Genomic DNA, 72,089 nt, shown 5'->3' on the forward strand with positions numbered 1-72,089 from the left:
AATGGCTATCCAGATTAAATTAGATAATACGTTAAAAATCCAACCTCCATCAGGAGCTCAGAAAACAGTGACAGTCACAACTTGCCGCAGAAGTTCCTTTCATTTCAGGAAGACCCTGTGCCCAGAACCATTTAGAATTGCACGGAACGCGCTGGAAGTGTTCGGGAAATTAACCAGGTTCTCAGACAACAGGTTGCCAGAGTCAATAGATGCATATTTCACCGTTTCAATCATGTGACTGCAGCCCTGTGGGAAGAAGGGTGGTGGTGGTCCTCAAGCTTTTGCCCCTGCTACCAGCCTGCTTGCCCCGTTACAAACCCCAGAGGTGGCGCCACCAACACTCCTTCCGCTGATGGGAGCCAAGATCCCAACATCAGCGCTGGGTGCACACCAGATGCCTATGTCCTTACCTGTGTCCCCCTTCCCACGTCTTCAAAAGCTTCCCTTTCAGGCTCATACGTGTAGTTATGATATATATATATATATATATATATATATATATATATATATATTTTTTGCATAGTGGAAAATTGAGCAAGAGATGCTAGAGATAATAAATCCCACAACTGTTATTTCTGTTTGAAAACCATGACACAGTGTGGCGAAAGCGCCGAAGAGTCTGGGGTTTGTTCCTGTTTGCAAGGGCTTTTGCTTCGCATATTTTACTGTCAGTTTCTTGACATTTTTGTCAGCTTAGAACTGGAGGGCATAGGTGCTGGCGGCAGGTCTCACCACATTTTTATTCTCCATTGCATCTGCAGAGACTAGGTAAAAAAAAAACAAAACAAAAAAAAAAAAAAAAAACAATAAAACCGGGGGGCAGGCAGGGATGGGGGCGCTGAGGAAGAACCAGGAAAAGAGAGGTGATGGTGTCAAAGGCAGAGCGTCGTGAAGGTGCAGCTGGCGCTCCCCATCCAAGGTGAGCCCCCCACACCCCTGCCCCTCACCCTCTCCAAAGAATCCTGACACAGAAGTGCTGAGACTTGCTATGAAAGACAAGACATTTTCTCATTTCCTCCTTAACGCAAGGGATACAGAGGGAAATATTTGAATCTGTTGGAAAAGAAATCTTTTTTCTCTCTTTTCCAGCCCTGACCCCCTCCACAACACATTCCCCCTCCTCCATCTCCAGCAAACTGTGCATTTCAGGACAGTGGAAGTGTCTGCACAAAACCACTATTGTTTTCCTAGCAATATCAGCCCTGGCTCAAATCAAGCCTTAAGGTTTTCTGCCTTTTAGAACAAGAAGCTTTTTTTTTTTTTAATTCTTGTCAAAAATGTACAGAACTGACATTCAAGATGTGATAATGTGGGAACACCTTTTCTGCCCCTCCCACAGCTTTTGTAAACAAAGGGGGAAGGAAAGAAATGAAGAGCGGCCCTGGCATCAGCTCAGAACCATCTTCCCCAGGAACCCCACCTAAATTTTATTTTAATATCTCCACATTTTATTTTTTTTTGTTTACTTTATTCTCTTTTCTCTTATTTCTCTCTATAGGAAGATATTTCCCAAAGTGCCCAGGAAGGGGGGAATATGTGTTTTCTTACTAAGTAAATCTGGATAATGCATATTCCCAGAGTTTACCTAAAACCAAGTCTATTTTATTCACCAGAACATTCTTTAATATGGAAGGGGGGCCACAGAGCTCTGGGGTCAAGGCCCTATAATTCCAACAACATGGTTCTAACAGTCACCTTTTTGAGCATATTGATTGTAGGCTTTATTTAGTGTATCTGATAGTTTGCTTTCGCTGCTGAGAAAGTTCAAGTATTCATCAATTTCAGGAAAAGCCAAAAGTTACTTCATAAACCATTACCAGAGTATGCTGATGTCCTCTCTTGGATATTGGAAGAGAGCACTGATTAAGGCTTTAAAAAATAGAGAGACAAGTGTGAAGATAAATAAAATAGCTTATAATAACGTGCCTGGATGACCCTGTTGGCATTAACAGTATAAACAAAGTAAGATGGGGAACCTGGTTAGGAGAATCACAGTATGAGCATCTTGGGGAACATCTGCACACACCTCAGTAGGGTGACCTCCTATCAGCAGACTTATTGAGTCAAAGGATTGCATTTTCACAAATTTGACAGATGTCACAAACGGCCCTCCAAGGTCACATTGATTTATACTTCCCCCAAGATCTTTCTTTATGGCTATGATTCTTTTCTGTTAATTTTTCCCTTTTATATTACTTCATTTCTCTATTGGGCTCCAAATGAACTTTAACTGATATTTTGAAAGGATTATATCCAATCTATAGAATAATTTGGGGAAACTGACATCATTATAGCATTGAATCTTACTCCAAAGGAGCACAAAATCACTTTTTTGCCTTTTATAGAATTTAGTGTTCTGTAAGTGGGTTATGGATGATTCTTGAAGTGCTTTGCCATTTTAGATATTGCCTTGTTATTTTAGATCGGGGGTTGCCCTTTGTTCTAAATAAAGCTTCTTGGAACCCAGCCATACCCATCATTTACATACAGTTTACCCTGTTTAAATTATGTCCTTGCAACAGAGACCATATGACCTGCAAAGATTAAAATAGTTACCCTCTGGCCCTTTACTGAAAAGTTTGTTGACTCCTGCTTTAGATCATTTGTTTTCTTCCATTATATTTTCAGTATTTACTTTTACATAGAAAAATTTTTATTTGTAACTGCTCATTACTAAAGTCCTTGTTTGTAGTACAATTTCTGATGATTCCTCTGAGGTTTCTAGGAATGCAAGCTGTCATACAAAAATGATGATAATTTTATTTTCATATTCCTGCTCTATTTATCTATTACTTTCATTTGTCTAGTTCTACTGACTTATATATATACTATTGTATGTGCTTCTTTTATTTATATGTAGAGTTATGCTTTTTTCTCTATATTACACTGTTTGTTCTTATTTTATTGAAATACACTTTAATCAAAAATGGATGCTGAATGTAGTCACGTGTTTTCCCACAACCCTTGAGATATTCATAAATAATGTTCTCCTTTGACCTTTGTATATGATGCATTTTATGAATATATTTTTCATTTTGAAGCCATTGGGGTTGAATTCCATTCACTTGGCTGGAAAACGTTCTTTTTTAATGAGCAAGCTGAATTTTCCTTGCTAATAATGTATCAAGACTCTGCATCAGGGGCACCTGGATGGCTCAGTCAGTTGAGCTTCTGACTCTCGATTTCAGAGAAATCGAGAAGGGCTCCATGCTCATGAAGGAGTCTACTTGCAACTCCTCTCTCCCTCTTCCTCTGCCTCAACCCTGCTAGCACTCTGTCTCTCTCTTTCAAAAATAAATAGATTGATCTTAAAAAAAAAAAAAAAGAAAAAGACTGCATCAATATTCAAAAGTAAAATATACCTGTCTTTTTGTAGTTTTGTGGTTTGTAATTTTAAGATGTTAATATCATGTTGGGTTTATAAAAACCAGTTGACTATTTCCTCTTTACCCATGCCTTGGATTAATTAAGAGCCTCAGAACTGTTTCTTCCTTGAATAATTAAAAGAATGTACCTATGAAATCATTTGGATAGTGGGGTTTCCTGAGCAATATTGCTGTAGCACATCTGCCAGTTTTCTACATTGCTACTGGACAAAATGCTCTGTATTTGTAGGAAGGAATTTAGTATCTTGTATTTTTATTAAAAACTATCCATTTCATTTAGACTTTCAAATGCTTTGGGACAGAATATGTTTAGATAAGTATTTTTCCCAGATCTGTAAGGATTTTAAAAATTTACTTTTTATGCATCTTTAATGATGTTATTTATGTAGTTTAGGAAAATGAGGGTTAAATCAATCAGAGAAGGACATGTGATGAGAGATACGGTAGCAATAGCCCAGGATGATTCACCAAATATATTTCCCTGGGTCAGAACTGCCTAAACAAACAATCAGCAAAAAAATAAAATCTGTGGGCTCCTGGAAAAAGAAAAACATGAATTCTAAGTAATAGATAGAAAGAATACAAAAATGGAAGTTCTAAATGAGAAGTTGAAGAGTCATCTTTCAAAAATAAATGTAATTAGATACTTAGCGATAAAAAACAAGGGTGTACAAAAAATCTTTTTGGGCAGTGCTGAGTCAAACCATAAGCACTGGCATGGTTACAAGCTTGTTGTACAGAAGGAGTTTAAGCAAAGAGAATATGTCCAGCCTGGAGATGAGGGGCATCCTTCCCTCACATGGGTGATATAAAAGTGAGTCACTAGAAAAGAAAACGTAACTAGAATACCCTGTTGGTTATCCAGTGGTCAGTATTTCTACAAATTTAGAATCAACCTGTAGAGAACACTTGAAAGGTTTTGATATGGTCTGAAAGTGATTTATATTTGCTGAACTATGGAAGGAAAGAGGGTGAGGCTGGTGGTGAGGAAAACAGAAAAGAAAGTCAAGGGCTTTAAATTCCCATCTTGCACAGAGGGGAGAAAAGAGATGCCTTAGCAAATAATAAAACATGGAACAGATTTTGAAGAATGTTATTTAAAATTATAAAATAACCAACAAAACCCCAAAAATAGTAATTTGATCTACCTGTCCAATGTTGTGGAGGTAGATAAGCAGGCTATATCTTCTTTCTTAGTGAGAAGCAACCATTGATGTCTAACATTGATAAGTCAAACTTCCTTTTCTTTTCTTTTAAAGATTTATGTATTTATTTTAGAAGTGAGGGGAGGGCTAGAAGGTCGAGGAGAGAAAGACCCCTCAAGCAGACTCCCTGCTAAGCATGGAGTCCCACTTGGGGCTTGATCCTAGGATCCTGAGATCTGTGATGTAAGCAGAAACCAAGAGTCTGATTCTTAACCAACTGAGCCACCCAGGTACCCCCTTATTTCATTTTATTTATTTATTTTAAGTAGGCTTCACACCTACTGGAATGCACCCCAGCATGGGTCTTGAACTCCCGAGCCTGAGATCAAAATCTGAGCTTAGATAAAGCATGGGTAGCTCAGTGGTTTGAGCCACATGGGTGCCCTGACAAGCCAACTATTCCGTGAATGTTTACTAGAGTTATAGTGATAGCTCTAGAAGGCCTAGGAACAGAAATAAATAAGCATGGGTGCCTTTGGAAAGGAAGACTCTTGGGTGGGAGAAATTTACTTTGGAATAGAGAAGATATCCTCTCCATTTTAGCTGATAATTTTTTTTTCTTGTTATGTTCATGTGTCACTGCTATAATAGTGTAATAGTGTATATAAGTATGGAATTTTTTTTCAGATAACTGATTTTTTTACATTTTTTCCCCAAGACCAGCAAATATACAAATGGGGACAATTCTTTGAAACCTAAAAAATATTCAGGTTATCCTGTAGTCAATCTTCCTTCAGAAAATTTGCATACTAATGCAGACTTCTAAATCTTATTGCTGTTACCACTGTAAAGCTAGTTTTCTCATTTATTTTTTGGCTTCATTAGATCAACTTTATTCAAAGGATCCAAAAACATATATCTTTTAAAAGATTTATTTATTTATTTATCTGACAGACAGATTAAAAGTAGGCGGAGAGGCAGGCAGAGAGAGAGAGGAGGAAGCAGGCTCCCTGCTGAGCAGAGAGTCCAATGCAGGGCTCGATCCCAGGACCCTGAAATCATGACCAAGCCAAAGGCAGAGGCTTTAACCCACTGAGCCACCAAGGCACCCCATCGAAAAACATATTCTTTAAAAGATTTTATTTATTTTATTTGAGAGAAAACAAGAGAGAGAAAGAATGAGTGGTGAGAAAGGGCAGAGTTAGAGAAGGAGAGAAAAGCTGACTCCCTGCTGAGCAGGGACCCCAAGGCCTGGCTTGATCCCAGGGCCCTGAGGTCATGACCTGAGCCAAAGGTAGATGATTCACTAACTGAGCCACCCAGGTGCTTCCTGAAAACATATTTTATAAAACTTACCATGGGGTGTAAACATTGTTGAACATATTTTGCCCTTTATCACTTTGTGTTGTACTGAAATGAGTCAGGTAAGTTAGATGAATCATCATTAAGGAGATTTAACTTCTGGAACATTCTAATTCTCTGGAGGAACTGATATTATATTTCTTATTGGGGAAAAATAAAAAAGAAGAAGAAGAAAAAGAAAAAGAAAGAAAAAGAAAAAGAAAAAAAAATGCTGGTCATTTAGCCCAGTAATTTCCACAGCTGAACATCAGATTCATTTGGGTGGCTTAGAAAAAGAACAGATATCTTGGGTTCTCTCTTGGAAATGGCTGAGTAAGTCTATGGGGACCACAGGAATCTCATTATTTTAAAAAGAATTTTGAGGCACATTCAGGCTGGGAGCCACTACCTATACTGCTCTGCTTTCCTTTCTCCTGGCCAATAGGAAACACCAAGAGAAATTAACTCCTCAACTTTAATAAACATATGAGCCTCCACATCACCAGTATCTTTTCCCCTTGACCTTGGTTTTGTTTTGTTTTGTTGGGTTTTCGTTTTTGGTTTTTGTTTTTTAATTTCACTTGGCTGTATCCTAGCCTTGATTTGATAAAAGTGAATGGACTTTCTCAACTGGTGAATGGACTTTCTCAACCGGTGGCTTAAATGGAGTTTGTATTTATTGCTACTTTTGTAATCCAAGAAAATCTGCTCGGCTAAAACCTATAGCTGCCTGGGAAGCTGGGCTTTAGCTGCCCACTTAGCATGTTTCCCCCAGGGCTGTTAAAAGGACTGTGGTGTGGATATGGCAAGTGGCTATCTGCCCAAGTACAGTGGTATGTGAGTATGAGCTCATCCAGGAAGAACTATGTATTTGCACTGTGTACAACTTGCAAAGAACAAAACTCTTGAATAATGTGGAAGAGAGGCAAAATAGTTCTCAGATAACTCTCAGTGAGAATTCCCTTGTGGGTCAGGGAAAGATAGCATTTGGAGTCTTGTGGCTAGTATGGTGTTTAAATGTTCTGAGTGGGGAGGAAAAATCATGCTCTGAATTTTTCTGTGACACAGCTCTCTGTGGTGTCTGCTTTTGCTATTTCAAGCAATTTTTAAAACCTGGACATTGAGAGGTTATGTGTCAGGAGGCTCTCCCTTCAGCAGGGTCTTAGAAGTAAGTTAGCAAAAACTTCCAGAAGCGACTGGAAAGTGTGATAGACACCACTGCTTTTCCTGGTTTCAGAAATTCTTTCTACCTTGATCTTCAAGACCAAACTCCTTCTGATTAGCATGTTTACAAGACATAAAGGAGAATAGAGTTGGTTATCAAGAATGTACCTTGATGTTGAATTGTCTAACCCACATGGGTCACTCTTTCTTTCTATCTTAAAAGGCATTGGAGGGTGGAAAGCAGTGAGGGGGCTGGGAAGGAGACTTTCAAGTCCTGAAAACTGTGGGGTAAGCAGACACAGACACATGAACTACTCTGGAATCACTGATCTTCGACCGGACATCACATGGGAGCTACTGAGTTTGAACAATGACCTAAGCCTTCTGCAGCCCATTAGCCACAAGCCCTCAGGCAGGTGTCTTCAGAACTCTGAAGAAAAAATTAAGCATGAAAAGTGTGTTGTATGTCTTGCTTGTGTTATAGTCCTAGCTGAGACAAAGTGATTTTTGTGGAGTCCTTTTCTCTCTTCCCTAGTGAGCTTGGAATTGGATATTAAAGAAGAAAAACAAAGAGATATTTGTCTTAAAGCTTAGAGCACTGAACAAAACAGACTGTGGGAGGCCAGTTAACCCTTTTCATGTGCTTCCAGAAAGCTGTTGCTTTGCTCTTTACATTTACATACAAGTTCATAGAAAATAACAACAACAAAAACACATAATATCATGCTCTTGTGTACAAGGAAATACTGACTTGATGTCTACGTGACACTTCAGTGTAGTTAGGGAAAAAATGGTGAAGTTCATGGATTGGCTACTTCGTTAAGAGATATTTGCTTTCTGCAAAGATCAAGGTAATGCAATCCAGACTTGGGGGAGGGGAAATGTGACACTACTTAGAACAAAATATTATTGATATCTCACTGTCCCTAGTGGATGCGGGTGAGAGGGGAGATGCCCTTTCTCTAAGTTATATAATTAGCAAAGTACTAGAGGTGGGAGAATTCTGGACAGGTGTGTACATTTAGGAATATTTCTAAAATTTCTAAATATTTGAAATAAAAACAGAATCGTGATAAACTGTAAAGTAAGTTCTTACTCTACCAAACTATCTTCCCCTTGCCCTATTTCCTTTCCATATGTGCCCAGGGAGAAAAAAATAAAAGTAATCCAAAGACTTCTTCAAAGTTTGAAATACTAGAGTCTAAGAAATTCTAAGAGAATTTAGATAAGTCAAATACTCTCTTCCTTTCTTCTCCTAGAGTATGGAGTCTCCAGCAGTAGCACGAGGAAGACCCAAGTGTGAAATGCACTGTTGTGGGGATCAGTGTTTTCAGAAACTAACAATTCTTGCAAAATAACAAGCCAGAGGCTATGTGTTATTTCTTTCACACTTATGGGCCAAACCTGCTTTCCATAACAAAAACAGTAACAACAAAATGCAATGCTATTGCCTTGAGTTCCCTTAGGTAGATATCTTCTCTTTTCTCCTCTCCCAAGGAGAAATTTTTAGCCACTTGTTGAGAGCAATAAATGCCGTTTTCCTGTCCCGGTAATTTTCCCACTCCTCACTTGAGAAGCCTAAATTTGTGCATTTCCAGGAGTGGCCTCCTCTCCACCCCTTCAAAATGTTGCCCTCTCCCTCATGGCAGTTAGCCATGGAAACATGACAGACAATTAAATGAAGTTCATATGAGATGGCAAGATATGTTTACAGCCTTTTGAACTTTCTTCTACAGCACCCTTAGGTCATATGACAACATCCAAGTAGGGACTCTGAGGCACGATAATGGAAGCCCTCTCTCCTCTTTGTTCCCCCACTCTCCCAACAATGAGAAGTTCAGGGTTATGATGAATGACGTTCCACCACATGTCAGCTGCAGGTTTCAGCAGCCATCACCAAAGCAGTTTGCTTGCTCCACATCAGGTCGATAAACAACTGAGAGCTAACTGACCGTAATGGTATGTACAAGTTCTGAGTCATTTTGCTTATGGCCATTAACAAGGTCTTGGCTCAATAAGGAAAGGAAGCATTTATAGACTATTTTCCCCAGACCAGGCCCCATACCTATAGCTCCCCTACATATTCTATGGAATCTTTTCAACAACATGCAAAGTAGGGTGGTTATTCACATTTGCTGATAAGAACCATTGATTTCTCTCTGTAGGTAAGAAGTGGCAAATAAATGTAGGTGGATGACCACCTACTTTGTACAATGATTAAAAGATTGTACAAAAAATGTGAGCGAGTTATGAATACAGGATGCTTAGACGTGCAATTGTTATAATATGCATTAAGGCTATATACATTTTCTTCCTGCTACAAACCTCCACAAAGTTAGTGACTCAGGACAATGCCCATTTATTACCTCTGTTCTGTGGGTCATAAATCTGGCTGGAGTTCACCTGGGTCCTCTGCTCCAGGTCAAACAAGGTTGAAATCAACATATCATCTACAGCTTAATTCTCATCTGGAGCTCAGGGTCTTTTTTTTTTTTTTAAGGTTTATTTATTTATTTATTTTAGACAGAGAAAGAGAGAGAACACTGGAGTGAATGAGTATTGGGAGGGAGGAGCAGAAGAAGAGGGAGAGAGAATCTCAAGAAGACTCCCTGCTGAGTTTGGAGTTGGACACAGGTTTCAATCTCATGACTCCTGAGATCATGACCTGAGCCAAAATCGATGGTCAGACAGTTAGCCTACTGAGCCACACAGGCACCCCTGGAACTCTTCTAAACTTATTCAGGTGATTGACAGAATTCAGTTCATTGTGGCAATAGGGCTTATTGTGACTTTTTTCTTTACAGCCAGCGGAAGAGTGTCTGCTGCTCCTCCTTGTCTCCATGAGAGCTCATCTAACTAGGTCAGCCTCGCTCTGTATATGCTCCATTTGAAGGGACTCAAAGTCAGCTGATTAGTGACCTTAATTACATCTGTAAAATCTCTTTTGTTTTATATCAGAGCATACACATGGGAATGATACTCCATTATATTTAGCGGTCTTGCTCACAATTAAGTGGATGGAGATTTTAGAGAACACATACTCTAGGGCCAGAATCTTGGCATCCATTTTAGTATCCTGCCTACTACAAAGGGTGTTAATGCTTTTTATCCCCATTGGTCACAAGGTGGACATCAACTGGCAGAATTGTAGATTGTTTTATTTTCAAAATATTTAATAAGATGTGATTAAATTGTCCAAAAGCAAATTCAAGATATTCAGCTTCATGAAAAAGGTGTTATTTATATCTCATTTTCATAGGCATCTTATCTTTTAATTTTATAGATAGTTTAAATATTTTGAAAAATAACTTTTTTAAAGTATATGTAATGAATAATTTTCATTGGCTGAGTTTTTTTTTTAATACTTTCTTGATTCATATTTGTGGGGCAAGACAGGCTGCTTTGGGCCCTCAATGTCTCTGCAAGTCCTTGCTGGCTGAGCTAAAACCACAAAGCCTACACTTTCTCACCCTGAGGTGGTTCTGCAGCTGGTCATGTAACTAATTTAAATAGGTTAAGTTGACCACAACATGACTTCCCTGAATCTGTTCACTACTTAGGGTTATTAAGTGAGGCTACTGAGTACCTCTTGATAAATTGTTTGCCATTTGAATATCCTTTGAATCAATTAAAGGAAAACTTGTCCAATTTAAGAAATGGGCAAAAGACTTGAATAGCCCCTTGACAAATGAACCATAGTCCCCCACCTGGGGATATGCTAGGGTTAATTAAGAAAACTAACTTCATGGGGCACCTGGGTGGCTCAGAGGGTTAAGCCTCTGCCTTCAGCTCAGGTCATGATCTCAGGGTCCTGGGATCAAGCCCTGCATCAGGCTCTCTGCTCAGCGGGGAGCCTGCTTCCCCTTCTCTCTCTCTGCCTGCCTGCTTGTGATCTCTCTCTTTCTCTGTCAAATAAATAAATAAATAATCTTTTTAAAAATTTAAAAAAAAAGTAAGAAACAAACTTCACAACACCAAATCCCACTGAATTGAGATCCATCCATTCCAGGTTTGGAATTTCAGGGTACAAGACTGTGGACACCCAACCAACATGGCTTCAGTCTTCTGAGGAGAGGACAAATCCACAGAGAAGTTGAAGAGAAGATGGAGATACTAGTGCCACTTGAAGATGAACCACTTTGTCTCGTCAAAGAGTTCTCTTAAAAAAAAAAAAAGTGACACTAGTTAGCAAAATGTATAGATAAATTCAAAGAATAATAAGACCATTTAAAAAAGATTTTATTTATTTATTTGAGAGAAAAAGAGCAAGCATGAGTGGGGAAGGGGCAGAAAGAAAAAATCTCCAGCAGACTCCCCACTGAGCAAGGAGCCTGAGGCGGGGCTCAGTCCCAGGACCCAGGATCATGACCTGAGCTTAAGGCATATGCTTAACTGATTGAGCCACCAGGTGCCCCAAGACCTTTTTATACTATATTTATGTCATTTTCTACCAGCCTGATGAAATAACTTGCTCTTATTTTTAACTAATTACACCTGTGAAATCACTATCACAAAACAAAGAAGAAAAAGAATGTGACAAAATAAGCTAAATAGTAAATCTAAAGATCAAACCAAGCAGAAATATATAAACAAGCAAAATTTTTTAAAAATGTTTCCAAAAATCAATTTTTCCTCTTTTCCAGTGGAATTTCAGATACTTTTCAAATATGTCCCTTAAATATTTTTGCATTTATAGGAGTAATTTTCCCTTGGTAATAAAATGCTGATGACTTTGGTGTCTGATGAGTAGATATGTTTATAACATTTACACAAACCATAGTTTGAGGAAGATAAAAGAAAGTCAATTTCAAATGAAAATTAAACTGCTCAAACTTCTTCCACACCACATACAATCACATGGGGTTAAACAAAACAAACAAACAAAAAAAAGCTCTCCTTTCCCACAAAGGCAGCCACTTTCCCAATGTCCCTTTCTCAATCAAGTTAAGAAACAAAGCCCTCTTGGGTAAATCATTGCAATGCTAATGAAATCCAGACAGGCAACTTGAAACTTGAAACAGAAAAAATAAAATTATCCAATGGAAATCACTTATTAGCTGTCTCTGGTTCATTGGAACTAACAAAATGTGGAAGAAACATGACCTGAATGTGTCACGGATGATAATGATCTTATGTCTATGCTGTGTTTTCTACCCAGATGGATCCAAAACACTTTTCTGAGTTTCCTAAGGGGTGGGAAATAGGGAGTTGACCACTAGCCCAAATTAATAACTTCTGGGATAGCTAACAGCATAGGTTAACAACCAGATTCGTTGTTACCCAAGAGTTATGAGAAACTCAACACAACTCTAGCTGCAACCTGCTTCCTCAAGAGTACTGAAGAAAGAAAATGACCCGCTAGTAATCTGTGTTCACCCCAGACCTGACACTTGCCTTTGGAACCAATCATAAAAATAATGAAAAATTCTTATTGCCTCTAGTATAGATATTATTTACTTGTTTTTATCTCCTAAGCTCTTTCCAGAATGGCTCTTGCAAGTATTAAACCATCCCGGAGTGAACCAAGGAAGCAGGAGCAACCCCATGGATTTTACTGTTCTGTATAAATGTTGGCCTGTGGCTGCTCCAGCCCTGCCATCCCACACACGCATGTGTATACACACACACACACACACACACACACACACAGAGAGAATTGGGCTCAAAAAAAGGAGTAAGTTTGGAAAAGTTATTGGAGCAATGAGAAAGAGGAGAAAGAAAAAAAATGGACTCCCTGTAGACTTAGAAGCCAACCTCCAGAGAAAAGGCCGCCTGCCCTCTCAACAACTGTCCAATCAGCTTCTGAGAACATGGGCCAAATGCTTTCTGGGAAATACTTCACCCACTTTCCACAGAGCCTGATGAGACTATGTTAATCAGACGCTCCACTCACCCTTAGAGGAAGGGCAGGTACATGTAATTTTGGCCAACGGAGCACTTTTATCCTCAGAATTTGAACTCTGAGTAAAGGGGCAGAAAGATTCAAAGTGTTTGAGGTCATTTACTCCAGCAGTAGTGTGTGGACAAGTCTGCTGATTCCCATCTCCATCACCTACAAAAATGTGCCTAAACATTTCACTTTGCTTCTCCATTCCAAGAGGCATTCATTTTGAGTAGACCTTTTAATTGAAGTATAATAAATATATAGGAAAATGCATAAAACGTAAACACAGTTTCATGAAACTTTACAAGTAAAGCTGTGTATTCATCATTCAAAAGATATCAAACTTAGCTACAAGGAGTGTGATCTACATACCAGCAGCCTTGGCATTATTCAAAGCTTGTTAGAAATGCAGACTCTTGGGTCACACCTAGACTAATTCAATCAGAATCTGCATTTCAACAAGATTTCCAAAGAGATCCATATACACAAGAAGCATAGGTATAGAACATGACCAGCTCTCTAGAAATCTCCCTTTTTAATTTACTCAGTCATTAGGCCCTCAAAAGTAACCACTTTTCTGACTAACTCTGAATTAGTTTTATCTGTTCTTAAACTTTCCATGAATTGATTCATGGTATGTATTTGGAGGGATCTGTCTTCTTTTCGCCAACATGATGTTTGGAAATCCTTCTGTGTCTTTGTATTGAGGAATTTGTTCTTAATTTTAATTGATGAATGAACCTACCACATCTTATGTATTCCTTTGTCGATAGTCACTTGGATTGTTTTCAATGTGAGAGCTATTATGAATAATTCTGGTATGATCATGGCCTTTGGAGAACGTATTCATGTATCTGTTGGGTGAATTTTTAAGATTAGAATGGCAAGGTTATGGAAGATGTGTATGTCCAGTCCTGGTAAATACCGACAAAGTGTTTCCCAAACTGGTGGCCCCAGTTAACACTCCCACTATCAGAGTATGAGAATTCTGCTTGTCCTACCATCCACTAACCAAGCTCTCCATCCTTTGGCCCTGTCAGATGTTTGTCTGGTGGTTGGATGGTTGGTTTAACAGTTCTAGTGGTTATGTGGTGATCTAGCACTGTCATTTGAATTTGCATTTCCCTGTTGATTGGAGCTATGGAGCACATATTCATATTTTTTGGTCATTTGGATATCTTTTTTTGTGCAGTGACTGTTAGAATCTTCTGCCCAATTATTGAACAATGTTCATCCATCATTTTCCTTTTAAATTGTAGAATTTCTAAAAAATTCTAGAGTCTCTAAATGAGTCTCTTATCAGATATGTTTTTCTATATCTTACTCTACTTTGTGACTTGGCTTTATAAACTTTTTTTCTTAATTTTAATAAAATCCATTTAGCAATCATTTTTTATTTGGTTAGTTCACAAAATTATTCTGTTTACAAAACAGTGGCTGATGCAACTCTAATCTGATTTCCCATTTTGGTAGTGGAAGATAGAGAAAGAAAAAACAAAACTGGAAGATGATAATCTATCCAATTTGGGAAGATGACTTGTTGCCCGGAAAAGTATGCCTTTTGCTTACACTGACATTATTTGTAGGAATGATATTACTTTTGTTGTAATCTAATGACACAATGGATAACTTTTACTCAGATACCCCTAATCCAAGAAGTAATACACAGTCTACCTGTCTAAATTATGGAACTGTAAGTCAAATCTGCTGTGTTTATGTTACATTGCTTACCAGACCATGGTGTCATCAGCCCAGGGCAACTCTCTTCCCTCAGAAGTTAATGCTCATGGATTTCTTACCAGGAATTTCCCTCCCCCCAACATCATACTTTAAAAATAAAATTGAACAATTGCTAATACAAAATAATCAATGGCCAGTTTTTCCTGCCAAGTATACACTGGTATAATTATCTAGATAATCTAAACAAACACCTTGTTTTACCAGTATTTCCTTAATAACAATTCTTCTTATCAAATCTTTATTATGCACCTGTGGTATGTTAGATATGAAGAAAGCCACCAAGGTAAGTATTTTTCCCTATGGGTTCGTATAACATTAGAAGGGCATCTGTAACATGGAAGAGGAAAAAAAAAATCACACCATCTCTCTTCTAAGAAAGGATGTAATATTAAAAACCAAAAATGTGGCCATGTCATCCTCAATTGCTGTAAGGAGAAGAATTAAAATGGCATGCTTCTTTTTCCCCAGTGAATATTGATTTAGAAAAGACATAAGTTACTGTGGCCAGCAGTGTCGAAAACAGGAACTGTGTATTAAGAACTGTGTATTTCATTCAGGACACTTGATAGAATATAATTTTATTTAATTTGACATAAAAACTGATATGATGAATAGTGTTAGTCCTGTTTTACACGTGAAACAATGGGGACTCAGAGAAAGTTAAAGGAACACTACTATGGCCCCAATCCCACAGCTGGTAGAGATGCACCTGACCTGAAGGGTAGGACATTCCAGTTTCATCACTTCCGTTTAGGATATTTCCTCAATTCAATGGAGTCCCTTTCTTAGAGAGGCTGGTCATTCCACACCCAGGACTGCCCTCTCTCCAAGCAGGGCATTCAACTCAGCCCATTCATCACAGCCCCCGAAACCCATGGAGGAATCACAAGTGTCAGCAGAATTCGAAGCACGTCTGGTGTGACTGAGGAACTACAAAGAAAGTTCTTACACCGTAGACCTTCCTTGAGCAGTTTGGTGTGCCTCTGGATATATTTCTTGGGATTTCTTGCTCCACTTTCAAGGCTCTAGCCTTCTTTCCAAGCTTCCTCCTTTGGTTTGCTTATGGAAAAATTTTCCATCTCATTAGCTGTATTCAACTGGAATCTTGAGGACAAAACATCCTTTGTTCAATCAGGAATTAAGTAAAGACCTTAAGAGCTTTAAACTTTCGACGGTCCTGGAACACTGGTTTTAATAATTATGTCCTGTGTGAATAATGAACACACCTGGACTACACCCGACCGTACTTCATAAAGAGTTCTATTGTAGTTTGCGCTGTCTTTGTATAAAAATGAATCATAATCTGGAGTGTGAAATAGTGGGAGGAAGGGATTATAGTGGAAACAACATGGGCTTTGCCATCAGATCACCACCCAACTCCAGGTCTGTCTTCACTCATTGTGGGACCAAAGGCATCTGACTCTGTTTCTGAACCTCTGTGTCATGAAAGGATGCCAAGAGGATGTGTGGTGAGCCATCAAGAGGATAAGACTCTAAAAATATTATGCTGGAGGGTATTTTTGTTGTTGTTGTCTGCAGTTTTTTTTTTTTTATCTTTTTTTTAATCTTTTTTTTTTTTTAAGATTTTTTTTTACTTATTTGACAGAGACACAGTGAGAGCAGGAACACAAGCAAGGGGAGTGGGAGAGGGAGAAGCAGGCTTCCTACTGAGCAGGGAGCCCGATCCAGGGCTCGATCCCAGGGCCCTGGGATCATGGCCTGAGCTGAAGGCGGACGCTTAATGACTGAGCCACCCAGGTGTCCCCTTTTTAAAACTTTATAACCAAAATTCTCTCAAATAAGCACTCCTCATGTCAAGACACCATACAAACATGTTAAATCTTGCCCAGGAATCTGGCCATCTCCAGATATTAATGAAAGAAATTTGACAGCAGAGAATCAGTTGCTGGGTGAGAAATGGTCAGGGGAGCCTGAGATGAATGCTATTTGGAAGGCCAGGCATTGAGGTAAGCATGAGGTTGTGAAATCAAGCCATCCTGGGGAAGGATGGAAGACCACACGCTACGAAATCCAAAATTCAGGAACCAGGGCCGAAGTCAAAGCCTGACTTAGGAAGGAATTTATTTTATTTTATTTATTTATTTTTAGATGTTCTTTATTTATTTATTTATTTGACAGAGAGAGGGAGAGATCACAAATAGGCAGAGAGGCAGGCAGAAAGAGAGGAAGGAAAGCAGGCTCCCTGCCAAGCAGAGAGTCCGATGCGGGGCTCCATCCCAGGACCCTGAGATCATGACCTGAGCCGAAGGCAAAGGCTTTAACCCACTGAGCCAGGTGCCCCTGGGAAGTAATTTAAATAGAACTTCTGTCTGTTTGGTAATCAGCAAGAAGCAGCCTCTTCTCTCAGACTCTATTTAGAAGACCCAGCAGCAGAGCCAGGGTTAGGACTGGGGTGTTATCCCAAGAACGGAGCAACAACATGGAACAGTGTGTGCGGGTACAAGCTGAATCTCTCGATGTATTCTCTGGGGTCATTCAGAATGAGTCTGGTTCTTTTAAGTATTTTGAGAAATCTATTCCATCTGCCAGGAAGCGGTCTTCCCCAAGTCAAAATTCCTAGTTTTCTTTTACCTGGGTTTCATTTTAGGATTTTGAGTAGTCATTATGGAGTCACTTTCTTCCGAACACATCACGATTTATCAGTTGCTATCTTTAAACAAAAGGACATGACCACAGTAATATTCTTCTGTGTTCCTGGAGGCCATACTTCCAGAAACTCAAAGCTGCTTTGCCACGGGGAGACAACTTAAATGACCAGGTCTGTCCTGCTCCCCACCATCTCCTGCTAAGCTCTATCTCTAACTGGAATCTGTGCCCTGGCATGTTTGTGGATCTGTGTCAGATTTAATTTATGTCTGAAAAACAGAGTCTACATCATTTTACAAGATCTGACTCTAAAGAGGGGAGGAAACACTCCCTCCTGCCAATACTTCTTGTATCTAATCCTTACGTGCAGGTTGCCAGATCTTTGAGTAGGCTCATTAATTTACTTAATTATTAGATTTTAGAAATAATTGAACCCTCAATTTAAAAAGCCTCAGGGCATAGCTCAATAAAAACTTGCATTAAAATATCAAAGAGCATCCACAATAATAACAAAAATAAAATCGATCTGCATAAAACTGCATCCTCATGACTTTGGACAGACCAGTTTATGAGATTAGTTGAGCCTCCTGCTATAAAATGACTTCATCAGAGCCCCCTCAGGCCTGGCAGACATGGGCTTAAAAGACATGGTTTCCATTGATTTGGGCAACCCTGATACCTTCAGAAAGATGCAGGATATTATTGGGTCTGTCAGTGGAGAAGCACTGATTTAAGCATCATGGGCTCAGGGACAGTATCACAAGTCCTAGGTGGTCACATGACTTATCTGGGCCCTAGTTGCCAAATTTCAAGATAAAGTCATTTGCATAGATGACCTCCATGTTTCTTTCCAACTCAAACATTCTTTGAGTCTGTAAGAAGAGGAGTGGATGAGTTAACAGCATTACTAACCACACAGAATTCTGTTGATGCTTTATATCTCAGATATTATACATTGAGGCCAGCTATCTGATGTGTTTTCCAAACTTCAAAATCGTGTTGCCATTAGCAGTTCACGTTCATTTAGAATCCATGGGCCCAAAGTGATTTAGGGAAGTTTTTAAAACACAGAGACGATGTGATCCCTGCCCTTGATATGCTTACAGCACAACTTTTGTTTCACAGTTCACTCAATTATAATAACGGACTCCTTCTCCATATGCAGAAATATCTCCCAGAAATAATTAGCTGCAGACACAAAACAATTAGGTGGTTGCAACCTCATAAAATGCAGTTGTTAGTTAATTGGCTCATATTCACATTGTGACATTTGCATCTACCCACCTAAGCACCTGCAGAATTTTAGCTCACAAAAATAGAAGCAAGGTTTCAAAAGCATGGCCTGGCAAGTATCGTCAAAGCAGTCACGGTGACCCGTGTTTTCTGTGGGCATCCTTAATAGCACTCGAAAATATTCAAGCATATGGAAAAATAAAATGTTAATCTCTGGACTACAGACTCTTTACGAGGATAATGAATACCAGGGGCTTCGGAGTAATACCCAGACCTCACCTCTGTTTTCTGTCCAAACCTGTTTTCCTCTGTAGGTTCATACCCGCAGGCTTCTTACACCTGTGGGCATCGGGTTGTATTTTGGAGTTTTGTGACAAATGAGAATGCCTCTCTGGGGGGAGGGTCTTGTGGATGGTAAGCAGACAGCAACGCATATTTGCTTCCAGGGGACTTTTCCCGTTTCCTTCATGGTTTGAACCGAATACTTCACTCACCCAAGTTCTCCCTAGTGACCAACTGTATATTAACCACGCCAAGCTTTTGAACCCCAAACCCAGGGTTGCTTGTTGTTGTTGTTGCTGCTGCTTTATTTATCTGTGGCCTCAAATTTGGAGCCAGAATCCCACCACTTAGCTCTAACTGAGTAAGGTAACCAGGCCTGATACACTGGCAATGACTCTCTCCTTGACCAACCCTTAGCCAGGCTCCTCTGAGTGAGTGCTGTCTCCACTAGGCTTAAATCTTGGTTTATAAAAAGTGGAACAAAACACCAGAAGTACCCTCTACCAGCTCAAAGCCACGTCCCTAGGATGACCTTAGTCCCCTTAAAGTGCCTGCCTGAGAAGACTCAGGACTGCCCGGGGAAAGTACTATGTGTTCCAGCCAGCACACAAGGATAGGGCCACTGTCTCACAGCACCTCTGGGAGTGTGTGTGTGTTGGGGGGGGGTATGACTTTGATAAGTGCCAGTGAGCAAGCCTGAGTGGCTTTTGCAGGGACCAACCCTGCTTCCTGCTTTTTGCAATCTTTCATTTCCCCAATCTGAGACCCCTTTTCTATTCCCTATTCTCCCTTTAAAACACCTGTTATCTCTGCACAAATTGTGGTTGAGTTCAGTTCTTACTGGACTTCCTTGCCTATCACAATCGTGTAGTACTGATTAAAATCTATCCTCACCTCTTCTGCTGGTGTCAGGCTATGTTTCTCCTTAACAAGACCTACTTAAATGCCCCAGGGCACATGATGTCCAGCCAGTTGAAATAGTTACCAAAGAGATATCTTGACCAAGCAACCTTTTTTTTTTTTTTCAAAGATTTTATTTATTTATTTGACAGACAGAGGTCACAAGTAGGCAGAGAGACAGGCAGAGAGAGAGAGGAGGAAGCAGGCTCCCCGCTGAGCAGAGAGCCCGATGTGGGGCTCGATCCCAGGACCCTGGGATCATAACCTGAGCCGAAGGGAGAGGCTTTAACCCACTGAGCCACCCAAGCGCCCTGGCCAAGCAACTTTTAGACCGGCATTACCACAACCATGTCTGGCATTGGAGTTACTGACCGCACCTCTCAAATCCACAGGGACCCACTTCAGGAAGACTAAATCCTCCATGTTTCCAGAAAGATTTTTCAGCCTGGAATCAGTGTGCACCCAAGGAGGGGAGCTTGGCCTCTTTCAGAAACCCAGGGATTTCCCAACTCCTTCTCTGTTTCCTCTGTGGAGCTGCCTAGTACTGGCTCCAAACCCCTTTGGCTTGTTTAAACTGCTGAGGTGGGTGTTTTCAACACCTATTTGTTCTGTAAACCCTTGGCTCCTAGCCATCAACTTTCGCCGGCCCTGATAACATCAGATTACAGCTGAGCTGGGTTGAGAATTCAAGCTACTGATCAGAAACCTGGCAGCTTTTGTGAGGTCTTGATACATGACGAAAGTTCGTTTCAGAGGAGGAAGGAGAAGGGAAGACAAAAGGATGGGGGTGTTCGGAAGAAAGCGAGCAGGAAGAGGTGAGAAAAAGAGAAGAAGGAAGGAAAGAAGAGGAAAAAATTAAATCTGATTTCGTAGTAGATCTCCCTATTCAGCAAGCCTTGGCAGGTTGTTTGTTTGTTTGTTTTGTGTGGGTTTTTTTGTTTTTGTTCTTGTTTTTGTTTTTTGTTTTCTGGATTCTCAAAGCAAAGTGGTGGGGGAAAGAGGGAACGAAAGAAAAGGAAAAAGAAAGAAAAGGAACAAGAAGGCACTTTGAATATCAGAGAATGCCAGTACGGGCCAAGCCAGATGCACGGGGAATAGATGAAAGCCCAGTGCAGAGCAGAATGCCACAGCTGGTGTCAAAACTGAATTCTGTAGAGGATACCTGGACAGCTGTCCTGTCACTCCAACACAGGTTCTGTTTACCCTTTACTGACCAGAGAACACTCACTGTTGACATAGAACACATCTGCTTTGAGATACTCACAGAAGTACGCTATACTCATTTCTTCTTTGCACGACCACGATTGTTCTAAATATACTATGGAAAAGATCAAAATTAGATAGAATCTTAAAGACTACAATGGAAAAATTTTTTGGAGTAGATAAAAAAGAGGATTGAGGGATGCATACAGTGTTAGAGAAGAAAAAAGCTGAAATGACTTATCTCAATAGCTATTTCTAGAAAAGACAATGGCGGAAACGTATTCGCCAAAGGGAGAGGTGAGTGTTGTAGGGATCAAGGTTAAGGCAGCTCAACTTTTAAAAGAGGTGAGCTCAGGTACCTCAGGTTCCCTTTATTTCTAGTATGATAACTTGGTAACTTATTGCTCATGGAGAGGGAATAACTGGGAAATAAAGTGACACCTGAAGGTTCGTAAAATGAAAGCTGAATTCTAGTTTCGGGTAGGTTACTGACCATAAGAAATTTCTTCTTCTGTCTCCCAAACACCCAGTAAATGATAGTCAAAGACGATAAGGAGTAAAAATAGATATAAATCTACAAAACCATGAGCCATCAGAGAACCAGAGATTTTGCACATTTCTGGAAACAAAAAGTTCATGGGAGATGCTGTATTATAAACCCAGCAGAGAAGAGACAGCCCAGAATGGGTATAGAGCGAGATAACGCTAAGGAGTTTCCAGGCTGGCTGGAGGCCTCCAGAGGGCTTCTGGTGTTGGACTGAAAGGAAGAAATGAGCCTGAATGGGACGGATTGTGTAATGATCAAGAGTAAGCTTCCTAACCAACCCAGCACACATAACTACTAACAACGTGATGTTTACTCCAAACAAAACCCAAAAAACAAAAAACAAACCAACAACCTATCTAGAGAACACTCAGTAACCAGACGGAATGTTTAGTTCTGTAGAAGAAAGTTATCCTGGTAGCCTTTATTACCCTTTGTCTATGACCCTAAGTCAGAAATCGAAGTCAAACCTGCGTGCTCAGAGATGCAAGTCAAACTCCTTCCTTTCTCATTCTTTGAACTGGGACAGACTGGCATCTTTAGAAAGTTAAGGGATATTTCAGCAGGGAGAAAAAAGATTTAAAAAAAAAAGAAAAAGGAAAAAAGAAAGTAAATAAATAAGAAATGAGGTCCAATAAGGGGTGTGTGGGGGGAATCAGAGGGAAAATCTCTAATAAGTATCCTCAGAGAAATGTGGGAAGATATCATATTCATTCAACAAGAACAGGCTACCATGGAGAATGAACTATTGTTGAACCAGAAGAGTTTCTAGGAATTTAAGGTATAATTGCACAGGGAGAAGAAAGAAAGAAAAGTTGAGAAATAAAGATAAATGCATCTCTCAGAATGTGGAGCAAAGGAAAAGAGACAAAATGTTGGAGACAAGATAACAGGAGAGCTAACTACCGAAGAGTGAGGCTGATGCGACTGTTGAGTCGCGTCAGAGAGAAGAGAGCACATGAGGTGGGGGAGGAAATCATCGAATTGATAGAAGCAGAGACCTCACAGACGTCAGGGAGACGTCAGGGAGACGTGCAGTTCCAAAATGAAAGGGCTTGTTAAGTGCCAAGCCCAAGGAATGAAAATGAAGAAAACCTACAGGCATGAATGTGAAATTATAGAACACCAAAGATAAAACTGCCTGATCTTAAATGTTTCCCACCTGAGGAAAGTAAGCCATCTAGAAAGATAGGAGGAAAAGGGGGTGGGAAAGAGGAGGAGAGGAAGAAAGGGAACTATTACACTATTATTATTATTATTCTATGAACTATCTTATTAGCAATCGTAGGTGAAAAGAAATTTCACACAGATGTGGTCACTATTCCTAGATCTCACACTTGCAAGCGATGAAAATTGCACCAAACGTGCATTTTGAAGATCATTTTAGGGGCGCCTGGGCAGGTTCCGTTGGCTATGTATTTAACTTTTTATTTCGGCTCAGGTCATGATCTCAGGACCCTGAGATTGAACCTCGCACATTCAGCCCTGCCCTGAGCACGGAGCTCGCTTAAGATCCTATTCTCTCCCATCCGACTGCTCCTGAATGTGCCTGGTTCTCCCTAAAAAACAAACAGACGGGGCGCCTGGGTGGCTCAGTGGGTTAAGCCTCTGCCTTCGGCTCAGGTCATGATCTCAGGGTCCTGGGATCGAGTCCCGCATCCGGCTCTCCGCTCAGCAGGGAGCCTGCTTCCTCCTCTCTCTCTGCCTGCCTCTCTGCCTACTTGTAATCTCTCTCTGTCAAATAAATAAATAAAATCTTAAAAAAAATAAAAATAAAAATAAAAAAGAAACAGACAAAAACAAAACCAAAACAAACAACTTTAAAAATAAATAAACAGGGGCGCCTGGGTGGCTCAGTGGGTTAAGCCGCTACCTTCGGCTCAGGTCATGATCTCGGGGTCCTGGGATCAAGTCCCACATCGGGCTCTCTGCTCAGTGGGGAGCCTGCTTCCCTCTCTCTCTCTGCCTGCCTCTCTGTCTACTTGTGATCTCTGTCAAATGAATAGATAAAATCTTTAAAAATCAATCAATCAATCAATCAATCAATAAACAAATAAAAATTATTTCAAAAAGCAGCAGAGCAACTGGTTGAATTGTAGAGATCAAAAATTTCTCTTCTAGATTAAACAAAAAAATGGACTTAATAATTTGAAGTTGGGTATAAAATTACAGAAACAGCATGTATGGATTCAAAAAATATACACATCTGAAACAAGATGGAAACAAAGATGATTCTAGAACAGCCTTTGGGGGAAAAAATTGCTCCACGGAAACATAGAAGTAGGAAAAATTTTCTAAATTAATAAGATGTCTATGTAATATACTTTCCGAGATTCTTCTATCACTAATTTACTAAATTAAATATACTAAGTAACCAGTTGACTATTTTATGACATATAAATACATATAATCAAGTTAGGTCATACCCTCTGAAAAAGCTTTTCACTTGGAAAGATAGTAAGAAATGATTTCAGAATATAACAGAATTACATTATTAATATTAATAAATTAGAAATAATATTAGGTCTGACAGATATTGAAAGGTAAAAGGAGGAAATAGATAGAAAAAGATACAGAGGTTGAATTATATTAAATAGAACTATAGAAAGATAAACTAAGTTGGATACATGAAATCCTCATCAATCATAATGGGAATTCAATAGCTAAATCTCAAGCAGCTAAATGAAGAAATAGAAATAGAAATAGCATATTACTTAATAATTTGAAGGCAAGAACTTCTAGAGTTTTAACAAAAATGGGCAGAAGCGATTGCCTCTGGGAAAGAAAGAATATATTTGGGGCAAATGTGGGATTATTACATTCGAGTGTTCCTCATTAAAAGTAAGACTCCTTAAATGTATAGATTGTATTCAAATGTGCCAGGGCATACTTGTAGCCTTTATTGTTATCTGAGAAGTAGGTGTTATTGAAATTTCAGGTTTACAAAGAGAAAATGGAGACTCAGGGAAGGTAAATGATTACCTAGAAACAGCAGCCTTGTAGGTGGTAGAAATGAAGATTTGTTTTTGTTTTTAAGACTTTATTTATTTTGGGGCGCCTGGGTGGCTCAGTGGGTTAAGCCGCTGCCTTCGGCTCAGGTCATGATCTCAGGGTCTTGGGATCGAGCCCCGCATAGGGCTCTCTGCTCAGCAGGAAGCCTGCTTCCCTCTCTCTCTCTCTCTCTGCCTGCCTCTCTGCCTACTTGTGATCTCTGTCTGTCAAATAAATAAATAAAATCCTTAAAAAAAAAAAAAGACTTTATTTATTTGTCAGAGAGAGAGAGAGAAAGCAAGCAGGTGGTGCAGCAGGCAGAGGGAGAAGCAGGCTCCCGGCTGACCAAGGAGACCGATGTAGGACTCGATCCCAGCACCCTGGGATCATGAGCTGAGTGGAAGGCAGACATAGACATTTAACTGACTGAGCCATCTAAGGGTCCCCAAAACGAAGTTTTTATAACCAGATTTTCCAAAGGCTATTCTCTTTGGAAATCTCAAAATAGGGATGGATACTACATAGCATTATTCCCAGATTTTTCCTATTTCCTTTCAACAATGTATAGAATGTAGTTAAACCCAGGTTTTGGCAAACTTTTTCTAAAGGCCTGATAGTAAACATGTTTTATTTCCAGCCCTTTGTTCTCTGTCACACCATCACTCAGTTCCACCACAGTAGTGCCAAACCACCATAGACAAAACATAAGAGGAGGGTGTGGCTGGATTTGCCCCATGGGCTATAGTTTGCCAATCCTTCCATCAATACATTAACTTGCTCTTTTTAATTTTTCTTTTTGTTTCACTTCTGGGTTCAAGCGTAGGAATGTGTTTTCATTGAACCTAATCTGCAAATTTCTGCTAATGCCTGCCATTATTACATACACATGTTACTTCATGTATCCTTGCCATTCATGACTGATGTCCTTCTCCATAATTTAGCTTTGTATCCCATAAACTGACAGTTACACAGCATTTTTTATTGGAGGGGGTTCTATTGACATATTCGTATTGATCAGAGAAAATCTGAGTAAAAAGATGAAGTAATTGTTTTCAATGGTCAAGAGTAACATGGAAGTTGCAAAATTTTATCAGTTAGAGATGCCTTGAGGTATTTAGTAATTATCATGTAGGGTAGGGCCTGGCCAGGTTGTGTTTATAGGACTGAGTAGGCACAAAAGCTGAAGCCAAGCCAGGAAGGGGCTGTTCATTTGATTGGTTGATGCAGTCATGATTCATTTGAGATGACAGAACTGGGGCATATGTATGACCCAATAGATTCTATAACTAGATTCTTGAAATACCATCAAAGTAGAGTAGAGAAGGTCATCTATGATGTGTCAATCAATGGCCTGAGAATGACAAACAGTCTCTTGATGGTACTTCTCACAGAACAATCAGCTCTTGCTTGCTCTGCAGGTTTTCTATGCTAAGATTCAAATTCCTGGGACAGAGGATCTTATTAGTATAGCCACCGCCCACTCTTTGGGAAAGGAAGAACAGACACAATCCTTCGCTACTCTTGGACTATATGCAGTACAGCTGGGCATCTCTTCATAGAAACATCAAGGTGTGCTACCTGACAAATTAGGAATAAATAGATAGTGAGCAGACAGAAACAAATGATGTCTACTACAGTTTAGAATACTCAGTACGGAATTTTTGGAGAGGTAAACCCATTGCTCATTTTAATAATCTGTGTCTGTACAGTGTCATATAATCCAATCTCCTTTTTGATATATTTGCTTTAATTTAAAGTAGAAAATGGCTGACCTATGTTTGTCTTGCTTCCCAACAGAGTTAAAGACATATGCACATTAAATTGAACATACAACTTAAAATTTTTAGATAAAATTGTAGACTTGTCACAACACATATTACTGAATTTTTTGAAGGTTACTGTGGAAGTAACAATACACTGATAGCACAACATTCAGATAAATTTTGGTTTGTGTAAGTCAGTGGAATGCATGTTGTTGCACATGGTCACCCCACTGGGAATGGTTCAGTTCTAGACCTATGGCCATATAGTGTCAGAAAATGATGGAGAATATATTTCCTGGATTTTTTTTCCCTTTGAATGGTGTTTGGAATCCAATTTGTCTGATTTGATTTGGACATAGTGGCTACATGAGAAGACAAATTAAAGACCTGTTGCACAGCCCAAAGAAAGAAGTGCTGAATCATCTCTTAAAAAAACAAAACAAAACAAAAAAACAAACCAACAAACAAAACAAAAAACAAACAAAAAGACAAGGAAAAAAAAAAAAGAAACAGCCTCTATAATTTACTTTAAAGCCTCATTGGTTTGAATCTTGGGAGCAATTAACACATATTGCGTAGGGATATGTGTGGATTCACTATTATTATTAACTTGGACAATGGGAAGTAACTTCCCACTCCAACCCAAATCTTAATGAAATGCTTCAACCAGCTTTTTATAATTTGTTTCTCTAAACACATTCTACTAAATTGACTTTAGATGGGCACCTGGGTGGCTCATTTGGATAAATGGCTGCCTTCAGCTCAGGTTATGATCTCAGGGTCCTGGGATTGAGCCCCATATCATGCTCCATGCTCAGTGGAGAGTCTGCTTCTCCCTCTCCCTCTGATCTCTCTCTCAAATAAATGAATAAAATCTTAAAATAAGTAAATAAATAAATGAATAAACAAACTGACTTTAGAACTCTACTTATGTATCAGGTGATAATGCTTGAGGTTTGCACACTCATTTGTATATCCAGGATTTCCCCAAGTGTTTACTTTAGAGTAAGAGCTCCACGTGAATCTCCAACAAAAAAAGAGTTTTGTGGACTAACAGTTCAGGGGATGCATTTTCCCCCAAAATCTGCCTAAAGTTTATTTATCCAATCATGTTTGCAGACTTATTTATCATAACATGTTTCTTCCCAACACATACTGCTATGCTAGTATACTAACAATTGCTTACTAATTAACATATAACTAACTAACTAACTGCTATACTACTTTCTCAGAAACCAAAAATATAAACACCTAAACTATATGTTTGGTGATATGTAGATGAGTAATGTTAAAAATTGATCAAATTTTATTTACTGAAATGCTTGGAAATGTGTAAATAAAATCTTAGACACTTGGTTTACAGGCAAAAAAAAAAAAGTAAAAAAATGAAAATGTGAAGCAAAGACCTGAAATGGTTTTGTAGCCATGCATTTTCCCACTTAAAAGGGCAGGAGTTAGTGATAAAGAAAATGTTTCACAAGGTTATATGTAAAAATATATGACATAGAAAATTTGGAGAGAGACTTTAGCATTTCTGGAGTTCTGATCCTGGCATTCCAGGTTGGGCTTAGAAGGTCAGATTAAAACAGTGGAGAAAGGGGACTCTTGGCTGGCTCAGTTGGTTAAGCAACTGCCTTCAGCTCAGGTCATGATCCCAGAGTCCCGGATCAGGTCCCGCATCAGGCTCCTAGCTCCACAGGGAGTCTGCTTCTCCGTCTGACCTTCTTCTCAGGCTCCTAGCTCCACAGGGAGTCTGCTTCTCCGTCTGACCTTCTTCTCTCTCATGCTCTCTTTCACTGTCTCTCTCTCAAATAAATAAATAAAATAAATAAAATCTTTAAAAAAAATAGTGGAGAAAGGAAAGAGATAGTAGTCTAGTCCACTACCTCTGTTCATTTCATAGTAGTCCTCATCACCAGATCAAAAACCCACATCCAGATCACCTAACTACAAACAAAATTCAATTATCTGGGGACCCACAAGTATATGGAAAAATTCCAAGTCTTGAAATAAAAAGTATGTATACGTGTGGTGGAGGTTTTGAATGAGGGTATAACAGAAGCATCCTTGATGGTCACATGGATGCTTCGAGAAGTCAGTGAAGATACAAACCCAAAAGAAGTGATCGAGTCATAGTACCAATTAATCAGTTCACTGGTCAGAAGGAGCAGAACATTCCAAATGGCTGCTACTTTCAATGGAAAACATCTTTGGCGAGCGAAAGGAAGCAGAAATCTACAGGAAAAGGAGGAAAGATAAAAGAAAGACAGTGTGAAGAAAGGGGACAGTGGAATGAGGACAGCAGAGGAAACGGAGCTCCCAGCAATGGACAACAATTGTTCTGACATCAGAAAAGAGAAGGGCAAAGAATTTATTAATTGAATATTTACTGAAACTAATGCTCAATGGGGAGTTTAATACTGAATCTTTTCCTTCATGAGCATTTACTATTATGGGCAACCTTGTTGAGTGTTTATTTTAAATTTACATATGAATTGTGGCTCTTAATGGATTATTAATTTGCCCAAATGTCCTACATAGCAAATGAATTGGCCACTCAGGCCTTGTGACCTAAGTGTCCACATTTCAAGCTACTGCACACACACCCCACCTCACTTCCAACCAAGAGGCACTAGAGCATCTGGTCTCAACATTAAATGGTTTTGCCTGATTGTGCTAGTGTAAGGCAGACCATTAGAGTTCAAGTGGGATTTGCCCAAGTGGGTATCAATGGTTCTGAAGCAGACAGTCGCTTAACATTTTGAAAGGACATCAATCAATATAATCCATAGATTTTAGGTACAAAGTGAGGAAGAATTATCTTACCTATGCTCATAAGGAAGATAACCTTCAATACAAGGTGACTTGACTCTATTTGTAAATTCAAGCAAATGTGTTCTCAGTTTTCAAATGCTTTGCATAAACAGTTTTAGGAAAAAAAAGAAAGAAAAGAAATATGAACCATTTAAGTAACCAGATGCAGGTATTTATTCAAAATGGCACGTTCTCTTTGGATGTCAAGTAAGAAAATTTATTTTCTTATTTTTTTTTGTCTGTGAATATTATATCTTGTAGCTCATAGACAATTTATAATAGGATTGTCCATACAAAGACACTTAAGTTTATCTTCCCACTAATGCTATTTGTGTATAGAGCTTTGGACTTTCCCCCATCTATCCACAGGATTTCTATCAATAGGATAGAGATATCCTTACAGGATAGGAAAACATACAAGGAACAAAGTTCATCTGCCATTGTGTTTTTGTTAAGGAAAACATGTTAGATGCACAAGGACCAGTATTTTTGGAGCCCAGTAATACCAAAGTCTGCTTTACCTGTGACACAGACATGTAGACAGATTGAAGGACAGAAAAGGAAGGGAGAGAGGGAGGGAGGGAGGAAAGAAGGAGAAAGAAAGAAAGAAAGAAAGAAAGAAAGAAAAGGAAAAGAAAAAAAGAGGAAAGGAGAAGAGAGTAGAGGAAAAGAACAGAAAAGAAAAAGAATAATAAAAAGAGAAAAAGGAGATAGATGGAGGGATAGAGGAAGAAAGAAAGAAAGGAGAAAGAAAGAAAAAAGAAAGAAAGAGGAAGAAGAAAGAAAGAAGAAAGAGAGAAAGAAAGAAGAAAGAGAAAGAAAGAAAGAAGGAGAGGGAAAGAGAGAAGAAAGGAAAGAGAGAGGAAGCAAAGGAAAGAAGAAAAAAAGTAATGCTAGAAGAAAAAAAGTAATGTCTGGAAGAAGAAAACATTCTTTTGAACAACTAGCATTTGTGGGTTAGTGAGGGTTTGCTTAAGCAACACTGTGCTGTATGGAGCACAGTGTAGTGTGCTCCATACAGCACACTGTATGGAGTAGTGAGTGTGAGTAGAAGTAGTGAGTAGCAAGTAGTGAGTAGTGAGTGACCAGAAGTCTGAAGAGATAAGTTCTATTCTTTGCCACAGATTTCACAGCCTTTAACAAATCTCTTAACCTTATGAACTTCCTTTTCCAACTCAAAACTCTTAATCTAGAGGAAAGCAAGCTAACATGGTCTAAGCATGAGAGAATGTAGACATTTGAGAAGACCTGAAATAGTTAAAGGCATGGCCAGACTTGGGAAAGGCTTGTTGGGGCCACATGTTTTCCCAGTGTGTGACCTGCAGGCACACACCTGGGCTCGGTCAGGTTACACCTCACTCCTTCCCACCCACAGGTCAGGCCCTGGTTGATGATAGACCCAGGCCCCTCCTTAATTAAGTATACCAATCACCTAAAGCAACAAGAGGGTATTAGGGAATATTGGATGTCACTCAGTCTCTCTTTAGACTTCCTTTCCCTTTAATTATTTCAAAAGAAAAACATTAACTTTTAAAAAAAAAAAAGGCAGAAATAACATAAGCCAAACGCCTTAAAGGAATAGTTACCTGTAAAGATGAAATGATGGTTTGGAGCTTTCACTGACTGCACTGTATTTCTCATTCTGAGAACATTAATGACCCATCACCATGTAGTTTCCTAAAATGAAAGTTTGAAAATTCTTATTTGATTTTTTTTCTTACAGTCATTTTATTGTTGTTGTTGTCCCTTAAATCTAAGGAGCCAGAATATGCTTAAAAACATTACTGATGCTTTCCTACCCAAGGAATTCTTTTCTCATAAGGGTCCCACAATCACTGATGGTTTGCAGAATTAAGCACATCAAAGAGAAAGAAAGGGGGCTTTCACTTGTCCAATGGCAAATGCAGGTAGGTGGAACAAACTCTTTCTCCAGCTAAAAAATTGATAAGACAATTAGAAATTTACAATCTATCTCATGCCAAATAGAACAGAGGCTTTGCCTTCCCCCATTTTGGACAATAAAACTGAGAAGATAAACTAATGGAATTTTTTTTAAGTTGGTCACTATGTATCTACACCTATTTCTTTTGTTCTTTCTTGTTTAATTTCATAGATGAATATTCCCTCAAAAGATTACTGAATGGTATTTACAATATCAGGTCTAGAATATCACTTAACACATTTCCTTATCTGAATTTCTTATCAACCCCTTGATAGCTCTACTGTTATTAATATCCCCAGGAGGAAACAAATACTTACAGAAGTTTTGACTTGCTGAAGCCCACACAGTGAAACCCACTCTAATCTCAAAAAGTCCATTTTCTTGCTCTTACAAAATCCACAAAAATGAAGTCGGACCTCAGTAACTTCTAGAGCAATCCACTTAGTGCTTTGCCCTTTCTAATCACCTGCTTCTAGGTGTCCAGTAACTTTATTTCCCTAGTCACTGCCAGCTCAGCACTATTTGCTAATGTATTTACCACTGAATTTTTACCACAATGTGACAGTCATTTACCATTCTCTATTCTTCCTCTCACTTCAGTGTGATAATTACCTAATCTAAGTAACTACACAAGTATCACTACATGATAACAGAGTATTTACCCAAGTCATGTTTTATATTTTTGAAGCTCAGCAGCATTCTCTTTAAACAAAAATATTAACCTATTGAATTGACTGATCATGAGAATTCAAAACACAGTGGTTTGATAATCTAGAAAAAGTAAACCAATCCCTTGAAAAACACCTTCTGCCAAAATTCACTCAAGAAGAAATCGATTATCTGAATAGACCTAAGCTTATTTTAAAAGTTGAATCAAAAATTAATAATCTTCCCAAACAGAAAACATAATGTCTAGATGGGCTCACTGGTGAATTCTACCAAATATTTAAGGAAGATATTTCACAATTCTTTATAATCTTTTCAGAGGACAGAAGAGGTAATACTTCTTGACTCATCTATGAGGTCAGTATTGTCCTAATACCAAAATCAGAAAAAGAAATTACAAGAAAACTAATGACCAATATCTCCTATAAATATAGATGCAAAAATCCTCAACAAAACCTTAACAAATTGAAATTTTTAAAAGTATAAAATGAGTATACACCACAACCAAGTAAGATTTATCTTAGATATACAAAACTAGTTCAAATTAGAAAATCAATTTTGTAACCCATTCCCATCAACAGATTAAAAAGAAAATCACATGATCAATCAACAGATGCAGAAGGAACATTTGACAAAATGTAACATTCATTCATGACAAAACGTTTAAGTAAAACAGAAATAAAAAGGAACATTCTCAATTTGATAATTATCTACAAAAAGAAAAAAAAATCTACAGCTAACATCTTACTTAATGGCCAAGAAACTCAAAGCTTTCTTGTATATGAAAAAATCTACAAAACTTTAGTGAATAAAAAAAGAAACTTAAAAAAAATTGTGATATATTCCATGTAAGAAGATTAGATTTAGAATTTAGAATAGACTAGACTAGAATTTAGAATACCTCAACTGTGGTATTGTCAAGATTATAATTCCTCCCAAATGGATCTATAGATTCATTGTGATCCCACTTAAAATCCCAGCAAGTTATTCATGGATATTAAAAAATTGATTTTAAACTTTATATGGGGGGAGGGGGTTTGGGAGAAGGGGGTGGGATTATGGACATTGGGGAGGGTGTGTGCTTTGGTGAGTGCTGTGAGGCGTGTAAACCTGGTGATTCACAGACCTGTACCCCTGGGGACTAAAAATATATGTTTATAAAAAAATAGAAAATTTATTAAAAAAAAAGTAAAAAAAAAAAACAAAAAACAAACAAACAAAAAAGAATTAATATTACGTACCTGACACACTGTAAGGCTTACTTACTAGAAAGACTTATTATAAAGCTATAGTAATGAAGAGAGAGTACTCAAGACATAGGCAGTAACCTCTTCAGCATCAGCCTCAGCAACATTTTTTTGGATATGTTTCCTCAGGTGAGGGAAACAAAAGTGAAAATGTACTAATGGGGCTACACCAAACTAAAAAGGTTTTTCATGACAAAAAAAACCATCAATGATAAAAAAAAAAAAAAGAAGAAACCTATCAAGTAAGAGAAGATATTAGATCTGATGTTAGATCTGACAAGGAGTTAATATCCAAAATATATTAAAAAACTCAAACAATTCAACACCAAAAATACATATATTATCTGATTAACAAATAGATGGCTCAAATAGGCATTTTTCCAAGAAGACCCTTCTTGGCCAATAGATACTTGAAAAGATACTCAACATCACTAGTCATCAAGGAAATAATAAGATACCACCTTACACCGTCAGAATGACTAGTGTCAAAAATGTAAGGAATGACAAGTGCTGGTGAGGATCGGGAGAAAAGGGAAACCCAGTGTTTATTGCAGTAGTATTTATAATAGCCAAGATATGGAAGCAACCTAAGTGTCCCATGATAGATGAATGTATAAAGAAGATGTGGTATATGTGCATACAGTGGAATATTAGTCATAGAACAGGAATGAAATCTTGCCATTTGTGACAACACACATGGAACGATGAGGTATGATGCTAAGTGAAACAAGTCAGGGAAAGACAAATAGCATATGATTTCACTTATATATGAGATCTAAATAAATGCACACAGAGAACAAACTTGTGGTTGCTGGATGCATGGTAGGTGGGTGAAATGGGTGAAGGTATTCAGAGGTACAGACTTTTGGGTATAAAATAAGTCACCAGGATGAAAAGTATAGCGTGGGGAACATAGTCACTGATGTTGTAATCATGTTGTATGGTGACAGTTAATAACTACACCTACTGTGGTAATCACTGTGTAAAAATGTGGAATTGTTAAATTACTATGTTGCACACCTAAAACCAATACAATGTTGTATGTCAACTATATTTCAATACCATTTTTTAAATTGGTGATTTTGAGTCATAAAAAAGAAATCCAATAATTTACAAGGTTGCTAAGTTGTGTATATCCTCCACAAAAAGAACATATTTGAAAAAAATGAGTATGGTAATTGAGTACACAAAGCTCAGAAAATCAGAGCCTAATATCTTCTTGATATGGAAGACCCAGGTTTTCCCTGGGGTGAGTATTTTCACAGACAGGAAATGTCAATGAACCATTCACTCTACAAGAGGGGTATAGGATTTTTTGCCTCAACAATTAATATTGCAGCTTCAAATTAAGTTCACAACTTTGATTAAAGTGAACTTGATTTTACATCTTTCTTAGTCCTCATGATAAAAGTTACAATTTCAGTGAATAAGTTCTGTCTATTAAACCCTAAACTTCACTGGCGTAATTAAGACTCATTTGAAGTAGAATTAACTCGGACATGTGGCAGGAGAGGCTATAGTTAATTCCTATTTCCTGCTACTTCTTGACTTCAAATGTGTCCCTGGGATGGAGAAAGGGGGCAAGTGTTCTCCACATACTTTGTATTGTAAACACCTCTTTTCCCAGATTTAGGTTTCCCTTCAAGAGTGAGCCCCTGAGCTGTTGGCCACTTCATACCTTCTCTTGGATAATTTAAGAATTATCCAACTTCAGCACTAAATGGATCCTCAGAAGCCATTTCCTTCAAGTATAGAAGCTCTCTGTGTGTCTATAGAAAACCTCTCTAGAAAGGTAATAAGAGGGCGCCTGGGTGGGTCAGTGGGTTAAGCCTCTGCCTTCGGCTCAGGTCATGATCTCAGGGTCCTGGGATCGAGTCCCGCATCGGGCTCTCTGCTCAGCGGGGAGCCTGCTTCCTCCTCTCTCTCTCTGCCTGCCTCTCTGCCTACTTGTGATCTCCCTCTGTCAAATAAATAAATAAAATCTTAAAAAAAAAAGGTAATAAGAATATTAACATAAATTTATTTCTCTAATCGAGGAGTAGAACTCCCTCTAGGGAATTATCTAAACTTAAGGTAAAAAATCAACTTCACTTCTAAGAATGGCAGTAACATAACTGGGAAATGACTCTCCAGAGAAAGAGGAAAGGAAAATTTAATATAAGTATATTTATATGTATTATATATATTATATATAATATATAATATATGAATATAACATTTATATATATAATAAAAAATTTAAAATAAATATATATGTATTATATATCATATATAATATATATGCAGGTATATATATAATGCAAGTATATAATATATATATAATGCAGGTATATAATATATATATAATATATATGCAGGTATATATATAATGCAGGCATATAATGCAGGTATATAATATATATATAATGCAGGTATATTATGCAGGTATATAATATATATATGGGCTAAAATGTATATATGGGCTAAGGGCAAGCTGAATGAAATTTCTTGTGGTCATTTTTTTAAAAATCAACAAATGATTTGTTCTTTCTTCTATAGCACAGACAAATAAATGTGAACTTCAAGGTATTGGAGCTTTGTTTTAGCATTTTTTTTAAAGTTCATACATAGTTTTCTCTGATTATAGCAGCATTATATGTTTACTATAGATAATTTGGAAAACATAGAGAACAGTGAAAAAGAAATAAAAAGTATCCATTATCTTTGATTCCACTCAATTACATGGCAGTAATATTTTGAATTTTTCTTTCATCTTCCTATATGTGTTTATGGATATGCATTGATTTTATAGAATTAAGGGCATAGGACACTGGGACATATTGTGCCACATACATTACCTGCTTTTTTCACTGAAAGTAATTTCATACATAATTCTCAATATCATTTCATATCATCAAGGAGAGATATTACTGGCTAGATGTTGTACAACAATAAAAATACAGGTCACCTAATTCCTGTTACATAGAGAGTAGCAACATTTCACATCCACTAGGGAATGTTGAATTCACTAAACATTGTTAATGGAAACTTTTGACAGGGTTGGGGGTAGAGTCAATATCTCCCTTGCATTATATACCAAAATAAATCACTGGCAATTAAGGTTAAAGGTAAAAAATGAAATGCACAAATTTTGTAAACATGCAGCAAACACAGAACAAAAGACTGTTACGTTACGACTTAAGGAATTTCTACTTAACAAAATATAAAATCTTAATCCAATTAGGAAAAATATTTGCAACATTTACAATAGCTAATACATGTAAATATTTAATACATAAATATAAGTGACACATAAAAATACTTATAAATTAGAGAAAGATGAATAAAGAAAAATTCAAAAATCACATTGAGCCAGATTTGAGGAAGGAAATTACAAAATATTCAACTTTATTAGCAATCAAAGAAGTACCTCTCACATGCCATTTTCTGTTCTTTATTGATTTTCTTTTCATTAAAACCAAAAAAATCAGCTGATATTATATATATATTAATAGTATTATTTATATTGTATATTTTTCTGCCAATGCATTATGAACATTTGTGTTACGTTCTTGGTTATGGTTATACATGCCCAGTAACTGGCTCATGTTATATCCATGTAGCAGTTATCTCAAACTTGCAGTGGTACAGAGCAATAAGAATTTATTTTTTGTTCATGGCTTTCTGAGTCAGCTAGGATGGTTTGGCTGTGGTAGCCTTACCTGACTTGAGAACCATCCTTTTCCTGGGACAGGCCAGGTGGGCCATTTGCCTCTTCTTTTTTTTTTTTTTTAAAGATTTTATTTATTTATTTGACAGAGAGAAATCACAAGCAGGCAGAGAGGCAGGCAGAGAGGCAGGCAGAGAGAGAGGAAGGGAAGCAGGCTCCCTGCTGAGCAGAGAGCCCAATGTGGGGCTCAATCCCAGGACCTGAGATCATGACCTGAGCCGAAGGCAGCGCCCAACCCACTGAGCCACCCAGGTGCCCCCATTTGCCTCTTCTGAGGATGGTATAATTAAAAGGAAGCAAAACCAGCCCCCAAATTCCATTTCAATTCTTTCTTGCCTCATATCTTCTAACCTCACATTAACCAAAGGAAGTCACACTGCGAAGTCCAAAGCCAAAGGAAGGGAAGTGTAGTCTACCCTTTGGGAGAGTGTATTGCAAAGGCATATACCAGACTAGGGGTGTAGGTAGGCTGAAGAATGGAGGACAATAATCCTCCCCAGAACTGTATGTGTGTGTGTGTGTGTGTGTATTTATATATATATATATATATTTATGTTTATATATAAATATAAAACATTTATATGTGTAATATATGTATTTATATATAACATTAAACAAAATGGAGATATCACATTCATCTATCAATTATCAATATGCTTGATTACAATCGACAATATTAATAAGAATATGGAAAAGTGAGACACATATTCTTTGGCCATGAAATTAACATTATAGATATAACTCAAGATGCACTCAAATATTTATTTTACATGGGTATTCATTACAGTATTATTTACATTAGAGAAAATTTGAAATCAAGCTACTCTTACCTTGAGATAACTGTTTCTTTTCTTCCTATATTTAATTTTACCGACAAAGCTAACATTTCTCATTATTACAGGTAATGGCTTGCAACAGTGACCAAAGAAAGAGAAACGCATTTTCCCTATTAAATCTTCTATAACTATTTGAGTTCATTAAAATAATCACTTATTGAGTATCTACCAAATTTTAGGAATTAGTTAGTCATATTCCTCCTGCCCATGAGTTGCTCAGATAAACAGCAGAGGGCTTTGGAGAGAATGTGAATGGATTTTTAAAAACCCCAATGATATATAAATGTTCACACTGCATCTTAAAATACCCAGATGGAAGACAACGAACTCAACTGGAAGAATGGGTGTTGATCCCATAAGGAGGAAAAGTAAAAATTTAGGCTTTGGATCTAAGTCTGATAAGAATGGTAAATGTTGAGAAACCCAGGTGGCTCAGTGGGTTAAGCCTCTGCCTTTGGCTCAGGGCATGATCCCAGGGTTCTGGGATCGAGCCCCACATTGGGCTCTCTGCTCAACAGGGAGCCTGCTTCCCCCTCCCTCTCTGCCTGCCTCTCTGCCTACTTGTGATCTCTGTCTGTCAAATAAATAAAATCTAAAAAAAATAATAATAATAATAAATAAGAGAAATCTTACCAGGAGTTCATCAGTATCAGTACCTCTGAAAATTCTCAAATTACTTTAGCATTTGTGTCTATGGCTCTTGATTGATGTCTCTACCCAGCTTCTACAGAGAGAAGTGGTGCCTTTTTCTCGGTCCAAAACCTCAAGAAAAAAATGGAACACTGGCTTTGATAAGCAATCCAAAAGGGAACAGTGATAGATTTCAGGCTACCTGATAAGCTATGGAAAGCCTACTTTTTGTGGTGCTTATTCTGACTTCTGATTTTAGGTCCCAGTTTTAGTTTCTATTCTACAATCCCAAATAAAGCTTTCCAGGAGGGAGAGGGAAGAGCTGGGAAGGTTTATTCACTTACTAAGGGTGGTTGGAAAAGAAACTAATTGTAATTTAATAGTCTTCCTTTGCTGCATAATATCCAAAATGTAAACTCAAGGAAAACATTGTCTCACAGAGGCCACTATTACAGGCAGAAGGCTGTCAAGTAGGTGTCATGGCAAAAGGCCCCGGGAGACTTGTATGCCTTGTATTTATTTTGGTCATCCACATATTAATTTGTTTACGAAATATTGCAGCAGATATTAGACAGCTTGACTCCTTAGTTTCTTTTAAATGGTTTAGGAGCATAAACAAATTGCTAGCACCAGAGAAACATTGACAGGGAGAGTGGTAAGCCATCTTCCAATCAAAGCCCACCCGTGCCCTTGCTTAATTGGTTAGAGACATGGCATCCGACACATAGAAATCTGCCCTTCAGCCTCAGTCACGAAGGACTCAAAAGACCAGGTCAGGAATTGAGTGCATCAGAAATTGTTCTTCTGCCCTAAACGTATAAACAAATGAAGACTCACTGAAACCAAACAACCCACCATTTCTTTTGATCACTTTTGAGTAAAAAGGAGCTCCGCGGAGGGGGGGGCAGGCTGGGACCCCTGATTTGAACAGCATCAGCAAAAAGCAACTCATCTTTATCTGGAATTAACTACAAATTCAATTAGAATAAAAACCTTCGCCCACCTCGTGGAAAGGATTTTACACAAAGAAAACCAGATGTTTCAACAACATTGAGAGTGCTTTGCCTAGCGGCCCAAGGAATTTTCCATCTTGTAAGCCCAATCGCTGGTGAAAGTTACACAGATCCAGGGTCCTTAACTCTCAAAACGGCTTCCATTTCCTGGGCTCCTTTAATTAGATTTACTTCTTTAACCAACTAAGATTGGGTTGAAAGAATGGTGGGGAGGAGGGGTAGGACTCTAATGAACTTGGTGGGCAAGTTTAGAGAAGGTGGAACTGTAAGAGGTGAAGGTCTCTTTGGGAGTTATTTCACAGATAAACCTTTTCCTATTGATTGTGACCTGCTTCTGTTGGGGAAAAAAATAGTAATAACATTAATCACTAGAGGTTGGGGTAAGATCATACCTTAGTTCTATTTTCAGCTTTGAACAGATTATAGGACAATGGAGCATAAATGGGAAATGGAAGAGATTTAGAACAGACACAGATGTTATGTGACATTTTTTTTCTGCATTAGGGTAATACATGTGGGGGACAGTCAGTGCGGAAAGGTTGTGAAAGAAGAGACACAGGGGGATCGCTCACACCACACATAGGAATGAGCACACTAGCACCAAAGGGGCTCCTGAAGGCTTAAGTGACCTCCGCTTGGTTTATGGATTTGTATTTTTTTATTTTGTATTTTGTATTTTTTATATTTCCAATATGTATTTGTATTTTTTTAAATCTGTCTTAATTTGTATTGAACCAGAATAGAGAGTGAGCCTGGGCGTCAAAGCTAAGTTTTTACAAAAGAGACACAGTGAATTATTAGGGCTAATATATATGTGACCACTCTTTCATAGCTCTGTTTGTCACTACATTAGACAAAACAAGCCCAAGTGGGGTTCAGTTTCCACTTCTTCCCATAGTGTGGTGTTAAATGTGTCCTATCTTTGTTCAGACTTTTCACATTATGATTACAAGAGTTTCCTAACAGCTATTTCTAGTCCTTTTAGCCCTATTGTAGAGTAATTCATCCCCCAAATATAGTAATAATGAGTTCCCTAAAGGTGAGGAGAGCCTCTTGTATAAAATGATTAAGGTTGGGGTGCCTGGGTGGCTCAGTCGGTTAAGTGCTTCCTCCTCTGTTCCCATGCTCCCTTCAGGCCTTCGACTCAGGTCATGATCTCACGATCCTGAGATCAAGCCTCATACCAGGCACCCTGCTCAGTGGAGAGTCTGCTTCTCCCACTGCAACTCCCCCTGCTTGTGCTTTCTCTCTCTATCTCTTTCTGACAAATAAATAAATAAAATCATAAAAAAATAATGGTTAAGGTTCCCCATCTTCTTAAGGAAAACTATACTAGCTCCTTACTTTTTACAAAGTCTCCTCTGATTTTCTGGATCATTTCCTGTTTCCTGTTGCCACTCTCAATCCACTTTCTTGAAGGTGTTATGCCCTTTGAACTCACCATTGCCATTCTATCTGTATTCAAGCTTACTGACTTCATGCCTCCTATGTACCTGGGTACTGGTATAGGCACCGGGAACAGACTGATACACAAAAGAGGCAAAATCTCTGACACCCTAGGCTGATCTTCTAGAAGGGGAAGACAGACGATAAGCACACGAGCCAGTAAGTATGTATGTGTGTTTCAAAGAACACCAGGAAGAAAACCAAAGATGCTGAAGAGCAGAAGAGGGTGCTTAGTTCCGGTGTCAAGGAAGGTCTGTCCGCAAAGCTAATGACATGACCTGAGGAGGAATAAAATGGCATATGGTCCATAAGGCATATGGTCAAGTGTGAGCTCTACCTTGTACATGGAGCCCATAGGATATCCCATCACTATAAATAACATTCCTAGTTTCCAGAATGCTAGGTCCACTTCAATGTATTGGTTCCACCAAATTTGACCAGAACATTCCTTCATTCCACACCACGGGAGCTGGTTACATGTTTGGCCCCTGAGGCATCTGAATATGCCACTTTCTCTAGGTCCCCTGAAGACTCCACGTGAAGTGCTTCCTCCTCTGTTCCCATGCTCCCTTCAGGCCCCTTTTGTCACATACCATTTCCCCATTCTCCTTCTTCTTAGGTGTGGCTCTTCAGAATACATTTGACTCATCTTCCTATCCCCAGGGTTTATCACAGGCCCTTACAATTAGCAGATGTTAGGTCATTGTTGAATGAGTGATGAAATGAATTAATGAATAAACACACAAGGAAATAAAAAAAATTTTAGTAATGTAGTCTAAGGGCAGAAACCCAGAAACAGGAAACTCTACGCACAATGTGGAGGATTCATCCCTTTGTTAATTAAATATTCCAGAAGGATCCTAAGTTAACACTGCTGTATGTTCTCAGTAGATCATTAATGTTTTCTCAACTGTAAAAGGGTGATCATAAATGAAATGTAGAAAGGATCACCCAGATACCCACTAACTCTTTTGTCTTCCTTCAGTCTACAGGTACAGTATTGTGGGGGAGAGGGTGATTTCCGGAAGGGGAAAAGGACCGACCCCCTGGGATTAACTCTCTAATGCAGGGGCAGAAATGCAAAGCAGGGAGGCCATGGGCTGTTGGTAGCTAATCCTGTCTGGCTAGGTGCAACAAGAAAGAGAAAAGGGGCGAGGGGCAACATGGAAACTTCAGTTTGGTGTGCTTAAGGAAAGCAGAGGGAGACAATCCCTGGAGTTGCAGCATGTTGAAGAAATCAGAGATAAGACTTAGTGCAGACTCTAGACTTGGAAACTCTTGAATGCCTGAGACAGATATGACAAAAGATCAGGAATTTCTTCTTAGTGGTGCTGCTTTAAATGTCACAGACTCTGTCACAAAGCTAAAGTAGCCATGCTTTGAAAGTTTCACATAAGAGGCTACCATAGAGATACAAAGTAAGGAACACATTTAACTTAGCTCACAGCAGGGTGTACTGTTTGTGTCCAACAAACCAACATGCTAGTTCTTTTTCTTGTGGTACTTGAAGAGTTGGGAAACACTTTTAAAATTGTTATTATGTTGTCATTTTATCCTGACTACAGCTAGTGAAACAAATAGGCAGGTATCATCACTCCTATATACCTGAAGGGAAGTAGGCTCAGAGTGACTGAACACGCTTGTCCTGGGCTGTGGAAGATTCAAGCGTCATAGTTGTTTTTTTTGTTTTGTTTTTGTTTTTGTTTTTGTTTTAAACTCTAAGTACAGAGTAATTGAACTGTCGATTATAAGTCGTGCAGGACTTTTTTAAATTAATTTTTTTACTTGAAGATAATCTTGTATTTACATGCAATTATAGGAAATAATACACAGTGACACTTTACCCAGCTTCCCCCAATGGTAGTATCTTGCAAAATAATAGTACAATGCAACAAGCAGGATATTTATCTTGCTTTTATTTATTTATTTACTTATATTTATTTTGGCTTGGGGAGCGGTGGAGGGAGGGGAAGAGAGAAAATCTTAATTAAGCTGGCTCTACGCCCAGTGCAGAGCCTGACATAGGGCTCTATCTCAAGACCTGAAATCACGAGTCAGATGCTTAACTGACTGAGCCACCCAGGGGCTCCAACAAACAAGATATTGATGTTGATACAGTCAAGATACAGAACATTTCTACCATCATTATATTTGCCCTTTTTTAGCCACACCTACTTCCCTCTATCCTTTCTTCCTCCTCAACACCTGCTCTGATCTCCATTTCTGTAATTTTGTCATTTCAGTAATGTTCTATAAACAGAATTAAACAGTATGTAACATTTTGAGATTGACTTTTGCCACTCACTGTAGCTTTCTGAGATTTATACAGGCTATTGTCACATGTAGTAACAATTGGTTCCTATTTATTATTATGCATGTACCATAGTCTCTCTAACCATTTGCCTGTTGAAGGACAGCTGAATTGTATCCAGTTGCTGGTTATGGAACATAAAGATGTTATAAGCACTCGTGTGCAAGTTTCTGTGTGAACATACATTTTTATTTATCTTCTATAAATGCCCAGGAGTACAACTGCTAGATCATAAGGTAGTTGAATATTAATGTTTTTAAGAAAATGTCAAACTGTTTTCCAGAGTTGTTTTACCATTTTACTTTCCCGTAAGCACTATATGAACATCCCAGTTTCCTTGCATGCTTGTCAAGATTTGGTATTTTCACCATTGTTCATTTTAGCCATTTAGAAGTGCAGAATGTGGTTATATCTCACTGTGATTTTAATTTATATCTCTCTAATGGCTAATGATGGAAAACATCATTTCTTGGGCTAAGTTTTAACTGTTGAGTTTTGATGGTTCTTTATATATTCTAGACACCAATCATTTGTTGGATATGCGCTTTGCAAATTTTTTTCCCAGTGTGTAGCTTCTCTTTTAATCCTCTTAATAGGTTGTTTCTGGCAATTATTTTTCTCATCATTGTTTTACTCTGTCCCACAATTTGTTGAGGTTTGTTTTATGGCCAGAATATGATCTATCTTAGTACATGCCCTGTGAGCACTTGGAAAGAACATGCATTATGCTGTTGTTACATGAAGGGTTCTATACATGTCAATTGGGTCCTTTTGGTTGATAGTATTTTTCTATACTCTGAGTGATTTCTTGCCCAGGTATTCTATTAATCATCAAGAAATGGAAGAAACTCTCCTATGATAATTGTGAATTTACCTATTTATCTTCCAAGTTTTATCAGTTGATGCTTCATATATATTTTTTAACTCTGTCATTTGGTGAATATTAATTTAGGATTCCAAGTCTACCTTATATACTGACCCTTTTACCACGACATAGCCTAATGTTTATATGATATATCTTTTTTCTCCCTTTTACTTTAACGTGTCTATATCCTTATATTTAAAGGGAGTTTCTTGTACACAGCATATAGTTGGATTATGTTTTTTTAATCTATCCTACGAATCTCTGATTTTAATTGGTATATTTAGACTTTTTACATTAATGTAAGCAGAGACCTTAAAAGGTCTCTAAAGAGCTAAAGTTTGACATCAATTCATTTTTTTTGCTTTCTGAGTTTTTTTCTCTTGTTTTATTTATTCTGCTTTCCTCTGTTATTGACATTTTTGTAATCATATTTTTATTTATTATGCATTTTTGAGTGTATCTATTTGAATAACCTTTTCTGTGGTTGCCCTACATATTATATTTTATATACATACTTTATCACAATCTACCCTTATAGTCTTTTTACCCATGTGAGTGAAGTGCAGAAGACTGACCTCTAAGTCATCATTTATTAAAACAGTTGTCTTGAATAATTCTTCTATACATATTTAGAACCAAATAAGACAGTTATAGTTTTTGCTTCAACTCTCAAACATAACTTAGAAAAATCAATAGGAGAAGAAAAACCAATTGTATTTATCCATATTTTGCTCACTGTATTTTTCTTCATTTGTCATGATCTCAAATTTCTTTTTTTATCATTTCCTCAATGCTTAGAGAATTTTTCCAGCCATTCTTTTAGGGTACATCCACTGGTGACATATCTTTTTAGTTTTCTTTTAAATGAGACTATCTTGAGATAATTCATTGAATATTGGATTTGAGGTTGACAGTTTTTTCCTTGAAAAATGTTGTGCCATTTTCTCATGACCTCTGTGATTTCTGATTTGAAATCCAGTCATTTGAATTATTTTTGCTCCTATAAATAAAGCGTTTTTTTTCCCACTATCTTTTGAGGTTGCATTTGTTTTCACTCTCGTTTTGTCTTTAGTTGTCAGAAATTTTACTATGCTGTGTCTTGTTAAGGTTTTCTTTGAGTTTATCCTTTTTAGAATTTACTCAGGGAGTTTTCAGCCATTATTTCTTAGAGGACATTTTTAGGCCTACCCTCTTCTTTCCTTCCAGGATTCTGGTAAGGCAAATAAATATTAGAGCTTTTGTAATTGTCCCACCGGTCCTTAAGGTTCTGTTCATTTTTCTTCTTAATCTATGTTCTCTTGGCTGTTCATTTTAGGCAGTTTACACAGTGCAATCCCACTGTCTGCTCCATTCAGTGGTTGAGCCCATACATGAGTTGGTTGTTTTTTGTTTTTGTTTTTGTTTTAATTTTGATTTTGTATATTTTTTTCAGCTCGAAAATTTTCCATTCGGTTCATTTTTATATCTTTTAATTTCTTCTGTGACTTCCTATTTCTTTGTTGAAGCTCAATATATTTTTCATTAGTTTCAAGAATGTTTGTAATTGTTCACTGGAGCATTTTTATAATAGCTACTTTAAAATCTTTGTTAGATAATTCTAACATCTGTGTTATTTTGATGTTAGCATATAGTTATTGTTTTTTTCTTCATTCAATTTGGGTTCTTCCTTGTTCTTGGTGTGATGAGTGATTTTTGATTGAATCCTGAACATTTGGGTAGCATGTTATGAGACTCTGGATCTTATTTAAACCTTCTCTTTTAACTGGCTTCCTCTGACACCATTCTGGTAGAAAAAGGGTGATGTGCTCCCTCATTACTGCCAGATGGGGGTAGAAATTCAGCTTTCCCATTTGGCTTCTGTTGACATCTGAGAGGGAGAATGTTCCTCATTACTGTTGGGTGGGGGTGGCTGTTGCAGCTTCCCACTAGACCTCCAATGATATTTCCCTATACTGGGTGGGGAGGAGTGCCTTATTACTCCACCAGCACCACGGGGTGGGGGGGGCTCTTTACTGTGGCAGGGATGAAAATCCTAGCTCCCTACTTAGCTTTGTTTGACATTACCCAGTTACTTTTTGTGGTGTTTGCTCTAATAGAGTGGTTATTATCCAAATGTTTTATGTCTTGCTAGGTTGCCCTTTTCCTGGTCCTTTGGCTAGAGAAAACAGGCTTTTGTTGGGTCATCTTGTCAGTGCCTATTACTATTTTTGAGTTGTTGGCATTTTTAACTCCAGGCCTAATATATATGAGGAAAAACAAAAACTGAAAACTAACCATCGTGTCATTTCTTGGGTCCTGAGATCCCTGGCTGTCTGCCTTCCTCTAGTCACCTTCTTATATTTGTTTTATACATAATTTCCAGAGTTTTCTCTGTACATAGCAGGAAGAAAAAAAGGAAGAAAAAAAAAGTGGGTGTACTCCACATTTCATGGAATTTTGTAAAAGAACTCAGGGTAAAAGAGAACAGAAGTAATAATCATAATACTATTTAATGAGAAGACAATCTGATTATTGTATTGCTACCATTTATCCTTAGGAGAAAATTCTTTTTCCATACTGACACAGAAGCTTAATCAGCATTTTCATTTTTTTCAATTAATATATTAGTTATGGCAAATCTAACAATTTACCAAATCCTAAAGAAGTAGTTCTGAGTCTTGTTTTTGCACTAAGGTAATTATTGCCCTGACACCTAGTGAAGCTATAGAGTGAATCTGGAAGATGGTGGATCAGCAATTTTTATTTTCTTCTTTATTTTTAACCTTTGTTTGATTTTAACCTTTAATTTCCCCCTTCACATAACTGCATAACAGCACTTAGTTCAGAAGCTGTTAACACTAATTTACATCTTCCTGGACCTACGAACTTCAAAAAGGGAGCTTATTCCAAGTACCAAAATAATACCATAAGTGAAGGGATCTAAGAACGCATCTGATCATCATCCCAACCACAAAATTCAATCTATTTTGTTGTTGCTGGTACTTATTTTTTCACAGACTTAATGTAATGCTTCTTCCCAATGCAAAATGGCAAAAGGATCTAATGTAAATTTAATACAGAATGTTTTAACATGTGGCAGGACAACGCAATGATGGTGAAAAGGTCAGTTAACCAATGGGTTGGTTTGTCACGATGGCACGAACGAATTATTTTAAATGATTCTCACACTAAATTTTCCAGATGTTTTGGCCATGGGCCAAGATAATTAATATTGCTAATCCACTGGCTGGAATTAAGTTGGCAAGCTAATTCACAGCATTAGAAATCGGAACTCTGGGTTGGCTTGTTGGTAAGCCATGTGCATTATGTTTAAATGAAACGTGATTGTCTCATCGCTGACCCAGACCAAAAATTTGCTGAGGTACTTGAGATGATTATTCATTTTTCAGCCTCAGAAAGTAAATCTAAGAAGAGGAGATGTCATGTTTTCGTTTAATTTTTATTCCCAGGAGACATCTCTTTATATTCATGACAAGTTTTAGGTTTGACGCTTCTGTCCCTTAAAGATTTTCAGTGAGAAAGTTTAAAAGATAGACATTTATTTTCAGTGGAGGAAGAAAAAATACGTATGTCTATATAATACATATATTTTTTTCTCAAAAAATTAAAAATAGATTCACAGACTTTGCCGAGGCATTGAAAAGATTCAAATCGTCAACTACCGACAAGTTACCCAATTTATTGATATGTGTGTTGTTCTTGCTTCTAAACATAGTGGTGCTGCTTGAAATGCTCACATTATGCACTTACTTTAGGTGACCCTACCCTATAAGATGAATAGATGACACTGTGTATGCTTTCTGAGTTTGTTTTAAGCTAGAAAATGTGCACCCCACGCCCACCTACGTGGCACACAGAAAAAGTGGAGACATCAGGATCAAGCAACTAAATTGGGATGAAAAAAAACTTGCCTTTGGACACAGTGTGGCACACCACCGCCCCAGATTTTATACAGTCTCATTTCCCCTTGCACAGACCCACTGACAAGAGGGTATTACAATTTTTGCTGACATCAGTGACCTGGCATCGCTGATTTATTCCCTGCTTGGGTTTACAGAGGAATAAACCGGTAATTAATTATATATCAGAACATGAGAATCGACCCGGCAATAATGCACAGGCTAAGAACGCTCTATTTACATATGTAGGTTATTTAAAATATGTCTTGTTAAATAAATATTTAAAATACCTCCTTATTTAGCTTATAAACTGTTTGGACTGAGACTGCAATGTGGTTCGTTGCAGAATGTTCGAAAAGAGTGCAGGAGTTGCCGTAGATTCTCACCTCTGCCTGACCTGCAGAATCTCCTGCCCGTGCCTGCCAGGGAATACAGCAAGTCTCCTTCAGGAAAACAACAACATCCACTCTCTATCTTGCCCCTGAAATATATAATATTGGTAGAAAGATGAGCCTTGAAAAATCATAAAACTTACCTTTCTCTTGAGAGCAGGTATGGAGAACAGAGATCTAGACATAAATTAAGCACCATCCACAGGACCGCCTCAGAGACAGGAGGGAAACACACACAGGAAGGAATGGAAACAGATGATTTTAGAACCCAATATTCTCCTGACTGTGGGTCATCTTCCCTGTGCAAGTTGCTTTTTTAAGGAGAGAACAATAAAAGAGAGCACGAGAGTTTCCCCCATCTGGCAAATCAGGACAGAGTCACCATTTCACAACCACCGGAGTAATAAACACACACGTGTGACAAGGCCAACAGTGTGGGAAGACAGACCCTTTGCACCTTGCGGGAGGACCGTGATCAGGATGGGGGGGATGGGGAGGAGGGGGGAGGTCACCCTACAATTTGGTTTGGGGGCTCGGAAAGTCAGCTTTCTTCCTGCAGGATCTCTCTTGTGTACCTGAAAGTGCCTGGTTTTCTGCAGAGCACGTCAGTCCCCGGCCGGAGGGAATCGCAAACAGATCAACGCCGGGCCCACCAGGGGGCGCAGTTCACCAGCACAAAACAGCCCTTCCCCAAAGGAAGCGGCTGAAGGCGCCTCTTCCTCTCCGTTTACACCGCTGACAACGACCCTGATTTTTATCGGTTCTACTAGATGTGGCACTCACATACCTAATCCTGATTTCATATTACCTAATCTCATGCTGGGGTGGGAGGGGGGATCCGTGCGGCGCAGTCATGGACGCGTGTGCGTGCGGCAGATTGTGCAGTGGGACTTGAAAATTACTCCTTGTGATTTATAGAAATGCTTTGGTTTAATTTTATTTATGAAATTAAATGAAATAATTCCGTCCCTGCTTCCACACTAGCTTTCTTCTTCTTCTTCTTCTTCTTTCTTCTTTCTTCTTCTTCTTCTTCTTCTTTTTTCGTGGCCAAAACAGATAGATGTATCAAGCTACTTATTCTATATTCTATCTCCAGGATAGAATTAGGAACCTCATCTTTCAACGGTGGTGTGTGCATGTGTGTTTGTGAGAGAAAGAGAGGGAAAGACAGACGGACTCCCACAGGTCTTGAAGCCAGGCATCTACCACAGTTTGCGGATACCGCCACTCCTTTCTTCAGCCAGCCCTTTGGCCGGAGCCCTGTGGCTGGGAAGGAAAACAGCTGTCAGAGCAAAGGCCAGTGTTGATGATAAGCCCTTTGTGTGCAAGCTCAGGCTTCACCACCAGCCTGTCCAAACAAGACAGCTGTGGAACTTAGTGACCTGTGTATGGATAGGAAACCCCGAGCCTGCTGAGAAAAAAAGACAACCTGGAGGGCTTTCTAGTAGACGGTGATGGGCTTTGCAAATGACTTCAGAATCCGTGGAAGGAGTTGCCCCAGGGGAACCAAGTTTTACTTTTCCTAAGCGTCTGTTGCTTGGGTTCTGTACCCTAAACCTTCCAGGCACTTCAGTTTCTACCCCTGCCCCTTAAGAGGTAAGCTGTGGGTCAACAGGGTTGGTATCACTTGGGAACTTGTTAGAAACGCAGAACCCCAAGCCTCATCCCAGACCCCCTGAGTCAGAGTCTGCCTTTAAGGAAACCCCTTGGTGTTTGGAGTGAGCATGGATAGTTGAAACTCTACTCACAGAGACCCCTGTCTTTGGATTGCTCTGCTCTTATTAGAATGGTAATAAGATTCATAGATGCATCCTTCTAAGTAGGAGACCTTGGTGTAAAGATTTTTACACTTGCCCCTGTTCTAAGCCACCAACCCTGGAGGTGGCAAGAAAAAAGACAATTCCGTGTTTAAGGTAAAAATCAACAAAACAATATCCTTTGGCTTCCAATCTTAGCTCTGGCACTTAGAGCTCTTACTTTCCTCATCATACCTCAGAGGTATTAACTCCACCGTAACTCCACCGTGAAGGGTGAACAGACACCCAACACTTGGAAGATCTTTCCCTTCTGAACTGAGTTTCCAATCTATGAATGTTACACAGTGATTTGGTTACTAAGTTTTTCCCTTCTTACTACTCTTGTTTTCCTTTTCTGCTGGTTTTATGCTTGATTTATGACTTCTGAATAATACCCAGGGAAAAAAACAGTGAATCTCAAGTGAACCTACGTATTTACTCAGCTTTTTGAATGATCTGGGGGAAGGAGAAAATTCAAAGAACTAAAACAATCATTTGGGATTTTTTAGCGAAGTCCCGAGACCTGTCCCTAGCACTGTCATATCAAGGATATCAAAGGTAATCGAAGGAGGGGAGTCATTCTAGAGAACGGAATAGAAAATTCCCATTAAAAATACCTAGACATGAGGAAGGCACAATCACGTCTGTTCTTACTATCACAGAACTGTCACAGCTAGACGGATTTAGTGACAGGTATTTGTGTTGTCCTATTACGATATTGTCTATATTTCTTTGAAAAATAGAGCTTCAGGAGCAGTATTCTACCTCGCTCATTTTCTTTGTGGTCCTTTATATTATTCCTTGGCAAATTCTGTAATGTGATATACCAAATTTTGGCACAAATTCATTAGAAGGTAAAACCCACCTGGATACCAACTGCTTGGTCACCAAATTGGAGGTCATCTGAAGAAAAATTATTGGAGAATTGCAATAAGGGGGGTTATTTTCTGTCACAGTGGAGGTTTCACGCTCCAACTGAGAGGAGGAGTGGTCTGAATCCGATGTCTCAGTTTTGCTCAGGCCTGACAAACCAGGATATCCAGATCCTTCCTCCAAGGAAGAGCTCCTACGGCCCCTTGGGAAGGCCTCCCGTAAGGGTGGGAAGAACGGAGGGATGGAGCGACACCCCTGCCCTGCGGAATGTGCGGATAAACACTTTGGGAGGTGGGGTGTGGGGGAGGCAGAGTTGGAATTGCAGCAAGGGAACCCGTCTCCGGAGAGTTTTTGACAGATTCCCCCAAGATGTTCTGTCCTACCCTCCCAGATGGACTTCCTCATACTGTTTTCTTCTTTAGAATCTCCTGCTCAGTCTTCAAAGGAAATAGCTGCATTCCAAAGAATGAATTAAAGAGCAGTATACACTTCTTACTCCAGATTCACTTCAAAGGAATCTATAGATTTAATGAAATATAGATGACATGGTTATTTACTCCCCTTCCCTAAAGGAACCTCATTGTTTAATTGTATAGGCCACATAATTTCATTAATATTCTACTTACACGCCAGGATATCACATTTAATCTATTTGAACTTCAAGACATCCAATGGCATGTTCAAAGAGAGTCAATGAGATGTCCCCCACACACACACTCTAATTTCTACTGCAAGCTTCTGTGACAGCTAGCAGTGGGAATGCCGAATTATCCTAAGAATGTCTGATTTAGTAGAATTTCATGTTGGCGAAGAATGAAGATCATAGGCAGAGAGAGGGAGATGTGTCCTCATTCCTCATCCAATGTTAGCCCCGCGGCCAACAACAACAACAAAAAGGAACCACCCCCACACCCACCCCAGGCCTAGTAGGAGAACGGGGTCCACCAGATTCCTAGTCTGACCTGGCTTTCCCAGGCTGGAAATCCTAAAGGACAGGCTCTTGTGTTGCAGGGTGCTTGTGATGATTTAGATGCACGAACTCTGTGACATGGAAGCTTTTTGCTCTCAAGAACACAGATCTTTCAGTACCTCCTGGGTTTCTTAATTTTTACAACCATCATCAAGCAAGAAAAAGTTCCTTTCTTTCTTGTCAAGCCTTAATATACAAGCTGAATAATTAGTATGAGTTATCACCGCTCTTGTTTTAAGCCATGTAGCCACATTCACAAATATCAAAGTACTCTGCAAGATGAAAACAACCTCAGACATGTAGGAGTGAAGTACTGCCAACATCTAGGAGAGAAATAAAATGTCTTTCATTCTTTCATTCCGTCTCTGGACCAAATTTCTTTGGAGAGTAACTTTTACTGGAATGGGATAAAAATATGAAAAGTCTGAATATAGCCCTTAACTGGCCTTAATTGCTGTCCTTTTTGGCCTTCTGGAAAAAAACCCCAAACACTAAAAGGGTTTGGGGGACTAAGTTCTTCTCTGATCCCTATAAGTGCTTCTAGTCTGCAAAGGAAAGAGATGAATTAAGAAAAAACAACGATTCTCATGATCAATTTCAGAGTAAAGAAGTGGCTTTCTATGGCTCAGGTTCTAGTGCATTTCATCCAGACTTACTTACAAAACATCTGCAATAAGAAGGCAAGAGAAAGTTTAGAAGAAGGAAGAATCCTTGGGAAGAAATAAAATTGGATTCTAGGGAAGTTTATTATCAGAGCAGAATTTTCTGATACAGGATTCATATTTCCATGTCAATTTCACTCTGAGATCTTCAAGGAATAAATCCAAGAAGTGTCCCGTGCTGAATTACAATAAACAATTAACTGCTTCTAAAATAATCTTAAAATGAGGTGTCCTGGGTACAAGTTAGGTACAATATTTTAAATTTAAATAAGTAAAAGTATCTCACAGGAATGGTTGCCTTATAGATAGATAGATAGATAGATAGATAGATATTACTTTTTATTTTTTGGTTTTTCTATTTTTTTAATGCAAAAATACCACTGAAATATAACAGCACAGGGTCTTCCAACCCTGACACAGTTGGTATTTGGGACCAGATAACTATTCTTTATTGTGGGGGTCTGTTCTGTACATGGTAAGATGTTTACCAGCATCCCTAACCCCTGCTCCCAGGACCCCTGCTGGAGCAGCCTCTCCATCCCCAGCTGTGATCACTGAAACTATCTGCAGATGTTGCCAAATGTCCCAGCGGCTAAAAATCCACCTGGGGCTAAGGACCAGGGCATTTCTGCTTTGCTACACTAAACTCCAAACCTTCTGTGGCAAAATGTCTTTCTGTGGAAGATTGTATAAAAGTTCTTGTGTTTTAATTATTTTGTTGTTTAGCATCATTGAGACTAAGTTTCTGATACATCTTTAAAAGAATATGTTTGGGTGCACCTGGGTAGCTCAGTGGGTTAAAGCCTCTGCCTTTGGCTCAGGTCATGATCCCAGGGATGGAGTCTCACATAGGCTCTCTGCTCAGCGGGGAGCCTGCTTCCTCCTCTCTCTCTGTCTGCCTCTCTGCCTGCTTGTGATCTCTGTCAAATAAATAAATAAAATCTCTAAAAAACAAAACAAACAAAAAAAAAGAACACATTTTGGTTTTAGTGGGCATAGTCAGCTCCTTAAAAACATATCCCTATGACTTCTAATGTGATCTGCTGTCAGATTTCGGACAGGTTATAGGGCCCTCTAGCTCTGCTGTCTCCCTGAGAAAACAATGATACCACCAGCTTGCCTTACAAAGTCAGATCATTTAACCCAAAGAATAGGTTAAAAGTTCTGACTGTGTGAAGTAGCAGGGAGAAGCAACATCACACAAAATAATAATACAACATGTATATGAGGTGATACAATTCTGAACTATTAAGCATCACTGGTATAATGTACTTTCGCTCTTCTGAAAGGGTGAAGGCAGGCCCTAAACCATTTTCGAAAATGAACTTAAAACTCTTGCACCGGAACAGATAAAACTCATCTCGAGAAATATCTTTTGTCTAAGGTGCACTTCTTTTTTAAGTCAGTTTCCAAAAGCAAACTACCCTCTCTTTTCTAACTCGGTCGGTAGACAGCTACGCAATCTCGTTGGAAGGGTGTTTTGGAAACGACTTTGCACTAGAAGATGGGTCACAGGACAAGTGTACCTGGGGGAGGATCCATTTTCGCGGGCTCCTCCGTCTTTTGGGAAACAGTGAAATCAGGTAATGAAGGGAAGGAGGGGGTAACATAGAGACTGACGTAACAGAAACAGCAGTAGCCGATTGGCAGCTGGTCTACCTACTGCCCTTAACTCATTTGACTGTGCGTGGGTTGTAGCCGACCCCAGAAAAGGGTGCACTGTGGTGTGTACTATGGGACAGAGCAAGTAGGGCAGGAGTTGGGAACAGAACACCAACCTTACATCTCTGTGTTCATTAAGCCATATCGTTTGACGCTCACCTCCCTAAACGGTGTGCCTGGTGTGTCATGGGATACTGTGATGTGTAAAAGAAGGTAATGGAGGCAGAGTCAGTCACTCACGCCAACAAAGACTTCTTTCTTCAGCCTTTTGAAAGGGTCTTTGGACACAGTTTCCTTGTGTAACAATCACTAAATCCTATTCTCTCGGAATTGTGACCCTTCCTTGCTTCTGGCTACCCTTTCAGTAACTTCTCCCCTTTCACTTGTGGTAGGTGACCTATTTTACAGGACGTTCACCAAACGTTGCTCTAGTTACCTCCAAAATTAATTCTAACAAAGGCAAGGCCATCTTGGGGGAATCAAACTGTGCCTGCCACATCCTGGAAAGCTTTGTCGGGGTGGGGGGTGTGGGGTGCCTACGTAGGAAAGGCTGCTAGTTGTGTCTATTTTCACATTCTCTGGATGGAACCTGGGCTTAAATAAATCTTTCCGTTTAAAACAAATGTGTGAAAAGAAAATAAAACTGTCTCAACCTGCAAGCTCTGATTGCTATGTAGAATTTGACAGCCTCTTCAAGGTGAGAGCACTAGAGCCCAGAACTCGGAAGACACAACATAAAAACTCAGGAAAATCTGTTCTGACTTTCTGTCAAAAGGACCGGAACTTTTAAGTGAGCCAGACACGCCGTGTCCATGGGCCTGTGCAAAGAACAAGGTCACCTCTTACGATGTCTTTGTAAAATCTGACAGTTTTTACCTATTAATACAAACCAGCATATTTTCGGAGGTGGAAAGTAGGGGGTGTCTGTTGGTCAAATCAGCATTTGTTCTTATGGGTCCTTCTTAGAGTGGCTTAAGTTGCAAACCAGAGTCTGAAACCAAAATACCATATATTCTGCTGTTCGTTGGAAAAATAAATTTTAAAACCAATGAACAGGAAGGCTTTTAGTCCATAGTCCATTTATATAATAAGAGCAATAACACCGCACACGTCTCCACCACAATTTTATGATTTTCTTGCACACTGTGGGATAGCTCTGGTTTAAGGCACAAATAATCTCGTGTTGGTTGCTATCTTGCCTGTGTCTGTCATGGATCAAAAGGGGGCCAGGTGAGAACTCACAGTGAGACAAATCTATCATTTCTCCTGGATAAAACAGCCCAACTGTAGTTCTGTGGCTATGTAAGTAGTCCATAAGATTGATGCTCCTTCGAAATATCATCTTCAAGCAAGGGAATTTGTTGTTGATACACCAATGAACTTTCTTCTTATTCCAACTGAATCCGTCACCGTGGGCGTATTGATTTCCATTTCTTTGCCTCAGCATGTCCTTCCTTTCCTTTTTGAAGTAATCCCCCTTGAAATTTGTAGTCAAAATGGAATTCATCATGTTCCTTCCTTGGATCCACTCATCTTGGAACTGAACACTGCTTGAACACAGACGTCCCAGAGAGTCCAAATTTGAACTTCTGTTTCTGGGCTGGGAACCATATCAGTCATCCCCTAGGCTGAGAAATGATTTAGGGTTTGTGGAATCTTTTCTTTTTCTCTTTAAACTAATCTCAAACAATACTCAATCGCAAGGTCATTGTCAACAGCTTGCTCCATTTGTCCTTTTTGAGAACCGTTCCTTCCAGGCTTGGCCAGCTGCAACCTCTTCACTTTCATGTGCTGCCATGTAGCAGCCTTGGAACTCGGTCTGGCCTTGCATTTCAGCTGACTTTATAATTTAAATATAATTGCTGATGCACTTTCGAAAAAACTTCAGGAAACTGTAAAGGCTCATTTTAGTTGAGAATAGCAACAGTGTTTTATGCAGGAAGAACGTTAGCATGAGTACCAGAAAAATGCACATTCATCATGCTCTATAATCTTGGACTTGTTAGCAGGTTTAGTCTGGAGAAATTTTCAGAGTGTTTTGTCTATTTATTTTGGAGGATCCAAAGTGCCTAAAGTGGGTTTGTGACCTAAGGTGAAAAGAGGAGCCAGGAAGGAGTCTGCTTTCTGGTCCCAGACTTACTGTTGATGCATCAATAGCCATCCCTCTTCTTCCTTCATGGATGCTTTCACTGCAGAGCTATAAGGCATGACAGGATGTCCCAGATGTTACTGTGCTCTAGTAGGAAGCAAAGCCTAGGGAATTGCCATCCACTGTTTTGGGCAGTTCATAGCATGGCTTCTGGAATCATCCTCAGAGTCTGGTGTCATCCTAAGACTGGCCATGGGTGAATGGACACCTTCTACCTGGCTGCTGACAGGGTAGTCGTGCACACTTCGTGCTAGCTGGGCGTTGACAGGATTAAGATGAAATACGTAGGTGTGGCATTCAAGGCTCCTCAGTAATCCACACCTTCCCTTCAAGGCACTGTGTGTTTGGCCACTCAGAGTCCCTTAATCTGCCCTGATGTCATTCTCTTCTCTCACACCTTCAAATCCTTCTAAGTACACTTCCAGCTGCTTGAATGTTCTTCCCTATTTCTTAGCCTGAGTCCAGAATCCATAAACTTCCGTATCTACAGAGCTATGTCTTCTTACTGTAATCAATCCCTTTAGTCCCAGGGAAGGGAAGGTGGCCTTCCCTTCATAGTTTCTTGGTCCCTTTACATTTAGTTTTTTACCGCTCTTCACCCATTAGTTAACTTGTCTCTGTTCCCACATCTACCACCTGGAGATAGTGATCTTCTTCAAGTGAGGACCTGAAAGCCATGGTTTTTTGGTCCCCCCATCCCATATTGCTTAACAAGTATGGAAGGGAGAAAGAAAGAGGAGTGAATGAGGATGGCCGTAGGTGTCTCCCAGACATTATATTTGGATTTAACAGATCCAAATGGGACATCATAATTTCCCCCACCCCCACGCCCCACACGCCGTAATGGTCTTTCCTTGGACTTGGACTCCTCCATTTCAAGCACCATCTGCTGCCTTATACCTGCAGGTCTTCCGTGGGCCTCCCTTACTTCTTCCATGGCAAGGCCTGTCTGTCCTCCAGGCCCAGTCCAGTGCGGCCCCGTCTCCCCTTCCCCACTCTCTCATCTTCTCTTCCTCGGCTACAGGCACAAGAACTTCTGACAAGTGGTATGCTCATGATACCCTGCACGTTCTTCCTCCACACCCCTTCAACTAGATCCTTCTCAATTGTGTACCTTCAGTTTAAATACTATTTCCTCAGAGGTTTTTTCTTACTTCCCTATTGAAGCATTCACCCTCTTTCTCATTCTCATGCTCCTCATTCATTCTCTATGACTAGCCCATTTGGTCCCTTTACACACAATCTTGACCACCCTGTGGGTCATTAGTTTATCCTCATCCTTGCCCATGGCCATTTGAATTCTTCTGTGTAGTTGTGTGTTCATATGTTGTCTGCTCCTCTCTTCAGAATGTATGTTCCATGAGTCTTTGCCATCTTATTCACCACCAGGTCCTTAGCACGTGGCTTTTTCAAGCTCTTCTTTCCTGCTACCTGCAAAGAAATCTGCTTTCAAATGATTCCATGCAACCCTCACAGGACAGTGTAATTGTAAGTGGGTTTTCTTCTCAGCTCTTTTTCTCACCTGTTGAATAGTAGCCCCTCTGAGACATACTGGCTCATGGGAACTCACTTGCTTTGGGAGGGGAGAGGTCCAATAATGTGTGCAGATTTCTAGAGCATTCATTTACAAAGTTAGAGTATTCAAAAACTGTCAAAAGCCTAGATGCTAAAGAGTAAAAATGCCCCCATTAAAGAATAGCTCATTAATATGTAAAATCAAAATATGTAACACTGTCCTGAAGCCCACCAGTGAGAAATGATGCAGATCCTATTAACAAAGTGTGAAATGATGAACATTTGGTATGAGAAAGGAGGAAAGGTCAAATTTTAATGGACCCTAAAAACTTTCATGGAGGTCCCCCTGTTGAAAATCCCATAGTTACGCTTAGCCAAAGCAATAGTTCCTATTTGAAACTTTTCCAAACTGGTTTTGCCTTTTATTCCATCTCATAACAAAACGGTATTGTCAAAAGTATTAAAAATATATTAGTGTTGATTTGAAACCATATCTCAAATGGGTGTAAGGTACTAAAGACCATGTATTTTTATTTATCAAGATTTCTTGCATTCAGCCCAGGGAAGGGTTCTGGGCTCTTCAGACTGTGAGCTTTTGCTGCATGTGGGTCCTGTGTAAATAGATCTGGTTGTACTTCATTTCCAGCTGTTGGTGCTTAACAAAACTAAGATGCTCTTGAGAACACCAGATGGTCCAATCATGGAAGTGTAAAGAGGGGATCTCCTTTGGGGTTTTTAGTGCCCATTAGAAGTTTACCTAGCCCCCTTTTGTATGCTAAATTTTCATCATTACAACACTTTCAAAATAGCATCTGAATTGTTTCTCATTGGCATACTTCAGGATACTTCAGGGCCTCAAGTTTTAATTTTATTTATTAACCATTATGTGTTCTGGGGCATTTTTCTCATTGGAAACCGAGGCTTTTGACAAAGCCATTGAATTCTCCCATTTAAAGAAAAAAATGAATGTTTTTAAAGCATTTTAGATCTCATGATTTTATGATGAATTCATGAGACAACAATTCAGATGGAATATTAGAAAAATATTCCAGCTGGGAAATAACACCTCAGGGGAAGAGGGAGAAGTCCCGCTGCTTGAGTCAGACCAGTTTGGATGGAACTTGGGTGGGGGAAGGAACAGGGAGACCAAGCCAAAGGGAAATGGCTGCGCATAGCCCAAAATGGTCTTTCCATCTCTAATTTCTGAGTTTGTGACTCTTGTGGGAATTTTTCGGCCCATAAAATGTGCCCTTTTTCTGTCCCTGGTAATGACCTAATGAAATAAACACACATAAGTATATACAGATCCTAAAGATAAGATCTGAATATCAGCCTCCCCTCTCTCTCTCTCTCTCTCTCACCTGGCAGTGGATGTTTAACCATCAGAGTATTGGTCATGTGATCTCTTTGAGGTTTTTTTTTTTTCCTTACCCCATTCCACACTGAGCTTCAGAACTCTTGACAAACTGATTTTTAATTTTTTTCAATATTTATTTATTTGAGAGAGAGAGAAAGAGAGAGGGAGAGAGTGCATGTGCATGGGAGGAGGGGCAAAGGGAGAGAATCCCAAGCAGACTTCCTGCTCATCGTGGAGGCTAACGCGGGGCTCAATCCCACTACCCAAGAGATCATGACCTGAGCCAAAACCAGGCTCAATCGACTGAGCCACCCAAATGTCCCAACATTTGATTCCCTTGACTGTTCTGATGCCTGAGTACCTTGCGCTAAGTCATGAAGGAGAATTCCAGATTGGGGTTGTCAGAAAGGCTTGGCTTAAGGAAGTAGGGTTGAAGAAGGGACTTGTCTCACCATGAGAAACGAAGGGTATGGACATTGTGGATGAGGGCCAGTCAGTAGAGGCCAAGGGACGACAGCTTGAGCATTTTCTGTGACATTTCCTTATTGCCCTGGATTTAATTTCTTTATCCTGGTGTCCAACACTAGGCTCTGTAAATGGTGTGCACCGCTATTAGCTCATGCTTTTTCTAGTGCCTGATGAATTTCTTGCCATAGCATGACATATCCCTTCAGGCATGCTGGCTGGGCCCATTCTGTGAACAAATGCACTTCGGAACATTTCCACCTCCAGAATTTCTCCAAGCTTCTGCTCTCCTCTTTCCTTCCCACTCCCATCTCTACGGAACAAACCCTTTTTCATTATGACCCCCTTTCACCAATATCTCTTTTCCTGGGCTGTCTTCATGAGTCTCTCGCTTCACCCCATGCAGTGTTGGCATTTGCAACATTCCTCTTTCTAGCCCTCAAGTTTTTTTTGCATCATTGTCATTTACCATAATCTTGTACTCTTACCTGGAGTTTACCAACCAATGCGTTTCAGCTCTCAAGCTCTCAAGCTACTCATCCTGGATGTGATATTAGCTTTACTAGTATTTCCACTAGCATCTCATTCAGTTGCTTCTCATCCCAGTTCTATAGTAAAGAGTCCAAAATATAACCCCACACCTTAATTGTTTCCCTTCCTCTCAGAGGGAGATCTCACTGCTGATGGATTGAAGACAGGGCCTGCCTAGTTCAGACATTCCCTCTTCACTGATCCTCTTCTCCCAGCAAAGCCACGACTCCAAGAAATCTGGGCTCCATAGTCCATTAAGCTTAGAAAGGATGACATATCATGTCCTCATTTGGGATATTTACAAGACAAATCCAGCCAATTAAAAATGATAAAGAACCTTGTTCCACTTAGTTTAGCTTAGAATCTTTTAAATGTTTTTGAACATGGACTCTATTTTTTTTTCCTTTGAGTAACACTCATTGATACTATAACACTCTTGTGATACAGAACATACTTTGGAATACTGCCTTAGCATATAACATGTCCAAGTCCGTACTATTGCATAAATTAAAATAAACAAACTATGCCCTTCAGAGTGTTGATAATGCTCAAGATTTTGTCTTCTCATTTCTCCTTTCTTTGACCACTATGCTGATTGAGATGAGGTCTTGATCGCTAACCCTCTGCAGAGTAATTCTCTACATTTTATGGAGTTACCATTTACACGTAGACATCCCATCAGTAGTTCTAGTCTCAAACTCTGTTCTAAGTTATAATGCTCTGTTTCTGACTGTGTGCTTAAAATCTCCACTGAGTGACCTCTTGTAGCACCAAGCTAAATATGTCTAACTCAGCTCACTGTGACCAACTCCCACCCTGAACCCGCTCTCAGTTGGTGGTGCCAGGATCTTCTTTGTCCCAACATCGATCATTTGAATTGAATAAGGAAAAGTAGAAGTGAGCATTTTCTTTCAAATCAGATATACCTGGAGTTCAATTCGGGTAGTGATTTACTAGTCATTTCAGCTTCAAGGTCCTCATCTATAAAACAATGGTGAGATTAAATAACGTTTACCTACAGAGTCCTCCTGAGTTCAGTGAATGTTTCATGAATGAAATGTCTTTGCAAAAGCAAAACCCTTTGAAATAGCTCATAGATCCATTTCTTCTTTCTATTCCTCTTCCACTCCTGGTTCAGACTCTGATAATCACTTAATAGTCCCAGTATTTGTTTTCAGGACTTTAATATCTCTCTTCCCTCCATACTCACTATGCACAGTTTCATTGCTTATCTATAAAATATAAATATGGAATTATGCACAGTTATATTGGTGTGCTGAAACAATGATATCCTTAGAGGAAGAGAAGAAGACATTTACATGATACATATTCTTTCCATCATACAGTCAGAAAGTTATGCTTTCTTTCACTGGGTATTTGGAGTCATGATTTGACATGATTTGACTCCAAACTATAACCAAATATTTGGAACAACGGGGTTCTTTAGAATAGAGTTTTGCTAAGTGCATTTCCCATTATCTCCTGGGAGCAGAGAGGGCTGAGAAATGTGGTTTAAGACAAGAGTACATCATCCTGTCAATACTACTGATTGTTTTACCAACTCAACTTTTAGATACATGGCCCACACCCAAAACAGGAGAGAGAAAAATGACAGTGGCTGAGAGATATAGAATTTCCTTCTAACTTCACAACTTGGCATTTAAAAAATATTTATAATTTACAAGAATAAACAATGAGGTAATGGTCCATAGGGTTCTCTGTGGCCAATTTGGACTTAAAACAGTGGTAGGTCACTCTCAAATATCTGAAGTTCACATTCAGTTTGGATCATGACCAAGGCATTCAAAAGAATAGACAGAGTTTTTCAAACCACTGGAGATTGGAAATGCGAGCTGGAAATCTCATGTGCCTTCATGGTATTTTTGATTCTTCTGGTTTAGACAAATGAAAAATTAAGTTTAAGTTAAACATTTCACATTACTAGAAAAGAAACTGATGAGTGTCCAAACATGGACTTTATAGTACTCAATAAGCATGCCTCCTTTCCAAAGTTCACCATCATTTTCATAAAATGGTCTCCCTGATCTGTCTTAATTTAATTTTAATTCATCCATTCCTTTGGATAGTAGATAATAGGAGAAATCATGCAGTTACCAAATAGTCTTTCAGTAGAGTGGTTCAGCTGATCTCTCAATTTTAGAAGTCATTTGAAATGCACCTCCACCATCTTATTTTTGCCTTTCTGGTCCTAGAAACAAAAGCATACTTTTCTCAGTTCTTTATAGTTATTTAAAGTGCTGCGCCCTATTGAGAGGAAATCACACCTCATTTGGTTTAGCTACATTAAGGTTGGGTCTACACAACTGGGGATGAAATGGAGCAAGACTGAAAAATATAGGTACCCTGATATCCTGGAAAATGTAGATGTTCTGTCATCAGGGCAATAGTGGGGATGGCATTTCTGGGTCCATGCTCTTTGTCTTGATGGTGAAGAGGAACTGTGACAAGTTAAATCAGCTGAAATCGTCTTGGTATGACGTGAATTAGCGGAAATGGTTTAAATGTGCAATATAACACTTTCCAATATATGAATCACATACAGAAAATTTCAGTGGTTCTCAGGGACAGAAGGACTAATCCGTTCTGAAAGGTATATGAAGATAGTCTCATCTCGGCTTCCTCTTGTCCTAAGTTTGGAAACATGTGCCCTAACCTTGGAGCTCATTATTCTTTCCATGTCGTCATGGTTTTATTTAAAGCAGAAGAAAATATGACATACTTATGACTGCAACCAATAAGCAGGCAGAATGCTTTCTGAGAGTTACTCCTTTTTGTTTGACTGAGTACAACTATCCTTGCACCTAGCTGGTGAACATTAGTAAATAGGTGTTGAATTTAATGTATTTCTTTTGGGCAACATCATTCAGGCTTAAAAAAAAAAAAAAAAGCTGATGAGAAATGAAGTGGAGTCATACAGTTTAATTGTTTTGTGTCCTTCCCCCCTACCCCACTCTCAATTCAAATACCTTTGCACAGGAATCAAGGGAAGTTGGAAAACCTTTACTGAGTAAAGGGAATGGTATATTTCCCTAACACTGAATACACACGGACTTCGGTTCAAGTTCTGAATCCACCATCTCTTCATTGCCATATGGAGTACTTTATGTACGCAGTCCTGCAACAATCCTCCAGAAGGGTCCCCATGATGCACATGATGCTTGGGGCATGGGGAGGGAGCAGACTACCCAACATTGCTCAGAGGCCATTGCAAGATGCTTATGAATTCGCATATCCTTTTACCACAACCCCACTGTCTTAGGATCTCTCTAGTGGAACCCGGGACTCTGTATATAGTAGGCATGAGCCAAAGAAACAAATATGGTGAGAACACAGTTTCTTTCCTCTAGGCATTCCTCAAGTGGAAGAGTGGCATGCATATGATTCATTCAGGAGACTGCCAAGAATAGAGGTACAAACTTAGCATTCTGGCAATAGGGTATTTTTGAAATCTGGCCACGGGAGTTAGAGAAGAAGCATGTCATGTTTTTTATGGGAGGATCACTTGGGACAAGAGATGTGACAACATTTTAAAAATTGCATCATCAATATAAACATGTAGATATGTTTGTATATGACTACCCATGCATATGTATGACTATATGTGTGTATGATCTCGTCAATGGCATGTGTATCTTACACACTGTCGAGCGTGTTTCAAGTTGTCATTATGTCAACGGACTTAAAAAATATGCTCTAAGTTGTTCGACACATGAGATCAACTTTATATTCTGAAATTAATAGGCAACTTCATTAATACTTTTTTGATAAGTATAATTATGTTTTCCCTGAACTTTTAGTATTATCTCACTTGGGGTGTCTTTGTGGTGTGTGTTTGTATGTGTGTGTGTTTCTGGTTCCTTTTTCTTTCTTTCTTTCTTTTTTTTTTTTTAAATCCTCATTTCTGGTATTTGTTTATTTGTTTGCTTTACTCCAACACATTATGTGGGCAAAATCTTCGGTTAAGACGAATCAATACAACATTGGTCAACATTCACTATTTATAGCCTACATTATTTCTCTTTCATGTCTTATTGATAAACTAGAAAAAAAAAACTTACTCTTTTAAAACTCCTCAATTAGCATTTCCTTTAAATTTTTTTTTTTTTTTTTTTTTTGGTAGTCTACAATCAGTGGGATTCTGGAGAGATTATTTTTTTTTCCCTTTTCTCTTCTTCACCCCCTCCCACCAGATGCCCACAGGCATTTGAGCAACCTTTGTGCACCCTCAGGGGAAGTTGTCACCCACTCCACACCAATATCTTCTACAACAGCGCCAATGAAATGATCAGCACAGAGGCAGACGGACAGCTGATGTCACAGCTGTAAGTCATTCTTACCCTTGGAATCTTCATTTTGTCATTTTCTGCTCATGACAAGTCACTACTAATGGAAACGGGAGAGCTCTGGAGAAGGTCCTTGAGCTACTCTTCCAGAAGCATCTTTCCTGCCAGAGAAAGCTTCTCTCAGTGCCTCCTCCTCAGCCCTAGTTTGGACGCCAAGGCTCTCCACCGCCAGCCTTTGTACTACACGGAGTACACCTTGATACGAAGTCTTATTGAGCGCTTTCCATTGATGGGGTCCAGACGCCGTGTGTTTCTGGGCCGTGCATGGTGTAATACCTACATGGAACTATCTTTCCTCCATCAATCCAGCAGTTGGCCTCAGAAGAGCGCCGGCTTTTCAAGGTGCTCTTTAGCTAAAGCCCACTGCAAACATGCTTGGTTATTTCCTTTCACACCTGATTTCTTTCCAGAGCCCACGAACTCCGCACCTGGTGAAGCCATACTTGAAAAATAATTTAATGTCTCCATTCAGTCAGTTGTCAGTTACAAGGCCTGAAATTCTTCTAGGGACATCTCAGGATGCCTTACTTTTATTCATTATTAAGAAGCATTTAGGCAGTTGGAAGACTGAGCTTTGGGAAAAAGGCTGCCTAGGAGATCAGTTCTGACTTTGCCATTAGACACATCAGAAGAGTTCTTTCACCCAGCATTTCAATCTGACCTAAAAATGTAGTAGTATATACTATATCAAGTATAGATTGAGAATAGTTGCAGGAACTATTTTTTTTTAAAGTATGTGTGTAAAGAGCCCAGCACACAGTAGGCCTTTCAAAAATAAAATAAAAAAACATCACCATCTATTGAATACAGTTCTAAGGACTTTTTAAATTAAAAACAAAACAAAACAAAAAACTCTTAAAATGGATTGAAATTCCTTTTGTTCTCTCAGTATAAGACTTCTGGAAATTTCTCTAAAGGATGAGGAGTCTCTTCCACTTTCTCTATCACTGTAAAGTCTGAAGTGACAGAAAGCTTTGCCTGAAGAAAAATCGAGTTCCCAGATGAAAATGGTTTCTACCAACTGGACCCAAAAAGGGGCGGTTGACTTCAAGGTGACACTCCTTAAAATAATTAACTACTCCCTACTTAAGAGCTGGACATCATGGCCCACTTTTATTTGTTTTACTTCACACACCACTCCCTCATTTCCAGCAATTTTTCAGTACACTAAAAATAGTCTCACCCTAAACCTAACTGGGCCGGCCTCTGATTTTTTCATTATACTCCCCGGTCTTCTCACTCCTCTAAATCTCCGACTATCGTGCCAGAATGTTATGGAGAATGTGTTTTGTTTATTTGAACTAAGCCAATGACCTTTTCAAACATTCTCTTCATGAGCTGCCTATTACATAAAGGACCTTCTGTGCATAATGAACAGATAGGATCACATTCCAGGACCTTATGGGATAGAGCACATTTCCCCTTAGATCGTCAACTTTTTAAAGAGATGTTCTGCAGAACCGGCAACGTTAACATGATATGATAGAGACACATCATGGCAAAATAGCATTTTGTCACAATGGTGATGTGTGAATTTCAGAAGATTTGGATCCCGAGTTTGGACTCACTGCCAAGAATGTGGATTCTTTTTAAAGTGTCCAGATGTCTTATGTCTGTAGGACTGGGCTTTTAGAAATTGTTTATTTGTTGGTTTATATCAGGACAAGAAAGAGTACATTGCCTTCTTGAATCTAATTCAAGTCGCTTTAAGAGTCTGAGAAACAGACCATACCTTCAGACACTTATTTTTATCTCTTCTGTGGTAGTCTTTGATTGACTGAATCAAAACTAGGCTTATTAAAAAAAATAATATACAAAAACAAAAACAAGCCCTTTATTTTAAACCAAGTCAAAATGTTAAATATAATTTCATAAAATCATAGGGAATGGGATGGAAAACGAAGGGAATTATTAGAAGCTGACTTTTTCTAACCTTGACATCTCTCCGTAAGCGCCAAGCAAGCACGGTTCTTGGGACTTGTCTCCACCATGTGCCTGAGTGTCTCCTGCCCCAGATTTGGCTCAGTCTCCTGTTTATGGTGGCCTCTATATGCACACTCCACAGGGGACCCTCCGTGGTGGCAATGGGATGGCCAAGGTACAAATTAATCATCTGATTCGCTTTGACCATCCTTTTTCTAAAACATTAAGAGCACCAAGAATCGTAATTCTCTCAGAAAATCAAGACTCACTTTTTTTCATCTACTTATTTCTTGGGAAACTTCACCAGCTCCAGGTGATAAAGAGAGGGACCCAAAGGGCGCACTTAAAAATTCATGTCCTTTAGGAGCAGGGAGTTTTACTGTTTTGTCCACTCCTGTGCCCACAGTGCCTAGAAACATCCAGGGCATGTGATGGGTGCTGCTTACCTATGTATTACAGGAATGAATAAACTGTTCAGACCAACATTACTGACGGTCTCCATTTGAGCATAAAAATCAGATATGCATTCTCCTACTCACAGTTAGCTGTTCTTTTTTGGTGGTTTGTGCAGATGAGAGTTAAGGTTCCCTACAATATGGAGTTAATTGTTCACGAAAATGATTTGATTTCAAGGAAAGCCTCATCCTTGGTGGCAAGACAGAGGATGCATCTTTGTGATGTGGTCCCTGGGTGATACCGTAGATGGCTTTCACCTCCCCTTCTATTGGATTTGTTCCTATATTCCTCGAAGGACTTTTCCAAACATTGTAAGCCATTATGATTTTCATAATTCTGGTTAGCAGGTCCCAAGTCCTGTTCTTCATTTTTGCAAGAGAGTCATCAAGAAGAAGAAATTACGGAAACCTTAATGAAACCATGGTCGTTTCATACGCACTTGCAGAAAACAAAATAATGGCAGGCCATAGGTTACCTAAATGGTACAATATTTACACCCAGGACCACAGCACTGGCGACACGGTTGCTCAAGACAGCCCCTTGAGGAACTGAAACATCAGGGAGGAGCCCTTGAATATTACACTGTCCTGAGGTCGAACATCAAGTCACATTTGGTTTGTTCCTTCACTTTTCAACCAGCGATACACTTGAAGATATGCAGTCTCCCAGGGAAAGAATAATTTAGAAACTTGTCAATTTACAGTTAGTTAATTGACAAGCCTAACAAAGACCCAGGAGAGACCTTAAGAGTCACCCGGCCAATCTTTCTGCATTGTGCACTATTTATACCGGGATTGGGGAGCTCGGGGGTGGGGGTGCGAAGATGTGGCGACTCCCTTGTACTGATTATCGTTATATAAGTAATGGACACATTCTGGGGAGGGATGAAAGTGATATCTACGGAGTATCTGTGTGGTCCTTCAAGTGTCGCCTTATTTTAGCCTTTCAATAACACCACGTAATGTCATGCTACTCTCTTTACTTTTATGCACGTATAAAAGTATACAATTATGCAAATACACATGTGAGTCACCACTTTGCCAGAAGATTAAATGAAATAATGCACCCGAAGTTGTCACCTAAACTGCAGTGCGCCATGCCAGTATTAGATACTGCTAGAGCACATGAATTTATAAGGACACACTGTTCTTAGAGACCTACAGTCTCAGTGAGCTGGTAGCAGAAGGCCTTCTGTCCTGCTGTGCAGGACCTCACAGCAGTGACGGAGGGCACTGGGGTAGGGACGGGGGGCGTGGTAAAGAACTAATTAGTGCACAATTTGTTAGTTCTTGGGGGATTTCACTTCCATTCCTCTGGCTCACTAATGAATAATAAGCCTTTTACTGGCTTTCTGGCTTTTCAGGACCTAGAAGTCAGGATGCCAACAGACTTTCGCTGAATCTGGTAGCAGGAAAGAAGGAAAAGCTGGTCCCTCCCCAAGGGGTGTTGTAATTGGCAAAGAAAATATCAGGATCCTGGCATCGGAAACAGTCTCTGGAGCTTGAAGCTAACTAAGGCTTTTCCTAAACTCCAGTTCTGGGTGCAGTAAAAAACAGTGTCCACAGTAGAACCTGTCGGCAGCTTCTCAGGGACAAGAAGCAAACAAACACCACAGCAGAACAGGGGTAAGATGGGTTGCAATGCTTCAGTGCTTCTTCATGAATACGTCAGGCTCTGGTGAGCAGAGAAAGAGCCAGGTTTGAATAAATCAGGGAGGTTGTTAAACAAGTGTTAGTTGGGACTTAAGGAAGGGGTCCTTTGCCTTGAAGGCCCACAAACTTGTACTCTTGCCTTAATTATATAGTGTATCTCCTTAGAGAAGGGCGTGTGTTGGTCGGCGAGACCGTGACATCATCTGTCAACTGGCTAGAGAAGAAAGTGCTGGTCTTAGGAGCACGGAAACCTGAGTTTGGGCTGTGGTGAACATAGATGATCTTCTTGGGTTTCGCACTGCCCAACAGAGCAATGGCTGTGATGAAGACATAGAGTAGGCCTCTCAAGTTTGTGGGAATATAAAAAAATCCCTGACCCTCTCCAAATCAAATGTCCGTGTCCACCCCAACCCCAAACCAATTGAACCCAATCTTTATTGAGTGGACTTGGGCATCTATATGATTTTGGCTTTTGTTGAAGTCTCTCAAGTGATTTTCATTGCCGTCAAGCTTGAGAACCATTGGCTTCAAAGATCGAGGATGGAAATTTGCAAGATGATGTTTAGTCTATACAGATCACTTTTCCTGTTGTTTCTCAGCTGTTAGTTACCTAAGGCGACATCTGGATATATGTCAAAGGGCAATTATTAGGATGCAATTATTCTGGCTGGTGGAAACTGCCACCATCTTGGTGGGTCTTATAAGACATTCATTGCTACATAAGCTTTGGAGTCTGTTCCACGTTAGGAATGAGGAAATAGCAAGTTAGGAGCCCAACATGGTCAGTTTCATGGGGGCACATACTGTAAGTCTTATTTCTTTGATTATACAGAGGAGTCTCAAGGAAAAGCTTCTCCCCATTTCTTGATAATCCCCATCTCTTGGATTTAGGGGGCTGCTTCCATCTGAAATTAGCCAGCTTGCCGATCTCTCTCACTGACTGCTACAGATGGCTACTGAAGTTGTATAAAGTTTGTTGATACTTCTTGTTTGGGTTCACAGATGATAACATTTCTCTACAGGGCTGGCATTGATGGGATTATACTACAAGGCTGGAGACAAAATTCCCATAGTTTTGGTGGACAGAATGACTAGTTTTCAAAGTGGTGACTGGATAGTTACAAAGGGGTCAAGGATCTAGGAGATATTAGAAGGTAATTAGAACAAGGGACGTGTGTAAGGAAGCCTACTGATGATTGTTAATATTTCTCCCCAGTTCCAAAAGTTAGAAGAGAGACCAGCCAGAGCAGAATTGGCAAGAACCTGGGGTTCTGATAGAGCACCAGAGGCTTATCAGGGTGAAGGGGGTGCATCTTAAAAAAAAATAAAATAAAAAAATAAAAAAATTCAGACTGTAGAGAGATCCAAGAGTAGTTGAGTGGTGGATATGGAAGCAGGAAGACAAAACAGGGCTGCTGGGATGTCTAGCAACACACATGGGGAGAGGTGGAAGACAGGGGACAAACAGCATTTAGGAAGTATGACTGAACTCATAGAACTCTAGACTTCACACTAGAATTATGGGAAAATATGTCAGAGTCTAGGAGAACATTGTTCTAGGTTCTTTGAAAGACACATACCACATAGGAAAGCAAGGTGATGAGTTGTATTTGGGCGAGAGGAAGTATATGGAATTGAGATAGGAGTTAAAGGCTTGGCCTGTGAAGAAGCCTGGACCTGGCCTCAAGAAATGGGGAACAGATTTTGTCCAGCAGCCAATGGGACTTTGTGCTTGGCCAATGAACTTCTGGTCTGAGGCTCCCTGAATTCCCCCTGGCCCACGGGCAGGATGATTTCCAGAGTCATTACAGGGCTGGACCTGTAGGTTGAGGTTAAGTGATTCCAGCTTCTGAGGTTGGCACGATGGAAAGGCAAAAGCCAAAGGGAACCTCACCATTAAGGTTTTTGCTTTGTTTTGTTTTGTTCTGCTTTGTTTTTTAACTCAATTTTACTTTCCCTCCCCAGCTACAGTTTTGTTTTTGTGGGGACATTCTAAAAGTCTGTTCAGAGAAGAAGATTAGATAAATGATTCCAAGTCAAACATAGTTAGAGACAACAGCATTGTGGTAAAGAGCAAAATGATTTACTGCCCAAAACAGTCAAACGTATTTGATGTTCTTTAATGCTCTAGAATATCTGGTATTATATGGGACCCATAAATACACTTTAAGTACACATCACTACGTACTAAGAAGCCACAGCTAGGTGTATAGTAGAGGTATATTATTGATAGAATGAGGTATATTGAAAATCACTACTATCCCCATTTCAACTTAAAACGTGCCCTTATTTAAAACATGTTCCTTTTATTTAAGTCTCCTTAAAACTTCATTCTCATATTCTCACTTGAAGAGAGAAAGTCTGAAATCTTTGGAAGATCTAGTGTTGCCCTATTACATATGATATTCACACCTACCGCTCCCTCCCCAGTAAAACCACCTGAAAAGGAGTTTGGGAAGTGTTGTGTTAACCAACAGAATGCTGAGTTAGCAACTAAATAACGGCTCTAGGCCCCCCTTTTGTGTCATCAAGTAGTGTGCATTCTTAAAGTGATAATGGAACTAAATTTGGAGAGAACTGGGCTCTCCGGTTTCAATTTATTTGTTTCACAATCACAGACTCCAACAGAAGGGGAAATTAGGCTACAGTTTGATAAATAAAGCACTATACATTCAAAAACAAAATGCAAAATGAAAACTTTGAGAACTTCAAATAATCAAGGATCTTAGATTAATTCCATCAGTGGTGGAGCTTTTTTTTTTTCTTGTTGTTGTGAATTTGCTGGAGAATTTAGTATGAAAGCACTCTAACTAGTGTCTGATTATATCAGCGTCTCCGTTTCCTTTTAGCACACACATCTGTTGTCGTGGGGGGTTTTCGGAGGGGAGAGTGTGGTTGTGGTTATTATGGAAATCCGGCAAAACCAAATATTTTAAAGCAGATGAGAAGAAATCCTCAAACAGTTGGCTTACAAATGTTGTAATGCTTTCGGCACCCAGGCCCCGAGCAAGCAGCACGAACAGCCGCGTTCCGCGTTCCCCGTTCCCGGTGGCCTCTGTTTCTCTGTTTCGAACAGGCACTGCCCTTCTTAGTTCACTGGAGATTGTTTTCACCCTTTATTCCCCCTCTCTCTCTCTTTTTTAATTGTTGTTACTCTGTTTTGCCTGAAAGCTGCAGTATCTCACTGTTCATTATTCCTGGTTCAGTCAAATCCTGTCCAAAATTAACCCGTCGCGTGCTGAGCTTAGCCTCCTACTCCCATTTCTGCAGGAGATGCCCAGAATGGACTTCACTCAGCTCTTCTCCAGCCTGCAGGGCAATGATGGGGAACTGTCCTGGAGATCTCAACGCTGATCTTACCGGCTGGCTGGCTGCTTTCATATTTAAATTCACCAAAGAGAAATGTTTTCAATTATTGACAAATCGTCCTAAAATCCTCAAGTTCCATCACACTGGAATCCATTCTCTCTGTCTCCCTAGACCTTGTTACCCTGTTCTATTTTATTCTGAACTTTTAAAGGAGACTTCTGAGATTTCAAACCAAAGATATTAGACAGAGAAGGAAAGAAAGAGAGAAAGAAATAAAAAAGAAAGAAGGAGAAAGAGAGAAAGAAAGGAAAGCAGAAAGAAAGAAAGAAAAAGGAAGGAAGGAAGAAAGAAAAAGACCAATGATCTGCATCAGATTCCACAGTATTCAACTTGAATTAAGTGTAGCCATCAGAAAAACCATAGAAATGGGAAAGTTGCTGTTATAAATTAAT

The 72,089-nt window shown here is 39.3% G+C and overlaps 1 long non-coding RNA gene across 1 annotated transcript; it reads right to left on the reverse strand.

Moving 5' to 3' along the window:
- Positions 1-10,914: 10,914 nt before the first annotated feature.
- On the reverse strand, positions 10,915-48,667 carry LOC101677789. Its single transcript, XR_199991.3, has 5 exons — positions 48,529-48,667; positions 47,948-48,042; positions 38,031-38,159; positions 30,584-30,674; positions 10,915-11,195 (listed from the first exon to the last, which is right to left on the reverse strand). It is a non-coding gene; the product is annotated as an uncharacterized LOC101677789 (long non-coding RNA).
- Positions 48,668-72,089: the final 23,422 nt, after the last annotated feature.

The sequence above is a fragment of the Mustela putorius genome, unplaced genomic scaffold (genome assembly GCF_011764305.1).
Source record: "Mustela putorius furo isolate JIRA1106 unplaced genomic scaffold, ASM1176430v1.1 tig00003972_pilon_pilon_pilon, whole genome shotgun sequence".
NCBI lineage: Eukaryota > Metazoa > Chordata > Mammalia > Carnivora > Mustelidae > Mustela > Mustela putorius.